At 51.6% G+C, this 68,384-nt stretch overlaps 8 protein-coding genes across 9 annotated transcripts; 4 read left to right on the plus strand and 4 right to left on the minus strand.

Moving 5' to 3' along the window:
• Positions 1-11,868: 11,868 nt before the first annotated feature.
• Positions 11,869-17,500, plus strand: LOC136400507 (uncharacterized). 2 transcript variants are annotated; one of them, XM_066377316.1, is made up of 4 exons: positions 11,869-11,942; positions 12,032-12,302; positions 13,351-15,852; positions 16,231-17,500. In XM_066377316.1, the coding sequence occupies exons 3-4, from the start codon at positions 15,810-15,812 to the stop codon at positions 17,016-17,018; spliced, it is 831 nt and encodes a 276-aa protein (XP_066233413.1). In that variant the 5' UTR covers positions 11,869-11,942; positions 12,032-12,302; positions 13,351-15,809; the 3' UTR covers positions 17,019-17,500. The 2 variants fall into 2 exon arrangements, with proteins under 2 accessions (XP_066233413.1, XP_066233412.1); XM_066377315.1 differs by having other exon boundaries at positions 11,902-12,302.
• A 9,666-nt stretch (positions 17,501-27,166) lies between these two features.
• On the minus strand, positions 27,167-27,822 carry LOC136397794 (histone H3). The gene has a single exon (XM_066372273.1). The coding sequence runs from the start codon at positions 27,783-27,785 to the stop codon at positions 27,375-27,377; it is 411 nt and encodes a 136-aa protein (XP_066228370.1). The 5' UTR covers positions 27,786-27,822; the 3' UTR covers positions 27,167-27,374.
• Positions 27,823-28,685: 863 nt separating this feature from the next.
• LOC136400509 (histone H2A type 2-A) lies at positions 28,686-29,335 on the minus strand. The gene has a single exon (XM_066377318.1). It carries the CDS (start codon positions 29,183-29,185, stop codon positions 28,793-28,795), a length of 393 nt encoding a protein of 130 aa, XP_066233415.1. The 5' UTR covers positions 29,186-29,335; the 3' UTR covers positions 28,686-28,792.
• Positions 29,324-30,638, plus strand: LOC136400508 (histone H2B type 2-E-like). Its single transcript, XM_066377317.1, has one exon. The coding sequence runs from the start codon at positions 29,324-29,326 to the stop codon at positions 29,930-29,932; it is 609 nt and encodes a 202-aa protein (XP_066233414.1). The 3' UTR covers positions 29,933-30,638.
• Positions 30,639-30,779: 141 nt separating this feature from the next.
• On the minus strand, positions 30,780-31,557 carry LOC136400510 (histone H2B type 2-E-like). Its single transcript, XM_066377319.1, has one exon. The coding sequence runs from the start codon at positions 31,555-31,557 to the stop codon at positions 30,949-30,951; it is 609 nt and encodes a 202-aa protein (XP_066233416.1). The 3' UTR covers positions 30,780-30,948.
• LOC136400511 (histone H2A type 2-A) lies at positions 31,547-32,195 on the plus strand. Its single transcript, XM_066377320.1, has one exon. The coding sequence runs from the start codon at positions 31,696-31,698 to the stop codon at positions 32,086-32,088; it is 393 nt and encodes a 130-aa protein (XP_066233417.1). The 5' UTR covers positions 31,547-31,695; the 3' UTR covers positions 32,089-32,195.
• An 863-nt stretch (positions 32,196-33,058) lies between these two features.
• Positions 33,059-36,432, plus strand: LOC136400512 (histone H3). Its single transcript, XM_066377322.1, has one exon. The coding sequence runs from the start codon at positions 33,096-33,098 to the stop codon at positions 33,504-33,506; it is 411 nt and encodes a 136-aa protein (XP_066233419.1). The 5' UTR covers positions 33,059-33,095; the 3' UTR covers positions 33,507-36,432.
• A 6,950-nt stretch (positions 36,433-43,382) lies between these two features.
• On the minus strand, positions 43,383-58,480 carry LOC136400513 (uncharacterized). The gene is made up of 3 exons (XM_066377323.1): positions 58,068-58,480; positions 45,031-47,532; positions 43,383-44,652 (listed from the first exon to the last, which is right to left on the minus strand). The coding sequence occupies exons 2-3, from the start codon at positions 45,071-45,073 to the stop codon at positions 43,865-43,867; spliced, it is 831 nt and encodes a 276-aa protein (XP_066233420.1). The 5' UTR covers positions 45,074-47,532; positions 58,068-58,480; the 3' UTR covers positions 43,383-43,864.
• Positions 58,481-68,384: the final 9,904 nt, after the last annotated feature.

The raw sequence follows: 68,384 nt of genomic DNA on the forward strand, positions 1-68,384 counted from the left end.
GATTAGGGTACAGATTTCTGTACAATTAGTAAGGAGACACATATACGTGTTGGTCTCATATAAGTAGAAAGCCCCTGATTGGGTGAGGTAGGCTGAGAGGTGAATAGAGAATAAAAGGACAAGGGGTCAGTTTCGTTTCTCTGTTTCTGAGCTCCAGATGGTCAGGGTAGAGGAAAGAGTCATCCCAATAAGTGGGGAGAGTAGAGGATTGGTAGCTAGGGTGACTGATTAAACATTCTTTAAAAACCAATTTTCTGACTGTACAAATTCTTTTTCCTCAGTACAAATCTCCTACAACCTGCACAAACCTTCTACATCTTACATAAACCTTCAACTTTCCTGAACTTTCTTATCCATAAATAATTGCCCTTCATAACAACTTGCTTTTCCTTTTTCTTTCAAAAGTATTTCTATACCTTATACCTTCTATTATCAAAGCCATACAATTCCTTTCTAGTCAGAACTCTTGATTTAAAATTCTTTAACCTTTAGTGACAATTAAGTTGACTTTCTTTTTTTTTTTTTTTTTTTTCTGAAGTTGGAAACGGGGAGGCAGTCAGACAGACTCCCGCATGCACCCGACCGGGATCTATCCTGCATGCCCACCAGGGGGCGATGCTCTGCCCATTTGGGGTGTTGCTCTGTTGCAACCAGGGCCATTCTAGCACCTGAGGAAGAGGCCATGGAGCCATCCTCAGTGCTCAGGCCAACTTTGCTCCAATGGAGCCTTGGCTGTGGGAGGGGAAGAGAGAGACAAAGAGGAAGGAGAGGGCAAGGGGTGGAGAAGCAAATGGGCGCTTCTCCTGTGTGCCCCGGCTGGGAATCGAACCCAGGACTCCTGCACACCAGGCCACTGCTCTACCACTGAGCCAACCGGCCAGGGCCAAGTTGGCTTTCTTTTTATCCTAGTTTCCCTTTTCCCAAAGCCTGATTAAAAGAGCCTTAGTTTTTTCATATATTTGCCATACGTAGACCAACCAGCTTCAGGTTTGTGATTGGAGTAAGGCATGCCGTTTTTCAACTTTAGCAGCAGTGGGAGTTGTCAGGATCACGATGTGTGGATCTGTCCATGTGAAAGTCAGTCCTTGGGTGATGTAATGCTGGAGCGCCTCTTGGACAGTCTTTGAACAGTTTGCTGAGTAACTTGTAAATACTGCAAGTATTTAGGGAAAGGGTGGTTACATTTCTACACTTTGCAGTTAGAGTTTAAGTCCTAGTGACTACTGCTTTTAGCTGAAATTAGCAGCAGGTCCCAGCCTACAATAGGCATGGGCATTGAGACAAGAGAAATAAAGGAGATACTATACATTAAATAAAGTAACAAAATCAGACTGTCAATACCCACAGTAGAGATCTTTGAGGGATAAATAAAACTTAAATATTCAAGCGAGGCATAGTAGATGGCCCTTGTGTTTACAAGAAATGAGATTAGATTATCTGCTACTTGGAAGAAATACCTTAGGCTCCTGAACGATGTCCTTGGGACTTCAGTGGCAATTCCCAGCATGCTGGGCAAGGTCAGGTCACAGGTAGCTGGAGCAGGGCTAGAAGAGACTGGACCCTACCTCCACGGAGCAAGGGGGCAGCTTACCTTCTCATGTCCCTCTTTCCACAGCAGAGGTGTGTCCCTTCATGGGGCCGGGAAGCCTGGCAGGCTTCAGTTCAATGACCTTTTTTCCACTCTTGAAGTAGGACCCTGATGGAATTCTATGAAGCCCTTTAGGGTGCTGGAGCCAAAAGCTGGTATTTCCTGACTTCTTTTGGGCCTTATTTGCCTTTTCTGTTACTTCCTTGGTCATTATAGACCTTAAAAGCCATGCTCAGAAGATCTTACTGAGGGGCTTGACTAAGAGCAAAATTGGGAATTCAGTGTTTACAGAAGCCTATTAGACTGAGAAAGGAAAAGATTTGATCTGTGTTGGTAGGTGATTGGAGACTGTGGAGCATCTGAGTTTGATCTAGGGTGAGACTTCAGGTGGTGGGGGTTAAGGTGATGCCTAGATAGACTAGGGACTGAGAATGAAGTTGAACCTTAGTAGAGAAGACAAGATATCCCTTTACAGCAAGGAAGTTAAGAAGGGTGGTGGTGAATCTCCTTGAGGCAGGCAGGGAGGGACTGCAGAGGAGTAGGTTATCTACATATTGTAAGAGAGTACTAGTTTTGAGATTGCACGCTGCTAAATCCTGAGCTAGTGCCTGCTGAAACAGGTGTGGGCTGTTTCTGATCCCCTGGGGTAAGACAATCCAGGTAAACTGCTGGGCTGCATTAGAGTCCGGGTAAAGGCAAACAGAAAGTAAGAGTCAAGTTGTAGAGGAATGGTAAAGAAGGCATTCTTGAGGTCTAGAACCCTGAAGTGAGTGGTGTTTGAGGGAATGTGTGACAGTAACTTGTAGAGATTAGGGACTACTGGATGGAGGGGAATTACTGCCTCATTGATTAGGTGTAAGGCTTATACCAGGCGATAAGCCCCTGAAGGTTTTCGAACAGGAAGGGTGGGGGTATTGCAGGGAGAGTCCGTGGGGATGTGTAAACCTGATTTAAGAGGTGGGTAATTATTGGTTTAAGGCCTTAGAAACAGACACAGTTACACATTAAACAAAGAATTCACATATTATGAATTAAGAAATTTAAATGAGCGCGCTTTACTTGTTTCAATTCAAATAATACTAGAGATATTTTCTGACAATGAGACAAGACAGATTACGTACTCACATAGCTTAATATAATTCTGCTTTTTAAGCTTTTTGAGATGTCAGGGAGTTGCCAGCATAGAGGGGAGGAAGAGAGAAATCAGACGGATGGACAGTGTGAGCAGCTGGATGGAAAAAAGGAGGGTCAGAATCTGCAGGAGGAGGAGGAGGAGGAGATTGAAGTATTGGTGTGGCGCAACGTGGTCAGAGGAGTCAAAAGGATTTAGAGTTTTGAGGAGAGGGGAGGGGGCGAGGAGAAAAGAGGCACACTAAGAGTTTGTAAGGAAGGAGGAGGGGTTAGAGAGGAGACAGACAGAACTGCAGTTTGTAAGGAGGGAAGAGAGATCAGAGATGAGACAGGCACTGCAGCCAGAGCCACAGCTTCTAAGGAGGGGGGAGGGGATGAAGAACACAGTGGAGAAGAGAGAGGCCCCTGGCCAGCAGGAGAGGAGAAAGACAGAGTGTGGTATTGCAGGTGAATGAGGTAAGGTTTCTTTGGCCAAAACGGCCTGCGTGTAGAACAGAAGGCACAGAAATTAAGGACAGGAGAGAAGGGAGAAGAAAGCCTGCATGTAAGGAATCTCTGATGCCCTCCACATCTGGTGGCAGAAATTTTCAAGATCTCTTAGGATATTGTAATCAAATGTCCCGTTTTCAGGCCAATGGAAGTCATTGTCTAGTCTGTACTGAGGCCATGCCGTGTTACAGAAGAAGATGAATTTCTTCGATTTGAGGTCTGAGAGACCAAGTTTGGTGAGGTTTCTTATGAGACATTCTAGAGGGATCTGGTCGGAAGGCTTAGACTCTGAAGAGCCCATAGTGGACACAGGTGAGTGTTGGGCGGATAAAATGTATTATGCTCACTTTGTTAAAGATAACACGAGGAGGCAGTCGCCCAGGTGATATTAATGTGTGTTGGAGATCGTTGTAACCTGGGGCTTGGTTTTGGGATTAAGCCTTTCCCACCCTTTTTGCTGTAGGGCGGTACAATCCTATCATGCCTCAGAGAAGTGACTTTGTATTAGAGACTTCCCTATTATGTATATTGGATTAAGGGTTTGGATTTCTACACTATAAAAGGGAGGGAGAACGGGACTCGGCTCTTGGTTCCTGAGGTTAGCATGAGAGAGCGGAGAGAGTAGAGCCAGCAGCTAAAGGAGGCCACGTGGAGGAGGCCAGGAGAAGCAGCCAAGATGGCGGAGTGCTGAGTGAGATGCCAGTTTGTACAGAGTTTGTATCTGGGATAAGGAAGAAGATGGGGAACTGAGGGAAATAAGGCTGGTGAGCTAGAAACCTTTGATTCTAGGAAACTCGGATAAGTCAGTGGCTTTGGGAGCACTGAGTGTGACTGGGTTTTGGAGCCCAGTGTGTATTTTTACTTGCCCGCCGGTTGCAAGGTAGGATTAAAGGCTATGGCCCACCAGTTTTTGGCTCCATGGTTTCTTTACCGACTGTCCGAATCCAATGCGAACCTGCATGGGCCGGAAGGCTGCTGTGATAGTGGCCCTGGCTGTGCCTGCTGGCTTTACAGTGAGCAAGAGGGGGTGTCCCCACCTTTTGTCACTGTCCCAAGAGGAGAAAATCTCCATGTAGGGGAGTCGTCCCTGATAGAGGTCATCACCACCTGTCAGGGAGCTCCAAGGACAAGAAGTCCGAGAGAGTGGAGAGTTATGGCTAGGTGTCTAGTCTTCTGTGCAGTCCACTGAGACTGAAAGTCAAACCCCTCAAAATATGAGGCGTGTCAGAGAAAACCATCCAACCAGGAAGGGGTGTTTTTAGAGAGAAATTTGGAGGCCAACCGGGGAAGGGGAAGGGAGAAACTCCTTACCTTTCTGGTCCAGCAGGGGTTCAGGACAGGGTTAGACTGCTGGCCAATCAACCTACAATTGGATGTCCAAACAGAATCAGGGAGTAAGGCCAGGACGAGCTGTTGCTGCCCATTGCTTCCCTGGTTGTAAGTTTGGACGGCAAAGAGGGATCGTCCAGGCAGTTAGTACCCTGCCCCAGGTTTCGGCACCAAATGTTGGAATCCATGAGAGTCCTAAAGACCAGAGTAACAGGCTTTATTGAAAGGAAGAAAGGAACCCTGCTGGGCATTTCTCCCGGGGAGAAGAGCGCTGGTTACAAATTAGGGGCAAGTTATATAGTGTTTGGGAGAGCCTGAGGGGATACTGAGGCAAAGGTCCTGGTATGTCCGGAGCCCCTCCTTGGGGCAGCTTCTCAGCTTTTGGGAATTCCTTTGTCTCAGGGGCAATAGTCCAGTAAGGGTGAGGTCTGACAGATAAGCGAAACATCAAGAGGGCAGTTTGGAATTTACATATCTATCACTAAAGAATAACCAGGTGGATGAATCTACATGCCTGAAGCCTAGAAATCTAAATAAAGATATAGATTTGGAACTCATTAGCACACAGAAGGTAGAACTGTTACAGGTGAAGCAAGGAAACATTGATTCTTTTCTTTCTTGAGAGAAAGAATTCAATCGAGAGACAAAATATAGCAAGCAAAGAAAGCAAGGGTTTATTATTGGCCATGCAGAAATACACTCAGGATTAGTTACAGAATTTAGGTATTTATGAGCTTTATTTTCTGTACTTCCCCATTCCTGTTTTTTTTTTTTTTTTTTTCCTTCTCCTTCTTTCTAGCGTCTTCTCATTTATCTGTCTTCATGGTATTGCTCTGTGGCTGATACCATATCAGGGAACTGGAGACCATCAATAGGGGTGTGGTGAGGTAGATCCTGCACACCTGGAATGCATGGGAGCAATTCATCCCCCTCCTTTGCCTAACCCTGCTTATGTTTTAACTAACCACCTAACCTAATAGAACCAAAGGAAATAAAAAGGAATATAAATTTTTTTTTTTTTTTAAATATTTTTCCGAAGTTAGAAGCAGGGAGGCAGTCAGACAGACTCCCGCATGTGCCTAACCGGGATCCACCCAGCATGCCCACCAGGGGGTGATGCTCGGCCCATCTGGGGCGTTGCTCTGCTGCAATCAGAGCCATTCTAGCACCTGAGGCAGAGGCCATGGAGTCATCCTCAGCGCCTGGGCCAACTTTGCTCCAATGGAGCCTTGGCTGTGGGAATGGAAGAGATAGATAGAGAGAAAGAAGAGGGGGAAGGGTGGAGAAGCAGATGGGCACTTCTCCTGTGTGCTTTGGCCAGGAATCAAACCCAGGACTTCCATACGTCGGGCCAACACTCTACCACGGAGCAAACCAGCCAGGACTGAACATAAGATTTTTAAAAACAAATATTTTTCATGTAAATCAATTCTTTCTGATGGAGAAACATATCACAGGTTTGCCAGCAGCAAATTTCACAGGGCTGTTTCTGGTAATGACTCTCAATATGCAGCAGATGTCCTCTCAAAAAACCCAATTCAGCAAACATTGGAGCTCTATGTAAAGACCTAATAGGAACACAATTTGTGCACTGAATCCCGGGTGAATCAATGGTCAATTTTAGAAGATCTAGAACCAGACTGACAGAATGCCACTGTCTTCTTTCTGAATATATTGCTCTTTTCAGCAGAGATTTGGATGACAGTGCATTAAATTCACTGTCCACCAGGAGGTTTGGCAATGTAATGAAACCAATTCTCCTAGGATCTCATTTATCCTGAGAAGTAAAGTTCCAGGCCTCATACCACCACAATCAGAACTAGACTGGGGCATTAGAGCAACCTCCTCCTCTCTCTGTCCTTCCCCATTTCCCAAGTGCTACTCTGGAGATCGCCTTGTCCCTCAGCCTAATGATTAAAACCCATTTGTTGATCAAATACGTTTTTAATTATGACATATATGTTTGTGTTAGATTCAGGGAGTACTGACATGCTGGGGCTGCCAAGAGTGTACAAGGTCCCTGTGATGCTGAGAACAAAGAGTTCAGCAACATCCTGCATTGAGTCAGAGACCCTTATCAGAAGTTTATGTTTGAAATTCTCCACTGAGTAATACCCCCCCTGTAACTGCGCACGACCTCCCTAGCCAATGACTAACAGCCACATCAGCTTCTGTATGATGCTTGCTCATCCTAGATAGCCACCCTATAAAAAGGAGCCATTTTAGAAGCTCGGAGCTGCAGTCCCTGTGCAGGTTTGGGGGGCTGCAGTCCCTGCGCAGTTTGTTGGCTGCGCAGGTTTGGTTGGCTGCAGTGCTCCAGTCTCTTTGGAGGCGTGGGTTGCCTGCAGTCCCTGTGCAGGTTTGGGGGGCTGCAGTGTTCCCCTGTGTGGGTTACCTGCATCCCCTGCGCAGGTTTGGGGGGCTGCAGTGCTCCCTTGCATGGGTTGCCTGCAGTCCCTGTGCAGGTCTGCAATAAAACGTATAAAATTCACTTTGGGTCTGCTGTAGTCTATCTCGCTGGGATGTAACATTTGCTCGCTAATAGTTTGCATTGTGTGTGGGAGACAGGCTGTAAGCAGGCCAGGTCATGATAGCCTAAGGCTTAGTTTTAAAACTAAGCTTTTCCCCACACGCTTGATGGATTGCATGATGTGGGGTAGTACACTCTCATGAGGAATCCCATTATGCCTCAGATAAGTGACTTTGTATCAGAGACTTCCTTGTTTGTATTTTGAATTAAAGCTAATGGCCCACTAATTATTGGCTCCATTGTTTCATTACCATCTGTTCGAATCTAATGCGAACCTGCATGGGCCAGGTGGCTGTGATGGTGGCTGTGGCTACTGGCCATACATTTGGTGTAGTCTGCGGCAGGATTCGATACAGATTGGTATGGAGCCACCACCACCTTTGAGCGGTGGAGTAGAGGACTGGTTTCTGCTATGGTTCCCCAGGGCTGTCCTTTTGGGGACCATAGGCTGGCTGACTTTTACATGCATGAGGAAACTGAGAGCTCTGTGGAAGAGGCTGCCTGGGACCTGCAAACCGAGCAGTGGAAGGTGCTGGAGCAAATGTGGGAGAAAGAGATGCCAACCCTGGAGCTGGAGCAAGCACTGGAGGAGGCTGACCAGGTTCAGGAGATTCACCTGGAAATGGAGCAGCCACTGAAGGAGGAATCACAGGTTTGTGAGTTGCAGCTTGCCCTGGACGTTATGGAGAGCCAGCAGCATCAGGAGGCCAGGGCTGAGGTTGGAGCTGCAAGACCTGCTGAGCAGTGTTGGCCTGAGGCTCAATTCTGGCAGCAGGAGCTGCTGTTTCCAGTTCCACTTTGGAGGATGAGGAGAATCGGGCTGGAGTTGCAATCCGCATTCTCCAGAAGGTGAGAACCCAGCAGCAAGGAGTTCCTACTACGCCCCTGGTACGTCTACAATTTTGGGACATAGAGCTGGATGCCATCATGCTCTCTGGAGCAGAGATGGAAATGCTGACTGCCATTGCCACATGATCCTCTTTGGCACAGTGTAAGACATGCCAGGACGGCAGAAGTGAGGAGAGTGGCTGAGGCTACATATGTGTGGACTGATTTCCTGGACTATGACTGGAGTGGACACTGGCTCCTTTGTTGAATGGACTTACGGATTTTGGACAATGTGAAATACTCTGATGGGGGTGGGGGAGTGGCTTTGCTGGAAGCACTCCCCTGCCCTGGGAAGCTTTTCCCATGGCTAGAAAGAAAGCCAAGGACATTTTGCACTTTTGGCAAAGTGCTCAGAGACCGGTGGAGTGTACCTTTGTAATTGTAGAAATTGTATGATTTGTCATGTTGTTGTAATTTGTGTAATGTGCCTAATTTCCTTGTGCAGGAATACCTGGTGCTTTAGATTGTGAAGTGAGCAAAAGGGGTAAAATGTTGGTCAAATAAGTTTTTAAATATGACATATATGTTTGCTTGCTTATAGTTTGTATTGGGTGTGGGGGACAGGCTGTAATTAGGCCAGGTCATTATAGCCTAAGGCTTAGTTTTAAAACTAAGGTGTTCCCCACACCCTTGACTGATTGCATGATGTGGGGTGGTGCACTCTCATGAGGAATTCCATTATGCCTCAGATAAGTGACTTTGTATCAGAGACTTCCTTGTTTGTATATTGGATTAAAGGTTTTTATTTTATTTTATTTTTTTCTGAAGTTGGAAATGGCAAGGCAGTCAGACAGACTCCCGCATGCACCCGACCGAGATCCACCCGGCATGCCCACCAGGGGGCGATGCTCTGCCCATCTGGGGCGTTGCTCTGTTGCAACTAGAGCCATTCTAGCACCTGAGGCAGAGGCCATAGAGCCATCCTCAGCACCCGGGCCAACTTTTGCTCCAATGGAGCCTTGGCTGTGGGAGGGGAAGAGAGAGACAGAGAGGAAGGAGAGAGGGAGGGGTAGAGAAGCAGATGGGTACTTCTCCTGTGTGCCCTGGCCGGAAATCGAACCCGGGACTCCTGCACGCCAGGCCGATGCTATACCACTGAGCCAACCGGCCAGGGCAGATTAAAGGATAGCTTGCTCTCTCTTGGTTCCTGAGATTAGAGATTAAGAGAGGAGAGCAGAGGAAGACCACGTGGAGGAGGCCAGGAAAAGCAACCAAGATGGCGGATTCCTGAGGGAGAAGCCAGTTTGTGCAGAGGTTGTGTAGAGAGGAGATAGGCTGGTGAGCTAGAAACCTTTGATTCTAGGAAACTCAGATAAGTCAGTAGCTTTCTGTGTTTTTACTTGCCCGTCAGGTGCAAGCTAGGATTACAGCTAATGGCCCACCAGTTATCAGTTCCATTGTTTCATTACTGTCTGTCTGAATCTAATGTGAAACTGCATGGGCCATGCGATTGTGATGGTGGCCGTGCCTACTGGCTTTAAACCATTCTTGGCCTTTTTTTTTTTTTAATCTTTTTACAAGGACAGAGAGTCAGAGAAAGGGACAGATAGACAGGAACAGAGAGAGATGAGAAGCATCAATCATCAGTTTTTCCTTGCGACACCATAGTTGTTCATTGATTGCTTTCTCATATGTGCCATGATCGTGGGGCCTTCAGCAGATTGAGTAACCCCCGCTCGACCTTGGGTCCATGCCAGTGAGCTTTTTCAAGCTGGCAACCCCGGGGTGTCGAACCTGGGTCCTTCTTCATCCCAGTCCAATGCTCAATCCACTGCACCACCAACAGCTCAGGCTCTTGCCCTTTTCTAAAACCACAGTTTGAAACCTGGAATGCTTTTGTTGAAATCACACCCGGTGCTAGCGCTCTCCTCTCCTTCCTGTCTATGGACTCCATTTGCCCTTCTACTGGTCTCCCCCAGACAACCTTTCCTCCTTGTTTCAGTCCAATGCGTCCGGGGAGAGCACGGGTGCCGGCCGAGAAGGGAAGGAACACAGAGGTGGAATCCGGAAGCTTGGGTTCGGGATCTGAATTCTCCCGGGACTGTGGCAGGTAGAATCCACTAGACTGTGGCAGGTAGAATCCACTAGAGGGCGCCCTGACACGAGGAGAAGAAGGGGTCAAACGCGGGGGGAAAAAAGTGAAAAACTACGGAGGGGCGGGGACAATTTCGATCGCTGCTGCTCCGGTGCTTTGCTTTGTGGTTCCAAACCCGGTCCGCTGCTCTGGTATATCAGGGGCAGAGACCCGTTCTGCAGCAGTGCGGCGGCCTGTGTGCGGAGTTGTGCTAGTCATGTTCCGCAGAGGCAAGGCCGGCGCCAAGCGGTGTCGCAAAGTTCTGAGAGAAAACATCCAGAGTATTACCAAGCCCGCCCTCCGTCGTCTTGCTCAGCGCGGAAGAGTCAAGCGCATCTCGGGACTCCTTTACGAGGAGACCCGTGGCGTGTTGAAGGTGTTCTTGGAGAACGTCGTCTGCGACGCAGTCACCTACACGGAGCACACCTAGTGCAAGACGGTCATCGCCATGGATGTGGTGTAAACCTGAAATGGCAGGGATGCACCGTGTCCGGTTTTGGCGGTTGGGAGGCTGCTGCGAGCCTCAGCAGTGAGGCAGTTCTAAAACCCTGTTTAGGGCCATCCCCATGGCCTTCGGAGGAGCAGGGCACGGGGTGTGCGCGCACACGCTCTGCTTTTTGAGGGGGGGGGCTGATTGATAGCGCTCGAAACCCACTTGCCAATAGCTGTTCGTGATACTAACCTGCTTTTATTTCTCCCGTGAGGTCGGGTGGAAGCTAGGGCTCGTGGCGCCTGCGCAGTAGCTATACCGGAGGACGTGACCCCGGGAGGGGGGGCGCATGCGCTGTTGACCCTTTATATAACCTGATTTAGCAGGTGCCAGGAGACTCCAGTGTGAAAACTGCACTGTATAAAAACAGGCCTTGAATAATAAAGAGCTGCTGTGGCTTTGTTCTTCCTTGCCTTTTCCCCCATGGCTCCGTGTGCATTCTTTTTCCCTCGGCATCACCCCTTCCCAGAGCTCCTGAGCTTCCCTAGCGAGCAGGGTAGGCAGGCAGCAGGAGGTGAGCGGTGCTGGGGAACTACCCTGCGGAGGGGCAACCCAGTTCCAGGTGGAGCAGGCGGAAATGAGACCCTGCTCCTAACCTCCTGAGGCAGTCGGTAGCCGCGCACCTAATGCACTGGACGCCGCCGGAGGACCGGGACATGATCCGTCTTTGGCTAGAGGAAATCGGAGAGCTCTGTAACGATCGGAGCCAAATATCCCAGCAGCCCACCGAGAAGCGGTGGCCTGGGTGGCGTGGTTATCTTTTGCAGTTTTGCAGCAGGCGAGCCCTTGAGGGAGGAAGGGCACAAGGACACGGTTTAAAAGTAACAAAACAGCCCTGGCCGGTTGGCTCAGTGGTAGAGCATCGGCCTAGCGTGTGGAAGTCCCGGGTTTGATTCCTGGCCAGGGCACACAGGAGAGGCGCCCATCTGCTTCTCTACCCCTCCCCCCCTCCCCCTCTCCTTCCTCTGTTTCTCCTTTCCCATCCCGCAGCCGAGGCTCCATTGGAGCAAGGGTGGCCCGGGCACTGGGGATGGCTCCGTGGCCTTTGCCTCAGGCGCTAGAGTGGATCTGGTCGCAACAGCGCGACGCCCCGGATGGGCAGAGCATCGCCCCCTGGTGGGCCTGCCCGGTGGATCCCGGTCGGGCGCATGCGGGAGTCTGACTGCCTCCCCGTTTACAGCTTCAGGAAAGAAAAAAGAAAAGAAAAGAAAAAAGTAACAAACCGCAGCCCTGCAGCGAATTTATCAGCTCCCTGAAACAACCAATCTGGGAATAGTCAAGGACAAATGGTAAGAACCTCCGACTCATGCCCCGCCCCCGCCCCCGCCCCCGCCCTCGCCCTCGCCCCCACCCCCACAGGAAGTAAGTACAGGTAGGTCTGCAGTCAGAGGGATCCCGCACCTTCCCAGCGAGAGCTGTACAGGTAAGACTCCAGCCAACAACGGGGAGCTAATCCCTTGGTGCCTATTAGGACACGCTGCTTTGCCGGCTAGTAAATTCTCTTTTTTCCAGAACGTTGAGCACCTTTGTCCTCCGGAAGTCGCTTCCTTTGTCCCTGCAACAACGTTTCTGGTGCATTGGCCGGGAAGCGTGGAGGAAGGACGCCCCCGATTGGCGGACCTTGGGCACCCCCGTTTGGGAGCCCCCGAACCGCCCTGCAGAGGCAGCCCACTGAGCCCGTGCACACCTCTGCAGGTCGCGGGTCAGAAGGCGGCGGTCCCAGCAAGGATCAGGCACAGAGGAACGGGAGGACGGGGGAGGGTGTGTGTGAGCCCGAGTCACGGTAAGGCAAACCGGGTAAGGGTAGCTTGTTAAAAGTTCTTGCCCCATTTAGGCAGAAGGGAAGGCCGATCACCCTCCGCAGGATGGGTTAGGGTTGTGGGGCGGGGGCCTAGGGCCACCCGGTCGGCGGTGGCTGGAGTCCAGCCCGGAAGACCCAGGGGCGCTAGGGAAGATACAGTACTCGGGCGGAGGCGGAGAGCTGTGTCCCCCGGCTTGGGGGTCGTCCGGCAAAAAGTCCTCAGGACCCACCGAACCGAGGTTTCCCCGACTGGGGCGGACTTCCTAGGGGAAGGGAGGAGAGGAAAGCCTGTGTGTATGTGGGGGGGGGGGGGGGGGGAGGAGGAGAGAAAAGCCTGTGTGTGTGTGTGTGTAGGGGAAGGGAGGAGAGGAAAGCCTGTGTGTGTGTGTGTGTGTAGGGGGGTGGGGGGATAAGAGGCGGAGAAATGCCCTTGCGGTGTGTGTGTGTGTGTGTGTGTGTGTGTGTGTAGGGGGGTGGGGGGATAAGAGGCGGAGAGCTGCCCCAGCAACGGGGTGGGCTTTCGGGGGTTGTGCGCTCGCCACCAGCTCACCACCACGCTGCCTGGGTGCGGAGTCCCCAAGGCCAGCGCGACTGCGTCTCGGAGGCAGGGGCTGTGTGAGTGAATGTTGGAGTGAACGAGACAGAGATCAGAGGGGGTTCAGAATCCCTCCACAGGGAGGAAGCGAGTAATGTGTGTGTTCCCCCCTCCCTGCGGTGTGAACGTTGTCTGTGGTGGGAGGTATGGGAGGTTCACAGGGAAAACCCACTCCCCTGGCTACCATGATCAAGAACTTTAAGAAAGGGTTCTCGGGAGATTATGGAGTCACCATGTCCCCAGGGAAATTGAGAACCTTGTGTGAACTGGAATGGCCCACTTTCGGGCTCGAGTGGCCAGCGGAAGGGAGCTTGGATAAGGATATTGTGCAGGAAGTGTGGCAAGTGGTCACTGGAGATTCAGGCCACCCTGATCAGTTTCCCTACATAGACACTTGGCTTACACTAGTTTTGCACCCTCCCACTTGGCTCCAAGGTCATACATCCACCGTACTAGCAGCAAAGAGAGGGAAGTGTTCCACCCAACCCAAGAAGCAGCTGCTGCCGCCGCACCAAAAATCTCAGTCTCTAGTGAACCAGAAGAAGTAGCAGAAACCTTGGCGCCCCATCCCGATGTACCGGCAAGGCTTTACCCTTCCATACCAGGCCCCTCGTCCAACCTAGAGACTGCCACAGACTAGGGCCCTTTGTCGCCAGGCCCATCGAGCTCCAGTACGGGCTTGCCTGAGTCGGACACAGCCCCCACTGCCCTGCCAGAGCCAGGCCCAAGATCACCTCCCCAGGCTGGGAGGTTGTGCTCGAAGTCTGGTGTTCGGTATGCAGAATTTTCTGAGAGAAGTAAGAAACACAGCAATAGACAGGGGCGCTTGGTGGAATGGCAGGCACTGGGTGCCAACCTCTGACCACCACCAATCTCTTCAGTTAGAGGTTCCATATTCCCTCTTATACAGAAAAGCCTGAGGCCTTGATAGATCTCATGGAATCCATATTCCAAACGCACAATCCTAGGTGGGCGGATTGCCAACAATTACTCCTCGCTCTGTTCAGCACAGAGAAGAGGCGCCGAGTAATCCAGGCAGCTACTAAGTGGCAGAGGAAAATGCCCCTGAGGAACATCAGAACCCCCGGGAGTATGCACAGGCCCAGTTGCCAGAAGATCCCAAGTGGGGCCCAGACGAGGAAGAGGGCCTAGACGGCTCGAGAGATACAAGGAGGCCCTTCAAGGCCTACGAAAGGGAGGCCAGAGGGCCACGAACATGAACAAAGTGGCCGTGACTTTGCAAAGGGAAGATGAGAGCCCGGGTGATTTTTATGAGAGGTTATGCGAGGCCCTCAGGATGTTTACTCCTTTTGATCCAGAAAGGCCAGAAAACCAGAGGGCGGTTAATATGGCTTTTGTCAGCCGGAGTAGAGGAGACATAAGAAGGAAGCTCCAGAAGCTGGAAGGCTTTGCAGGAATGAATACCTCCCAGCTTCTAGCAGTGGCCAATGAGGTTACGTTAACAGGCAGGTGGAAAGCAGAAGGGAGGAGGATCGCCGAATGGATGTCGTAGCAGCTGCCCTCTGCCAGAAGGGCAGCGGGAATCCCACCCTGTTCCAACACGAGAGGAAGGCAGGTGAGGGGAAGAAAAGGCATTCAGGCGGGCCCCCCTTGTGACGTGATCACTGTGCTGTCGGGAAACCGGTCATTGGAAGAATGAGTGTCCCAACCGGAACCAGAGGGAGGCACCCTTGCCGGCCACCCCCAAGGAGGAAGGGACACTGTTCAGCGTAGCTGGAGATTCCCTGTTTGACTGAGGTCAACTGCACTCAGGAGTCCCCCCCCCCCTCCCCCCGCCCCCCCATGAGTCCATGGACCGCATGACGGCAGGGGGCCAACAGATAGACTTCCTAATTGGTACGGGGGCTCAGTACTCACTCGGTGGTGACTCGGCTGGTGGCGCCGCTGTCCTCCGGTAGAGTGGACATCATAGGGGCCACCGGAGCACAGTGCGAACAGGCGTTCTGCCTGCCTGCAAGTGCACCCTAGGAGGTCATGAAGTAGCGCACCAGTTCCTGTATATTGCCTGACTGCCCACTGTCTCTGCTGGGATGCGATCTGCTGAGCAAACTAAGGGCTACTCTATGTTCTGCTGGCAACGGCAGGCTAGATTTGCAGGTGCCAAAGCCTAGGCTTGTTCTAACCCTAACCATTCCCAGAGAGGAGGAATGGAGGATTTTCGCTACTGAACCCGGAAAGACACCCAGATGGAAGCTGATGCAGAAATGGCCCGGAGTCTGAGCTGAAGACAATCCTCCCGGGCTGGCGATTAACCAAGTGCTGGTGGTGCGAATAGAGGTAAAGCCTGGGGCCCTGCTTGTCAGCCAGGACAGTACCGGGTTCTTCGAGAGGCCTTGGAAGGAATCCAGGTCCATTGGCAGAGGCTCAAGGAGCACGGCATTATCATCCTGTGCCAGTCGCCCTGGAACACTCCCCTGCCCACTGTCGGGAAACCAGGCACCAAAGAGTACTTGCCCGGTACAAGATCTGAGAGCAGTAAACCGGGCAGCAGTACCCCTGCACCTGACAGTATCAAACCTCTAGCCCCCTCCTAAGCCTCCTCCCTGCTCAAGCCTCCTGGTTCACTTGCTTGGATTTAAAAGATGCCTTCTTCAGTGTAAGACTGGCTCCTGAGAGCCGTGAGCTGTTTGCCTTCCAGTGGGAAGACCCGTCTACAGGAGCAAAGGTGCAGCACACCTGGACCTGACTTCCACAAGGGTTCAAGAACTCCCCCACCATCTTTGGGGAGGCCCTTGCTCACGGCCTTCAGCGGTTTCCAGCACAGGATGTTGGATGCGTCCTGCTTCAATATGTAGATGACTTGTTGCTGGGCCAGGAGACTCTCCAAGGGTGCGCCCGAGGAACTGACGAGTTCTTACGTCATCTAGAAAAAAATGGATATAAGGCCTCCAAGAAAAAGGACCAGATCTGTCAGAGGTGAGTAAAGTTCTTGGGATTCATTCTCCAGCAGGGGGAGAGGAGGCTAGGGGTGGAGCGGAAGTAAGTTATTTGAAACATCCCAGTCCCCACCACTAGGAGACAGGTCAGAGAGTTCCTGGGTGCAAGCCTTACCTTTAATACTAAAATCCGGTGTGTCCCATCTAAAAACACTGGATGCTCGCCTTATGAGGTATTTGTTACACAGTGGGCCTCCCCCAATATTAGGTAGCTTGCCAGGGACTCCCCAGGAGATGGGAGAGACAGAGCTATACTGGCAGTTAGAGGCTCTAGGCAGAGTGGCCACTGCCATTTCCAACTGGGTGTTAGAAAGGGCTCTGATAAGTCTGTTTGTCCCTGTCTATCCTTTTTCCCCAGGAGACCAAGTGTGGGTCAAGGTCTGGAATCCAGCTCCCCTCCGGTCCAAGTGGAAAGGACCCTGCACGGTAATCCTGACCATGCCTACGGCTGCCAAGGTAGAAGGCACACCCACCTGGATTCACCACAGCCGGCTGAAGCCTGCGGCCCCTATGGAAACACCCTCGTGGACAGCACAGACAGACTCCACCAACCCTTGTAAGCTGACATTGAAAAAGAACTACATGCCCTGCTTCAGTCACAAACCGGGAGCTGACTGGTCAGCGGACGACCGAAGCCTGAGGAACCTCACTGTGGGCTCCTTGTGCCTCCCTCAGGTGACAGGAGTCGTGTTGGTGGAAGAGAACTGCCTGCTCGGGGCACCTGAGGACATCGGCCGGGCCATTTTGAAGCTAGAGGAAGAAGCTGGGGTCGTTTGTCTGACACACAACCCACACAACTCTCCTGTGTGGCCTGTCCGGAAGCCTGACAGTTCCTGGTGTATGATGGTGGGCTACCGAGAGCTGGACAGGGTCACCCCACCTCTGCTCGCCGCTGTCCCAGACATTACTGAGCTGATGGATCGGCTGTCAGTGGAACTGGGCCGATACCGCTATGTAGTGGACTTGGCCAATGCTTTCTTTTCTATTGACATTGATGCTGCTCGTCAAGAGCAGTTTGCCTTCACGTGGGAGGGCCGGCAGTGGACATTTCAAGTATTGCCACAGGGCTATTTGCATAGCCCTACTCTGTGTCAGGGCCTGGTGGCCCAAGGTTTGGCCACGTGGAACCACCCTGAGACAGTGTGATTGTTCCATTACATTGATGACATGATGCTAAACTGATTCTCTTTCAGATCTGGAAGTGGCAGCCCATGGCCTTCGAGAGGCCCTCACGGCCTAGGGGTGGGCCATCAACGAGGACAAAGTCCAGGGACCTGGTTACTCTGTCAAGTTTTCGGTGTTTTCTGGTCGGGTAAGACAAAGGTTAATGCCTGAGGCGGTGATTGACAAAATTCAAGCATACCCCTGACTGGAAACTGTAAAACAGTTGCAGACGTATATAGGTCTGTTAGGGTTCTGGCGAAACTTCATACCTCACTTGGCCTGGTTGGCCAAACCGTTGTACTGATTGACCCTGACGGGTGAGACCTGGGACTGGACCCCCGAGGCAGAGCATGCCTTCAGTGCCATCAAGCGGGCGGTGGCACAAGGGCAGACATTACGGGTGGTAGACCCGGCCCTGCCGTCCCTCCTGACGGTCTAAGTAGAGGAGACAGGATTTGGCTGGGGTCTTTGGCAAAAGCAGGGAGGTCGGAAGACACCCATTGGCTTTTGGTCCCAGGTGTGGAGGAGAACCACTGTAGGGTATTCCCTCACTGAGACGCAGTTGGCTCAGTGGCAGAGCATCAGCCCGGTGTGTGGATGCCCTGGGTTCGGTTCCCAGTCAGGGCACACGGAAGAAGCCTCCCCCTCTTGCTTCTCTCTCTCTCCTCTTCTCCTCCTACAGCCATGGCTGGATTAGGGCGAGTTGGCCCCAGGTGCCAAGGATGGCTCAGTGGCCTCCGCCTCAGGCGCTAAAAAGTGGCTCCGGTTGCAACGGAGCAAGGGCCCCAGATGGGCAGAGCATCGCCCCCTGGTGGGCTTGCCGGGTGGGTCCCGGTCGGGTGCATGTGGGAGTCTTTCTCTGCCTCCGGTCCTCTCACTAGATTGAGAAAAATTTTTTTTTTACCAAAAAAAGAGAAGCAGTTGGCAGTCACATATGCCGCCTTGCTGGCTTGTGAAAGTATCACACAGGGCCACAGCCCGGTCACAGTGCAGGCCACAGGTCCGGTCGAAGGCTGGCTCTGTGCTTGGGCTACACGCCCTGGAAGTGGGGTAGTGCGGACTCCTGGAAGTGGGGTAGTGCGGACTCCCACCTTGACCAAGTGGGGTGCGTATCTTGAGCAATGGGCCCAGTTCTCGTCTAGCCCCCTGACACAGGAGCTGCACTTCTTGCTGGGACCGATACAGTTTGTAACAGAGAAATGGGAGATAGAACCGGCCCTAGGTGAAGTGCAGGAGAGTCCGAAACCAAGAGGGGAAACCACCTCCCCTGCCAGGAAGGCCAGGAAGCGTGGTACAGGGATGACTCCTCCAGAGGGCAGCTGCCCACACGGACGGAGACCGTTTGGTTTGCGACAGCCACAGGACAGTCCAGTCAGGGGGCCGAGCTCCGAGCAGTCTGGCTGGTCCTGGTGAGAGAAACTGGATGTGTGCACATCTGCACAGACAGCTGGGCTGTGTACCGTAGTGTCGGGAGCCGATCAACAACTGCTGGCTGACAAGGTCACAGCAGGAGAAGACCCACAACTGCTGGCTGACAAGGTCACAGCAGAAGAAGATCAAAAACTGCTGATTGACAAAGTCACCGCAAAGGAAAGGCACAACGATACTTCCCCCTTTGACTTTTTGAATTAATCTGGCCTTATATCCCCCCTTTTCTGGGTGTGTGCTATTATTTATGGCACAGGGATAATAGTACCGTGCTTTCCCTGTAGATTCGTAGTAATTTCTTTGGAAATGAGACAGAGGGTGTGAGTTCCACAGAAAAGCCTGTAAGCCCCTTGATCTGGGCTCATAAACATAAGAGGCTGGCTATGATATCCCTCGTAAAGGGTTAAGTTTGTAGGAGAATTTCTTCTTAATCATGTTAGAAAGAATAGATTGTGACTTGTGAATGGGTAGGAGGCAGTGGCTGTGCACAGAGCACCTTTCGGCCTTCACTTAATTCATCATTTTTCCTCCCTAGCCTTTTCATGTGATAGAGTAGAGAAACTTTCCTTTCTTCTTGCTTACCTGACCTGCAGATGGTGGAACACTCTGAGAAGAATATAGTTAGAACTTAACTAGTGTGTGAATATAGTAAATAAATAAAATTTGACTAGACAATAGAATCTTAGGAAAGGAGTAGTGGAATGGCCCGTTGCATGGCCTGGGATGGGAAATGCAGTCAGCAAGAAAAGAATGTTTTGCTAAGAGACTTGTTTTATGACTGAAGGCAGTTGCTGGGCTTTCTCAGTGAGACACTCTCATGAGGTTTGTATACTTCCCAAGATTCTTTCTTCAGATAATGAGAGGAATGGGGGGGCATCCATAGAAGCAATAGCAATTAATGTCTTCTGAAATTATGTTGCTACTAAGCTATCTTGCAAGTGCACTCTATATCTTTAAGTAAAAGTTACTCTTAATGTTATGTCAATTTCTTAATGGGCAAGCCTTTTGTTATCTTGTGAGAAAAGTTAGGACACTGCATAAACTCAAGGCCATTTGCCTGAGCAAGCGGTGGTCCTTTGCTAATCCTTAATGATTTTGTCTGTTAATCTCTCTCTGCCCCTTGACTCACAACAACAGTAAAGTTGAGTTATTAGTTAGTACTAATCCTTTAAAAGCTTTTACCGATGTTGTTATCGCTATTCAAGTTATTTTATAGTTGTACTTTGAGTGAATTGCCACCTGATTTGTAGTTTCTAGATATAAATTAACTGTTATCTGGAAACATGTAAACATAGTGAAACAGAAGCAATGATTAATACCATGTAATTGTAACTTGGTGTGTGTGAATAAAAAAGGAGCTGTACTAGCATTTGGCAGAGATGCCTGGCAGTAAATGCTAACTAGAGAATAAAGAGAAAGAAAAGAATTCGGCTCTCTCACCTGAATTTCGCCGACACCGTCTCCTCCTGTGGGACCCCTGGATCCCCCCCACCCCACCCCACCCCCCCCCCCCCCGGGGCTGGACCCCGGTACCATAGCCTGACATTGTGTTTGCCCTGTTGGGCCGCTTAGGATTGGCTTATTGGCCACCACCCTTTGTGGGGAAAAGGGGTGTGGCAGGTATGGCTGGCCCTACCTGCCGGCTCATTGGACTGGCCATTGTACTTGGGGTCGCTTGTTTATCTATGGCAAGATGGTACCGACATTGCCACAGAAGCCCCAGAATTGGGACCCCGTGTATCACCGCTGGCACAGGGAGAAGAGAGCTGCCTGGTGGTTTTACCCTGTGGCTCTCTTTGTACCGGGGGTGGGAGTTGGGAGTGGGGTGTGGGTGGCACTATTGATGTGGAATTACAGATTGAGGTGTTGGCCCAAGCCTTGAATGTCACTACCCAGATGCCGAAGGTAGTCTTACAGAACCACGTGGCCTTAGACTTGCTTACTGCAGCGCAACGCAGGGTGGTACTTCTACCCTTGCGCATATAGGCTGCTGTGTGTATATCCCCGACAATCAGCAGCAGATCTGAGGCTTTGCAGGAGGTGGATGCTGAAGTGTCAGCCATCGAGGCCCTATCAGAAGACCCTCTCTCCCACTGGTGGGAGAGCCTGGGGATGTCCTGGAGATGGGCCTTGCTTATTTTTAGCAGGTGTAGCAGGGGGGACTGTTGGTTCCTCTTTTGCTATTGTGGCTTCTGTGCCCAATAGAGTGCCCTGTGGGAGAAGGCCAGGCGCTCAGGCCTCGGGGGTGGGGTGGGGTGGGGTGGAGTGTGAGGTCCCAGTGCAAGCTAGAGCTCGTGGCGCCTGCGCAGTAGCTATACCGGAGGATGTGACCCCAGGAAGGGCAGGGGTGGGGGGGGGGGGCGGGCGGAGGGACGCTTACGCCGCCGCCGCCGTTGACCCCACAGGTAGCCTGCTGCCTTATCTATAGCTGCTGCCTTATCTATAGCTGATTCAGCAGGTGCTGGGGAGGTGCCTGCTGGGAACCCTCCTGCACTGTATAAAAACTGGCCTTGAACAATAAAGTGCTGCTGCGGCAGCTCTGTAGCCTTTTCCTCCATGCTGGCTCTGCGTGCATTCTTTTCCCTTCCACACCACCCCTTCTAAGGGGGCCCTTGGACCTGGACACCTACCAATGTCGCATTTCAAGGAGCACCGCTGAGACAACCCCTCATAAGCATGCTGGTCTTGGATTCTGACCAAGGGGATTGAGCTGTGCTGCTATAGCCATATTTGCATAATTTTTGACCAATCAGGGGCTCCACAACAATGAATGCAGATTCAGCCAATCAGGACAGTGCTGTTTGAACCAAACAAACAATTTTTGGAATCTACCATTCTCGCGGTCAGGGACGTGGGGGTGGGGGTAGCAGTGAGGCAAGAAGTTCTTCCTGTATAACCCAGCCTCCCTCCAGGCTCTGGAACGGGGTTTCGCCACATTTTCCCGGCCTGTGGTCCTGAGATAACCCGGTGCTCGCTAGGTTCTCCCTTCGCCGTATGTTGTATTGGTGGCTCCTGTTGATGTGAGGGTGCTGGCAGAGGGTTTTTGCTCATAGCTGAGAGGATGTTGTGCCCCATCTTTAAACACCATGTTGGTTTGCTTTGGGTCGTGTTACCCACATTTGTGGTCGTTTTACTGGGCTGTGGGAAGTTTAAGCCAGTGCAGTGAGGCGAGGTCAGGTCACCCTCACTGTTAAGTCTCAGGGCAGCCTCAGGTTTGCGGTCCTGAGCTGCCAGTTCTGCCACTAGATAGTTTCAAGCTTTATCTGTTACTCTGTTCCCTCTTCTGCGATGAGGCAGGAGTCCAGTTCATGTTGGACGGTGTTTTGGGTCACCACACCGCTCACTTGAAAAGGTGTGGGAACACTTGCAAAATCAAACCCAATCAACAGCCATTCAAAAACCAAGGAAAAGAAATACAGGCTATCCGGTCACAGGTAAGCTCATTAGTAAAAATTTAAAACAGATTTGGCAAGTTAACTGGCCAGGCTGTGTAAAGCATTCCTGGTTCTCCGTGGTTTCGTTAATTTTCTCCAGTGCAGTGGCCTTCAGTTGCCACTTGTAGCCCACAAACAGGCGGTAAAATCAATTTAGAAAATGGGAGCCTGTCCCAGTAGAGCCCGAGCTCTAGTCGATCAGGCGTCCCCGATTCGAGTTCCCCGCGCTGTGGGACACACCTGCTTAACAGCAGGGCTGGCTGGCTGGCTGGCTGGCTGACTGGCTCTTCGAGACGACTCTTGAGGCGGCTATGAGGAATTCTTACTGGTACCGAGACCAACTGCCACTGGAGGGAAGACCCGATCCGACACACAAGTTAGTTGCAAGAACCACACAAGCAGTTTATCACTCACAAATCCTATGGCGTGCCTGGGTATTGCTTAAGGGAGCCCCGACGGCATGCTCCTCTCAGCTGTCCCTTGGTCAGAGCGGCATGGAGACACTGCCTGTTCAACGTTGGAGTCTGGACAACTAACTGCAGCTGCGGGCCCCTCGGCTTTAATACCCTTTCTGGCATACGCCATCTAACAGGTGTAAATCTACAGTATTATCACATCAAGCCACTTCTGGGGAGTTTCTGGCAGGGCGCTCTCTTTTTATGTTAAATCTACAGAATTGTCACACCAAGCCACTTTTAGGGAGTTCCTTGCAGGGAGCTCTTTTTTACCTTACATAATTTCACACACACACTAACTGGGTCCTGCGCAGAGGGCATAGTTTTGCTCATCATAACCCTACACACTGGATTAGGTCCCACCCAGAGGGTGTAGCCTTCTACACTTGCCTTAATGGCTTTTAATATTATATCATAACTTATTTCTATATATCTTCTATATTTTTCTATATTTCTATATATTTAATTACTGTAACATATTACTGTAACAGAACCGGTGCCTTTAATGATACAGAATAGGGTTGAGAATATCCCGTGTATGGGTGTGGGTGGGGGGGTTTATGTACATCTCGTTCCAATGTTTAGATGTGTGTGAATGTGCAGTAGGTAGTAGTATGAAATTATATCTTAGTGTAGTTTGGAGTCAGAAATCAGAGCTACTGTATGTATACAGTGATACTGTACCTCTACATGGAAATGTCACGTACTGTTTTCTTCTGAAACCATCTAATGCAAAATGGAGAGCAAAATCTCAAGGCCCAGGCTCAAGTTCCCCCCAAACCGTGCCATCTAGGTACCTGGGTATTTTTTCTGCCCAGGCCACACAGTCTGTGGGCTGGTCATGTGTTTGACATGCTTATAATGGGGGCTTGCAGCAATTGATGTTAATGTCACTAGTATTTACATCACGGATGCTGGTGCTATTAATAGATTTGTGACCCCATGTAAGGCTCTGTTCTAAGGAAGCCCTTTGTGTGTGTGGACTGTACTATCTGTTTTCATTTTCACAGCGATCTTGGGGTGCAGTTAGTATCCTGATTCACACATGAGGACATGGAGACCGCAGTCTTTATTCTCCAGAGCCTTTTCCCTGTTAGGGGTCAGGAGCCCTAGCCCTAGCCATAAGGGGGCCTCCGGCTTTAACCGACAGCCAACGCCCTGCTTCATTGCAGTGAGGACCCTAGGGGTGTTCCCCAATCCCCTTTCTCTTCTCTGCCATCCTTCTTCCTCTTTCTTTATGTACTTCAGTCTCAGACCCTGACCATATGCCAATCCTCTACCACATCGCCAGAAAATTCTGTCAGCAAGGCTGAATCTGATGTCTCTGGGGATATAAAAACACATTCCTCCCCAGATCATCTGCATTCAGGAACAGCTTGGGGGCGCAGCTCAGTGAACTGGTTTCTCGGTTACTCTCATTTAGGAGCAGGCTAAGTCTGGGGCTGTGGCTATTGGTGGGCCTTCCAGATGCCCCGCCCATGGGCAGTTGTCTGTATTCCCTGACCCTGCCAAGGACCTTGGAAGCTACTCGCAGAGGTCCGGTCTGGGCCTGCTCCTGGTCTGTTAACTTCAAGAACACCAAGAGCCGGGGCGTCTTGTGCCCAACTCCGTCATGTAAGGCAAAGAGCCGAAGGGCAGTCAAATGAGGCCCCTCATCCAGCATTTCCTGGCCAGCTAATGGTGTGCCCGGCACTACTTGGGTGCTGGTGCTACAGAGGTGAATAAGGACAAATTCTTCCCCCGAGAAAGGCTGCCAGCTTCATGGCGAGGGTATGGGAGTAGGAAGGGGTGGTTAGGATAGGATGGGGCGGGGGGGGGGGGGGGCATGGAGGAGGGCCCAAAGAGATGAAGGCCAAGTGGAGAAAGGGAAGGGGCTGAATTTTGAAGAGCAGGGCTGGGGCTCTCCTGGCTCCAAAAAGGGGGCGGGCATTCCACACAGAAAACCCGGAATGTGTGAAGACGTCGTGTACTTGGGGATTGCACACGTTCTGTGGGGCTAGACCTACTGTTTCAGCTGGCAGAACCCCTGCGATCCGGAGAAGGTCTGAAAAATACCAGAAAGTAGGCGTATTTAAAAAATAAATTTTATTGGAATCTCTTAAATTTAGCAACGGTGAACAGATCAGCCAAAACTAATTGGACGCTTATTCTGCACTAGACACTGTGTCAGATACTTTATAAGAAGCGTCACTTTTAGTATCTCCGACAACACCCATTAAATGCTATTAGATGTCGTGGTCCCTGCTTTACAAATGGGCAACAGTGAAGCCTACAGAGACTGATTTGCTGAAGTCGCCTACCTGTTCTGTTATATGGGCAAGACCAGGATTGAAATTCGAGTTAGTCTAACCGCAGAGTCCCTTGTAGTCGTGAAGCTCCAGTGCTCTGAGAACTGCCATACCAAAGAAGGCAGGCCTCATTCTGAAGGGAATTGGGAAGGAGGTGGGAAGTTTGCAAGCAAGCAAGCAAGCAAGCAGGCCCCCCCCCCCCCCCCCAAAAAAAAGATGGATTCGGAGAAAGGAGAATTCACACACAGAGTGGAAGCTTAGTGGCAGGGCAGCGAGTCTAGCCTGAAAATGTAAGCCTCTAGATCAGAGCCAGTGAGGTCATCAGTTAAGTCAGGGCCCTTGGATGGAGGGAGGGTGACAGAATTGAAAATCTGAAAATAGATTTGGTGACTCATGAGATTTGCTCAAAGGACAGGAGGAAGGACCTTATGCCCTAAACAGGTTAGGGGTGGGGTGGGATGGGGTGGAGGGTTGGGACTGGGGAGCTGAAGGTGTCTTCTGTTGAGATGAGAACTATGGAAGGGAATAAGAGTGTGGGGAAGAGAGCTGATGCAGTTTTGGAAATAAACTGAGTTCAAAGTGCCTACTACCCGTCCAGAAGGACCTAGCCACAAGGCAGTTAGAAAAATATCGGTGTAGACCCTTATCCTGCAGGACAAGGGTCTCAGCAGGAGCTAACGATCTGGGAGCACCCGTCAGTGGCAGAGATGTGGAAAATGGGGAATCCATGATCTCGCTTGAGTTTCAGGGAGGAAAAAGACAAAGGGCTGCATGGGTGAAGCCCGGAGGCTATCGATAGGCCTGACAGAGAAAGAGGAGGAGAACAGAAGGCCGAGATGGGACCTGGAGACGGGTAAGGAGGACGACCAGGAGAGGGTGTGAACCCAAAGGTCAAGGCCCCTGCCAACAAAGCAAAGGCGTCAACAGGGCCATAATACCGCGTGGTTCCTCTCTGCACCCGCACAGGCACCAGTCCCCCAGGCAGAATTCAGTCTGTACGAAGATGGTTTCCCACTACCTAAGAATCCCAGGTTCAGGGTAGACTTTTCCTGCAACCAAGGTAGCCACGCAGAAGAGCATTCATTTACCTCGTCCTTCATTATCCTTTAACTCTCCTCTTGAGAGTAGAGAAATGACTTAAGTACAGAAATGACTCCACGTTAAAACCTACATCCTAAAGCAGGGGTCCCCAAACTACGGCCCGCAGGCCACATGCGGCCCCCTGAGGCCATTTATCTGGCCCCCGCCGCACTTCCGGAAGGGGCACCTCTTTCATTGGTGGTCAGTGAGAGGAGCACTGTATGTGGCAGCCCTCCAACGGTCTGAGGGACAGTGAACTGGCCCCCTGTGTAAAAAGTTTGGGGACCCCTGTAAAGTGTTCCTTGGATTGATGAACTCGTCTGCGCCGGTCGGTCTCCCAAACAAATAGAAGGATCTGAAACAATGCCGCGAGGGTAGGTAGGCCTTTACAGTGACAGGAATGCAGAGCTGTACATATTCTCTTTCTTGACTGGATGTCCACAATGCCACTAAACTCGAAATTCAGACAGGGAGACTTCCAGGAAGTTAAAGGGGGTGGGGGGTGGTGAGTCTGGTAAATGAAGCCAGTGACCGAGGGACACCTGACACCGGCATCTCAGGTTCCAGGGTCTGCTCAGCTGCTCCAGGACTGGAGCTGCTGGGCAAGTCCCTCACCCGCGAGCCTCAGACCGTACCTCACAAAGTCCTGTGTCCGTATGTCCCTGCAAGTTTTGCCTTGAGGATGAAGGAGATGATGGGTGCGAAGGTGGTGCCCCCCCCCCCTCCCCGCGCGCAGGTACACTCACTCACCCACACACCTCTAAGAGTACAGTCCCGGGCCAAGGGGTCCAGCCTGTGCGGGGGTCTACGCGGAGACCTAGAGGCATGCTTTGGAAATTGCCGTGATTCTGAAAGAGACATGTGGCAACCAGTGGCAGGACGGCCACAGACCCTACAGTGCTCTCCCCTTTTCTGACGCATCTCGAGGGGCAACAGGATCTTTAAAAAACGTGGAGGAACCGCGTCTGGGCAGAATAGTCGAGACACAGGTCGAAGCTTCCTGACTCCTCGTTGTCTCTGCGGTCCCTCCCCTTGAAGGCCCAACTCACGAGTGGCCCAGAGTGGGTCTGTCCACACACGCTGCCCCCGCCCCCACATCCACGCGGGTTTTGATCAGGAAGAGTGGGAGGCATCATCGAATTGGCGAGTGAGGCCCGAAGGTAGCGGCCGTAGAGACGCAGGAATCCCGGACTGTTACTAACCGGCAGAAACCCGCAGGACAGAGCGGGGAGACTGCCCTCGCCTCGGCCCTAGAGCGGCTCGGGGTAGGGCCACTTCCTTCCGGCAGGGGCGAGGGGCGGGGGGTGGGGGGGATGCGCAACCTTTAGCGCGCTGCGCTCTCGACTGCCAACTCAAGAGCGTCCCCCAGCTTGACCCCTCCCGACCCGAGGTCCCCTTCGTGGGAAAGTCCGCCCCCAGGAGAAACGAATCGGTCGTCCTCATCTTACACGCCCCAACCTTAGCCTACGTGTTGGGAGCCCAAGCAATCAATGGTTGCACCACCCGGTTCTGAATGCCCTTCTCTGCCGAGGCGTGTGTAAGTACAGAAAAGTCCCGGTGAAACAGCTCCCTTGCCATTGCTGTTGTGGGTGGCTCTGAAAAGAGCCTTTGGGTGGGATGGGGCCATGGAACCTCGGACCGAGCGCGCGCTTCTTAGGCCCGCTCCCCGCGGATGCGGCGAGCCAGTTGGATGTCTTTGGGCATGATGGTCACGCGCTTGGCATGGATGGCACACAGGTTGGTGTCTTCGAACAGCCCCACCAGGTAGGCCTCGCTCGCCTCCTGCAGCGCCATCACGGCCGAACTCTGGAAGCGCAGGTCGGTCTTGAAGTCCTGCGCGATCTCGCGTACCAGGCGCTGGAAGGGCAGCTTGCGGATCAGCAGCTCGGTGGACTTCTGGTAGCGACGGATCTCGCGCAGGGCTACCGTGCCGGGCCGGTAGCGGTGAGGCTTCTTGACGCCGCCAGTGGCCGGGGCGCTCTTGCGAGCCGCCTTGGTAGCCAGCTGTTTCCGGGGAGCCTTTCCACCGGTCGACTTGCGGGCAGTCTGCTTAGTACGGGCCATAGTGAGCCGAGGCGCAAACCGAAAGGCGCTGCGGCGAGCGAGGGATAGCGAGGTTGTGGCCCCCTTCAGCGGTCCTTTTATAGACACAGTCTTTTCCCGATTGGGCGGGGCGATAGCGTTGAAAGTCCCGCGCTGGCTGCCCATTGGCTGTGATGTCATCCTCCCCGCAGTGTCCGATTGGCTGGGGCAGAATGCTCCGTGCCCCCACCCACCCGCCCGCCTCACTTTCTATTTGGCCAGTTTGCCAACAGTTTTCTCTACCTAGTCTTTCCTTTCTTCCAGGCTGTGTCTTTTTTTTGTTTGTTTGGAAACCACAACTGTATCAGAATGTTCCTCCGCAGCCCTTCACTCCCTCGGACAGGCTACCCGCGATGCGCTCTTCCTTTCCACGCCTTGTAGCTCCCAAATCGAACCTCAATCTTCCGTCTGTCCCCCGCCCCCTGGTGGCCATGTTACCTTCTCAGAGCCCCTTAGTTGGTCTTAAGGACCGCTTTTCCCGCCTTTCGGATCGGAAAATTGCCTGGTCCCCCCGCCCCGGGCACAAGACCCCCGCCTCCGAAAACTAAAGTGGGGACCCCCATCTCCAACTTGTTTTGATCTTCGAGCAAAAAAACAAATAAAACCCCAGACAGTCGGCTCAGGCTGAGCCCGACTCGCTACATTCCCCTAAACTGCCCGCTTCCCTACCGACTGGGGCGTCCCCTTCCTACTTAGGTCTCAAGGGCCGGGCCAAGGGCTCCAGGTTGGCTGGGGGAGTTGCTGGCCACCTAACTGAGATGTAGAGTCTCCACCTGCGTTAGTGTGTCAAGTTTTAGGGACGGTTAGGAGCCGAAGGCGAGTGGCCCTCCCCCACCCCGCGTAGAGGTAGGGTCGGCACTTAAGCGGAGTGGAGACAACTGGTTAATACATACAACAGCTCTTTTATTTGGAAAACGTGGGTGGCTCTTAAAAGAGCCTTTTGATTTCTCAGGTGCCTTTTCGAAGCGGGGGCTGGGTGGGCGCCGGCCTCACTTGCCCTTTGCCTTGTGGTGGCTCTCCGTCTTCTTCGGGAGCAGCACAGCCTGAATGTTGGGCAGGACGCCGCCCTGGGCGATGGTGACTTTGCCCAACAGCTTATTCAGCTCCTCATCGTTGCGAATGGCCAGCTGCAGATGACGAGGAATGATACGCGTCTTCTTGTTGTCTCGGGCGGCATTGCCCGCCAGCTCCAGGATCTCGGCTGTCAGGTACTCCAACACCGCCGCCATGTAGACGGGTGCGCCAGCGCCCACCCGCTCAGCGTAGTTGCCTTTGCGCAGCAGGCGGTGCACACGCCCCACGGGGAACTGAAGGCCAGCGCGGGACGAACGGGACTTCGCCTTTGCTCGAGCCTTGCCTCCCTGCTTGCCACGACCAGACATGACGACAAATAGCAAAGCACACACCTCCCGCCTAAAGGCCGCGAAAGTCGCCCTAGACGGCTCCGCTCCACCTTTTTATAGGCAGAACGGCGATTGTCCACCGAGTGCTTTGATTGGCTACAGCATAGCTTTGTCCTGATGACCAGTAGGAGGGCGCAGGCAGAATCCACTCATTTGCATACTACCGTCTCTCTTCATCCCCCCCCCCCCCCCCCGCTCCGCAGTGAAAACGCGCCAATCACAACGCAGCGTACTCAACGCCGTAATTTGCATACAGCCTCTATAAGTACCGAGGTGCTTCCGGCAGCCTCGGTCTCGCTGTTGTGCTGGCGGTCCTCGTTCTTTGTGCCGCTGGTGCTCCCTGCTATGCCTGAGCCGGCGAAATCCGCTCCGGCGCCTAAGAAAGGCTCCAAGAAAGCGGTCACCAAAGCCCAAAAGAAGGATGGCAAGAAGCGGAAGCGCAGTCGGAAGGAGAGCTACTCCATCTACGTGTACAAGGTGCTTAAACAGGTGCACCCAGACACCGGCATCTCGTCCAAGGCCATGGGCATCATGAACTCCTTCGTCAACGACATCTTTGAGCGCATTGCCGGCGAGGCCTCCCGCCTGGCGCATTACAACAAGCGCTCCACCATCACCTCCCGGGAGATCCAGACGGCCGTGCGCCTGCTGCTGCCCGGCGAGCTGGCCAAGCACGCCGTGTCCGAAGGCACCAAGGCCGTCACCAAGTACACCAGCTCCAAGTGAGTCCTTCCCGGGACGCGGCGCTCGCACGAGTCGTCGGCCGCTTGACCCCCAAAGGCTCTTTTCAGAGCCACCTTCCTCCTCAGTGAAAGAGCTTGTCGCTTCTCCCACGTCCAACGTACTGTTCTTTACCGTTACGCTTACCTCTTTCCCAGTAGAAATCGTCAACCTTTTTTAAGGGTGGCGGGAAAGAGACCCCCCCCCCCCAATAAAAGGAGACCGGTTTTCTGTAGCTTGCGGCAGAACTAGCTTGGGGGCGGGTCCATTAGCACACAAGTAACTGCCTTTTCCGCAGCGAAAGGACTAGCGGTACGTGGTCATGAAATGCAATGTAAATCTACTGAGGAGTATGGGGCGGGGAAGCAGTGCTTACTCTGTGGCATTTAGGTCAGGTGAGTACAGAGGCACTAAAACTGAAGAGAGTAATGCAGGCTTCCTCCTTTTATTATTTATTTATTATTGTATTACCTTCATCTGCCAGTGTTTAACTTCATGACTCAGAGCAATAGTACGCATTGACTGTGTACCTGGAAGGGATGCAGAACCCAGACAGGTGTGTAAGCTAAAAAATGACTTCAACCACAGAACCGAAGTATCCAGACACACCAGGAACGTGTACTATGGGTGCTGGGGGCGTGGCCTCGAGTATTTCTTCGCGTTCTTACGTTAGTTAACATTACGGAGCTTCTAGGGGTATCGAGAGAGTATATTTACAAATTAGGTACCTGCGGAAAAGGCAGTTACTTGTGTGCTAATGGACCCGCCCCCAAGCTAGTTCTGCCGCAAGCTACAGAAAACCGGTCTCCTTTTATTGGGGGGGGGGGGGGTCTCTTTCCCGCCACCCTTAAAAAAGGTTGACGATTTCTACTGGGAAAGAGGTAAGCGTAACGGTAAAGAACAGTACGTTGGACGTGGGAGAAGCGACAAGCTCTTTCACTGAGGAGGAAGGTGGCTCTGAAAAGAGCCTTTGGGGGTCAAGCGGCCGACGACTCGTGCGAGCGCCGCGTCCCGGGAAGGACTCACTTGGAGCTGGTGTACTTGGTGACGGCCTTGGTGCCTTCGGACACGGCGTGCTTGGCCAGCTCGCCGGGCAGCAGCAGGCGCACGGCCGTCTGGATCTCCCGGGAGGTGATGGTGGAGCGCTTGTTGTAATGCGCCAGGCGGGAGGCCTCGCCGGCAATGCGCTCAAAGATGTCGTTGACGAAGGAGTTCATGATGCCCATGGCCTTGGACGAGATGCCGGTGTCTGGGTGCACCTGTTTAAGCACCTTGTACACGTAGATGGAGTAGCTCTCCTTCCGACTGCGCTTCCGCTTCTTGCCATCCTTCTTTTGGGCTTTGGTGACCGCTTTCTTGGAGCCTTTCTTAGGCGCCGGAGCGGATTTCGCCGGCTCAGGCATAGCAGGGAGCACCAGCGGCACAAAGAACGAGGACCGCCAGCACAACAGCGAGACCGAGGCTGCCGGAAGCACCTCGGTACTTATAGAGGCTGTATGCAAATTACGGCGTTGAGTACGCTGCGTTGTGATTGGCGCGTTTTCACTGCGGAGCGGGGGGGGGGGGGGGGGATGAAGAGAGACGGTAGTATGCAAATGAGTGGATTCTGCCTGCGCCCTCCTACTGGTCATCAGGACAAAGCTATGCTGTAGCCAATCAAAGCACTCGGTGGACAATCGCCGTTCTGCCTATAAAAAGGTGGAGCGGAGCCGTCTAGGGCGACTTTCGCGGCCTTTAGGCGGGAGGTGTGTGCTTTGCTATTTGTCGTCATGTCTGGTCGTGGCAAGCAGGGAGGCAAGGCTCGAGCAAAGGCGAAGTCCCGTTCGTCCCGCGCTGGCCTTCAGTTCCCCGTGGGGCGTGTGCACCGCCTGCTGCGCAAAGGCAACTACGCTGAGCGGGTGGGCGCTGGCGCACCCGTCTACATGGCGGCGGTGTTGGAGTACCTGACAGCCGAGATCCTGGAGCTGGCGGGCAATGCCGCCCGAGACAACAAGAAGACGCGTATCATTCCTCGTCATCTGCAGCTGGCCATTCGCAACGATGAGGAGCTGAATAAGCTGTTGGGCAAAGTCACCATCGCCCAGGGCGGCGTCCTGCCCAACATTCAGGCTGTGCTGCTCCCGAAGAAGACGGAGAGCCACCACAAGGCAAAGGGCAAGTGAGGCCGGCGCCCACCCAGCCCCCGCTTCGAAAAGGCACCTGAGAAATCAAAAGGCTCTTTTAAGAGCCACCCACGTTTTCCAAATAAAAGAGCTGTTGTATGTATTAACCAGTTGTCTCCACTCCGCTTAAGTGCCGACCCTACCTCTACGCGGGGTGGGGGAGGGCCACTCGCCTTCGGCTCCTAACCGTCCCTAAAACTTGACACACTAACGCAGGTGGAGACTCTACATCTCAGTTAGGTGGCCAGCAACTCCCCCAGCCAACCTGGAGCCCTTGGCCCGGCCCTTGAGACCTAAGTAGGAAGGGGACGCCCCAGTCGGTAGGGAAGCGGGCAGTTTAGGGGAATGTAGCGAGTCGGGCTCAGCCTGAGCCGACTGTCTGGGGTTTTATTTGTTTTTTTGCTCGAAGATCAAAACAAGTTGGAGATGGGGGTCCCCACTTTAGTTTTCGGAGGCGGGGGTCTTGTGCCCGGGGCGGGGGGACCAGGCAATTTTCCGATCCGAAAGGCGGGAAAAGCGGTCCTTAAGACCAACTAAGGGGCTCTGAGAAGGTAACATGGCCACCAGGGGGCGGGGGACAGACGGAAGATTGAGGTTCGATTTGGGAGCTACAAGGCGTGGAAAGGAAGAGCGCATCGCGGGTAGCCTGTCCGAGGGAGTGAAGGGCTGCGGAGGAACATTCTGATACAGTTGTGGTTTCCAAACAAACAAAAAAAAGACACAGCCTGGAAGAAAGGAAAGACTAGGTAGAGAAAACTGTTGGCAAACTGGCCAAATAGAAAGTGAGGCGGGCGGGTGGGTGGGGGCACGGAGCATTCTGCCCCAGCCAATCGGACACTGCGGGGAGGATGACATCACAGCCAATGGGCAGCCAGCGCGGGACTTTCAACGCTATCGCCCCGCCCAATCGGGAAAAGACTGTGTCTATAAAAGGACCGCTGAAGGGGGCCACAACCTCGCTATCCCTCGCTCGCCGCAGCGCCTTTCGGTTTGCGCCTCGGCTCACTATGGCCCGTACTAAGCAGACTGCCCGCAAGTCGACCGGTGGAAAGGCTCCCCGGAAACAGCTGGCTACCAAGGCGGCTCGCAAGAGCGCCCCGGCCACTGGCGGCGTCAAGAAGCCTCACCGCTACCGGCCCGGCACGGTAGCCCTGCGCGAGATCCGTCGCTACCAGAAGTCCACCGAGCTGCTGATCCGCAAGCTGCCCTTCCAGCGCCTGGTACGCGAGATCGCGCAGGACTTCAAGACCGACCTGCGCTTCCAGAGTTCGGCCGTGATGGCGCTGCAGGAGGCGAGCGAGGCCTACCTGGTGGGGCTGTTCGAAGACACCAACCTGTGTGCCATCCATGCCAAGCGCGTGACCATCATGCCCAAAGACATCCAACTGGCTCGCCGCATCCGCGGGGAGCGGGCCTAAGAAGCGCGCGCTCGGTCCGAGGTTCCATGGCCCCATCCCACCCAAAGGCTCTTTTCAGAGCCACCCACAACAGCAATGGCAAGGGAGCTGTTTCACCGGGACTTTTCTGTACTTACACACGCCTCGGCAGAGAAGGGCATTCAGAACCGGGTGGTGCAACCATTGATTGCTTGGGCTCCCAACACGTAGGCTAAGGTTGGGGCGTGTAAGATGAGGACGACCGGATTCGTTTCTCCTGGGGGCGGACTTTCCCACGAAGGGGACCTCGGGTCGGGAGGGGTCAAGCTGGGGGACGCTCTTGAGTTGGCAGTCGAGAGCGCAGCGCGCTAAAGGTTGCGCATCCCCCCCGCCCCCCGCCCCTCGCCCCTGCCGGAAGGAAGTGGCCCTACCCCGAGCCGCTCTAGGGCCGAGGCGAGGGCAGTCTCCCCGCTCTGTCCTGCGGGTTTCTGCCGGTTAGTAACAGTCCGGGATTCCTGCGTCTCTACGGCCGCTACCTTCGGGCCTCACTCGCCAATTCGATGATGCCTCCCACTCTTCCTGATCAAAACCCGCGTGGATGTGGGGGCGGGGGCAGCGTGTGTGGACAGACCCACTCTGGGCCACTCGTGAGTTGGGCCTTCAAGGGGAGGGACCGCAGAGACAACGAGGAGTCAGGAAGCTTCGACCTGTGTCTCGACTATTCTGCCCAGACGCGGTTCCTCCACGTTTTTTAAAGATCCTGTTGCCCCTCGAGATGCGTCAGAAAAGGGGAGAGCACTGTAGGGTCTGTGGCCGTCCTGCCACTGGTTGCCACATGTCTCTTTCAGAATCACGGCAATTTCCAAAGCATGCCTCTAGGTCTCCGCGTAGACCCCCGCACAGGCTGGACCCCTTGGCCCGGGACTGTACTCTTAGAGGTGTGTGGGTGAGTGAGTGTACCTGCGCGCGGGGAGGGGGGGGGGGCACCACCTTCGCACCCATCATCTCCTTCATCCTCAAGGCAAAACTTGCAGGGACATACGGACACAGGACTTTGTGAGGTACGGTCTGAGGCTCGCGGGTGAGGGACTTGCCCAGCAGCTCCAGTCCTGGAGCAGCTGAGCAGACCCTGGAACCTGAGATGCCGGTGTCAGGTGTCCCTCGGTCACTGGCTTCATTTACCAGACTCACCACCCCCCACCCCCTTTAACTTCCTGGAAGTCTCCCTGTCTGAATTTCGAGTTTAGTGGCATTGTGGACATCCAGTCAAGAAAGAGAATATGTACAGCTCTGCATTCCTGTCACTGTAAAGGCCTACCTACCCTCGCGGCATTGTTTCAGATCCTTCTATTTGTTTGGGAGACCGACCGGCGCAGACGAGTTCATCAATCCAAGGAACACTTTACAGGGGTCCCCAAACTTTTTACACAGGGGGCCAGTTCACTGTCCCTCAGACCGTTGGAGGGCTGCCACATACAGTGCTCCTCTCACTGACCACCAATGAAAGAGGTGCCCCTTCCGGAAGTGCGGCGGGGGCCAGATAAATGGCCTCAGGGGGCCGCATGTGGCCTGCGGGCCGTAGTTTGGGGACCCCTGCTTTAGGATGTAGGTTTTAACGTGGAGTCATTTCTGTACTTAAGTCATTTCTCTACTCTCAAGAGGAGAGTTAAAGGATAATGAAGGACGAGGTAAATGAATGCTCTTCTGCGTGGCTACCTTGGTTGCAGGAAAAGTCTACCCTGAACCTGGGATTCTTAGGTAGTGGGAAACCATCTTCGTACAGACTGAATTCTGCCTGGGGGACTGGTGCCTGTGCGGGTGCAGAGAGGAACCACGCGGTATTATGGCCCTGTTGACGCCTTTGCTTTGTTGGCAGGGGCCTTGACCTTTGGGTTCACACCCTCTCCTGGTCGTCCTCCTTACCCGTCTCCAGGTCCCATCTCGGCCTTCTGTTCTCCTCCTCTTTCTCTGTCAGGCCTATCGATAGCCTCCGGGCTTCACCCATGCAGCCCTTTGTCTTTTTCCTCCCTGAAACTCAAGCGAGATCATGGATTCCCCATTTTCCACATCTCTGCCACTGACGGGTGCTCCCAGATCGTTAGCTCCTGCTGAGACCCTTGTCCTGCAGGATAAGGGTCTACACCGATATTTTTCTAACTGCCTTGTGGCTAGGTCCTTCTGGACGGGTAGTAGGCACTTTGAACTCAGTTTATTTCCAAAACTGCATCAGCTCTCTTCCCCACACTCTTATTCCCTTCCATAGTTCTCATCTCAACAGAAGACACCTTCAGCTCCCCAGTCCCAACCCTCCACCCCATCCCACCCCACCCCTAACCTGTTTAGGGCATAAGGTCCTTCCTCCTGTCCTTTGAGCAAATCTCATGAGTCACCAAATCTATTTTCAGATTTTCAATTCTGTCACCCTCCCTCCATCCAAGGGCCCTGACTTAACTGATGACCTCACTGGCTCTGATCTAGAGGCTTACATTTTCAGGCTAGACTCGCTGCCCTGCCACTAAGCTTCCACTCTGTGTGTGAATTCTCCTTTCTCCGAATCCATCTTTTTTTTTGGGGGGGGGGGGGGGGCCTGCTTGCTTGCTTGCTTGCTTGCAAACTTCCCACCTCCTTCCCAATTCCCTTCAGAATGAGGCCTGCCTTCTTTGGTATGGCAGTTCTCAGAGCACTGGAGCTTCACGACTACAAGGGACTCTGCGGTTAGACTAACTCGAATTTCAATCCTGGTCTTGCCCATATAACAGAACAGGTAGGCGACTTCAGCAAATCAGTCTCTGTAGGCTTCACTGTTGCCCATTTGTAAAGCAGGGACCACGACATCTAATAGCATTTAATGGGTGTTGTCGGAGATACTAAAAGTGACGCTTCTTATAAAGTATCTGACACAGTGTCTAGTGCAGAATAAGCGTCCAATTAGTTTTGGCTGATCTGTTCACCGTTGCTAAATTTAAGAGATTCCAATAAAATTTATTTTTTAAATACGCCTACTTTCTGGTATTTTTCAGACCTTCTCCGGATCGCAGGGGTTCTGCCAGCTGAAACAGTAGGTCTAGCCCCACAGAACGTGTGCAATCCCCAAGTACACGACGTCTTCACACATTCCGGGTTTTCTGTGTGGAATGCCCGCCCCCTTTTTGGAGCCAGGAGAGCCCCAGCCCTGCTCTTCAAAATTCAGCCCCTTCCCTTTCTCCACTTGGCCTTCATCTCTTTGGGCCCTCCTCCATGCCCCCCCCCCCCCCCGCCCCATCCTATCCTAACCACCCCTTCCTACTCCCATACCCTCGCCATGAAGCTGGCAGCCTTTCTCGGGGGAAGAATTTGTCCTTATTCACCTCTGTAGCACCAGCACCCAAGTAGTGCCGGGCACACCATTAGCTGGCCAGGAAATGCTGGATGAGGGGCCTCATTTGACTGCCCTTCGGCTCTTTGCCTTACATGACGGAGTTGGGCACAAGACGCCCCGGCTCTTGGTGTTCTTGAAGTTAACAGACCAGGAGCAGGCCCAGACCGGACCTCTGCGAGTAGCTTCCAAGGTCCTTGGCAGGGTCAGGGAATACAGACAACTGCCCATGGGCGGGGCATCTGGAAGGCCCACCAATAGCCACAGCCCCAGACTTAGCCTGCTCCTAAATGAGAGTAACCGAGAAACCAGTTCACTGAGCTGCGCCCCCAAGCTGTTCCTGAATGCAGATGATCTGGGGAGGAATGTGTTTTTATATCCCCAGAGACATCAGATTCAGCCTTGCTGACAGAATTTTCTGGCGATGTGGTAGAGGATTGGCATATGGTCAGGGTCTGAGACTGAAGTACATAAAGAAAGAGGAAGAAGGATGGCAGAGAAGAGAAAGGGGATTGGGGAACACCCCTAGGGTCCTCACTGCAATGAAGCAGGGCGTTGGCTGTCGGTTAAAGCCGGAGGCCCCCTTATGGCTAGGGCTAGGGCTCCTGACCCCTAACAGGGAAAAGGCTCTGGAGAATAAAGACTGCGGTCTCCATGTCCTCATGTGTGAATCAGGATACTAACTGCACCCCAAGATCGCTGTGAAAATGAAAACAGATAGTACAGTCCACACACACAAAGGGCTTCCTTAGAACAGAGCCTTACATGGGGTCACAAATCTATTAATAGCACCAGCATCCGTGATGTAAATACTAGTGACATTAACATCAATTGCTGCAAGCCCCCATTATAAGCATGTCAAACACATGACCAGCCCACAGACTGTGTGGCCTGGGCAGAAAAAATACCCAGGTACCTAGATGGCACGGTTTGGGGGGAACTTGAGCCTGGGCCTTGAGATTTTGCTCTCCATTTTGCATTAGATGGTTTCAGAAGAAAACAGTACGTGACATTTCCATGTAGAGGTACAGTATCACTGTATACATACAGTAGCTCTGATTTCTGACTCCAAACTACACTAAGATATAATTTCATACTACTACCTACTGCACATTCACACACATCTAAACATTGGAACGAGATGTACATAAACCCCCCCACCCACACCCATACACGGGATATTCTCAACCCTATTCTGTATCATTAAAGGCACCGGTTCTGTTACAGTAATATGTTACAGTAATTAAATATATAGAAATATAGAAAAATATAGAAGATATATAGAAATAAGTTATGATATAATATTAAAAGCCATTAAGGCAAGTGTAGAAGGCTACACCCTCTGGGTGGGACCTAATCCAGTGTGTAGGGTTATGATGAGCAAAACTATGCCCTCTGCGCAGGACCCAGTTAGTGTGTGTGTGAAATTATGTAAGGTAAAAAAGAGCTCCCTGCAAGGAACTCCCTAAAAGTGGCTTGGTGTGACAATTCTGTAGATTTAACATAAAAAGAGAGCGCCCTGCCAGAAACTCCCCAGAAGTGGCTTGATGTGATAATACTGTAGATTTACACCTGTTAGATGGCGTATGCCAGAAAGGGTATTAAAGCCGAGGGGCCCGCAGCTGCAGTTAGTTGTCCAGACTCCAACGTTGAACAGGCAGTGTCTCCATGCCGCTCTGACCAAGGGACAGCTGAGAGGAGCATGCCGTCGGGGCTCCCTTAAGCAATACCCAGGCACGCCATAGGATTTGTGAGTGATAAACTGCTTGTGTGGTTCTTGCAACTAACTTGTGTGTCGGATCGGGTCTTCCCTCCAGTGGCAGTTGGTCTCGGTACCAGTAAGAATTCCTCATAGCCGCCTCAAGAGTCGTCTCGAAGAGCCAGTCAGCCAGCCAGCCAGCCAGCCAGCCCTGCTGTTAAGCAGGTGTGTCCCACAGCGCGGGGAACTCGAATCGGGGACGCCTGATCGACTAGAGCTCGGGCTCTACTGGGACAGGCTCCCATTTTCTAAATTGATTTTACCGCCTGTTTGTGGGCTACAAGTGGCAACTGAAGGCCACTGCACTGGAGAAAATTAACGAAACCACGGAGAACCAGGAATGCTTTACACAGCCTGGCCAGTTAACTTGCCAAATCTGTTTTAAATTTTTACTAATGAGCTTACCTGTGACCGGATAGCCTGTATTTCTTTTCCTTGGTTTTTGAATGGCTGTTGATTGGGTTTGATTTTGCAAGTGTTCCCACACCTTTTCAAGTGAGCGGTGTGGTGACCCAAAACACCGTCCAACATGAACTGGACTCCTGCCTCATCGCAGAAGAGGGAACAGAGTAACAGATAAAGCTTGAAACTATCTAGTGGCAGAACTGGCAGCTCAGGACCGCAAACCTGAGGCTGCCCTGAGACTTAACAGTGAGGGTGACCTGACCTCGCCTCACTGCACTGGCTTAAACTTCCCACAGCCCAGTAAAACGACCACAAATGTGGGTAACACGACCCAAAGCAAACCAACATGGTGTTTAAAGATGGGGCACAACATCCTCTCAGCTATGAGCAAAAACCCTCTGCCAGCACCCTCACATCAACAGGAGCCACCAATACAACATACGGCGAAGGGAGAACCTAGCGAGCACCGGGTTATCTCAGGACCACAGGCCGGGAAAATGTGGCGAAACCCCGTTCCAGAGCCTGGAGGGAGGCTGGGTTATACAGGAAGAACTTCTTGCCTCACTGCTACCCCCACCCCCACGTCCCTGACCGCGAGAATGGTAGATTCCAAAAATTGTTTGTTTGGTTCAAACAGCACTGTCCTGATTGGCTGAATCTGCATTCATTGTTGTGGAGCCCCTGATTGGTCAAAAATTATGCAAATATGGCTATAGCAGCACAGCTCAATCCCCTTGGTCAGAATCCAAGACCAGCATGCTTATGAGGGGTTGTCTCAGCGGTGCTCCTTGAAATGCGACATTGGTAGGTGTCCAGGTCCAAGGGCCCCCTTAGAAGGGGTGGTGTGGAAGGGAAAAGAATGCACGCAGAGCCAGCATGGAGGAAAAGGCTACAGAGCTGCCGCAGCAGCACTTTATTGTTCAAGGCCAGTTTTTATACAGTGCAGGAGGGTTCCCAGCAGGCACCTCCCCAGCACCTGCTGAATCAGCTATAGATAAGGCAGCAGCTATAGATAAGGCAGCAGGCTACCTGTGGGGTCAACGGCGGCGGCGGCGTAAGCGTCCCTCCGCCCGCCCCCCCCCCCCACCCCTGCCCTTCCTGGGGTCACATCCTCCGGTATAGCTACTGCGCAGGCGCCACGAGCTCTAGCTTGCACTGGGACCTCACACTCCACCCCACCCCACCCCACCCCCGAGGCCTGAGCGCCTGGCCTTCTCCCACAGGGCACTCTATTGGGCACAGAAGCCACAATAGCAAAAGAGGAACCAACAGTCCCCCCTGCTACACCTGCTAAAAATAAGCAAGGCCCATCTCCAGGACATCCCCAGGCTCTCCCACCAGTGGGAGAGAGGGTCTTCTGATAGGGCCTCGATGGCTGACACTTCAGCATCCACCTCCTGCAAAGCCTCAGATCTGCTGCTGATTGTCGGGGATATACACACAGCAGCCTATATGCGCAAGGGTAGAAGTACCACCCTGCGTTGCGCTGCAGTAAGCAAGTCTAAGGCCACGTGGTTCTGTAAGACTACCTTCGGCATCTGGGTAGTGACATTCAAGGCTTGGGCCAACACCTCAATCTGTAATTCCACATCAATAGTGCCACCCACACCCCACTCCCAACTCCCACCCCCGGTACAAAGAGAGCCACAGGGTAAAACCACCAGGCAGCTCTCTTCTCCCTGTGCCAGCGGTGATACACGGGGTCCCAATTCTGGGGCTTCTGTGGCAATGTCGGTACCATCTTGCCATAGATAAACAAGCGACCCCAAGTACAATGGCCAGTCCAATGAGCCGGCAGGTAGGGCCAGCCATACCTGCCACACCCCTTTTCCCCACAAAGGGTGGTGGCCAATAAGCCAATCCTAAGCGGCCCAACAGGGCAAACACAATGTCAGGCTATGGTACCGGGGTCCAGCCCCGGGGGGGGGGGGGTGGGGTGGGGTGGGGGGGATCCAGGGGTCCCACAGGAGGAGACGGTGTCGGCGAAATTCAGGTGAGAGAGCCGAATTCTTTTCTTTCTCTTTATTCTCTAGTTAGCATTTACTGCCAGGCATCTCTGCCAAATGCTAGTACAGCTCCTTTTTTATTCACACACACCAAGTTACAATTACATGGTATTAATCATTGCTTCTGTTTCACTATGTTTACATGTTTCCAGATAACAGTTAATTTATATCTATAAACTACAAATCAGGTGGCAATTCACTCAAAGTACAACTATAAAATAACTTGAATAGCGATAACAACATCGGTAAAAGCTTTTAAAGGATTAGTACTAACTAATAACTCAACTTTACTGTTGTTGTGAGTCAAGGGGCAGAGAGAGATTAACAGACAAAATCATTAGGGATTAGCAAAGGACCACCGCTTGCTCAGGCAAATGGCCTTGAGTTTATGCAGTGTCCTAACTTTTCTCACAAGATAACAAAAGTCTTGCCCATCAAGAAATTGACATAACATTAAGAGTAACTTTTACTTAAAGATATATAAAGTGCACTTGCAAGTTAGCTTAGTAGCAACATAATTTCAGAAGACATTAATTGCTATTGCTTCAATGGATGCCCCCCAATTCCTCTCATTATCTGAAAAAAAAAATCTTGGGAATTTTACAAACCTCATGAGAGTGTCTCACTGAGAAAGCCCAGCAACTGCCTTCAGTCATAAAACAATTCTCTTAGCAAAACATTCTTTTCTTGCTGACTGTGTTCCCATCCCAGGCCACACAATGGGCCATTCCATTACTCCTTTCCTAAGATTCTATTGTCTAGTCAAATTTTATTTATTTACTATATTCACACACTAGTTAAGTTCTAACTATATTCTTCTCAGAGTGTTCCACCATCTGCAGGTCAGGTAAGCAAGAAGAAAGGAAAGTTTCTCTACTCTATCACATGAAAAGGCTAGGGAGGAAAAATGATGAATTAAGTGAAGGCCGAAAGGTGCTCTGTGCACAGCCACTGCCTCCTACCCATTCACAAGTCACAATCTATTCTTTCTAACATGATTAAGAAGAAATTCTCCTACAAACTTAACCCTTTACGAGGGATATCATAGCCAGCCTCTTATGTTTATGAGCCCAGATCAAGGGGCTTACAGGCTTTTCTGTGGAACTCACACCCTCTGTCTCATTTCCAAAGAAATTACTACGAATCTACAGGGAAAGCACGGTACTATTATCCCTGTGCCATAAATAATAGCACACACCCAGAAAAGGGGGGATATAAGGCCAGATTAATTCAAAAAGTCAAAGGGGGAAGTATCGTTGTGCCTTTCCTTTGCGGTGACTTTGTCAATCAGCAGTTTTTGATCTTCTTCTGCTGTGACCTTGTCAGCCAGCAGTTGTGGGTCTTCTCCTGCTGTGACCTTGTCAGCCAGCAGTTGTTGATCGGCTCCCGACACTACGGTACACAGCCCAGCTGTCTGTGCAGATGTGCACACATCCAGTTTCTCTCACCAGGACCAGCCAGACTGCTCGGAGCTCGGCCCCCTGACTGGACTGTCCTGTGGCTGTCGCAAACCAAACGGTCTCCGTCCGTGTGGGCAGCTGCCCTCTGGAGGAGTCATCCCTGTACCACGCTTCCTGGCCTTCCTGGCAGGGGAGGTGGTTTCCCCTCTTGGTTTCGGACTCTCCTGCACTTCACCTAGGGCCGGTTCTATCTCCCATTTCTCTGTTACAAACTGTATCGGTCCCAGCAAGAAGTGCAGCTCCTGTGTCAGGGGGCTAGACGAGAACTGGGCCCATTGCTCAAGATACGCACCCCACTTGGTCAAGGTGGGAGTCCGCACTACCCCACTTCCAGGAGTCCGCACTACCCCACTTCCAGGGCGTGTAGCCCAAGCACAGAGCCAGCCTTCGACCGGACCTGTGGCCTGCACTGTGACCGGGCTGTGGCCCTGTGTGATACTTTCACAAGCCAGCAAGGCGGCATATGTGACTGCCAACTGCTTCTCTTTTTTTGGTAAAAAAAAAATTTTTCTCAATCTAGTGAGAGGACCGGAGGCAGAGAAAGACTCCCACATGCACCCGACCGGGACCCACCCGGCAAGCCCACCAGGGGGCGATGCTCTGCCCATCTGGGGCCCTTGCTCCGTTGCAACCGGAGCCACTTTTTAGCGCCTGAGGCGGAGGCCACTGAGCCATCCTTGGCACCTGGGGCCAACTCGCCCTAATCCAGCCATGGCTGTAGGAGGAGAAGAGGAGAGAGAGAGAAGCAAGAGGGGGAGGCTTCTTCCGTGTGCCCTGACTGGGAACCGAACCCAGGGCATCCACACACCGGGCTGATGCTCTGCCACTGAGCCAACTGCGTCTCAGTGAGGGAATACCCTACAGTGGTTCTCCTCCACACCTGGGACCAAAAGCCAATGGGTGTCTTCCGACCTCCCTGCTTTTGCCAAAGACCCCAGCCAAATCCTGTCTCCTCTACTTAGACCGTCAGGAGGGACGGCAGGGCCGGGTCTACCACCCGTAATGTCTGCCCTTGTGCCACCGCCCGCTTGATGGCACTGAAGGCATGCTCTGCCTCGGGGGTCCAGTCCCAGGTCTCACCCGTCAGGGTCAATCAGTACAACGGTTTGGCCAACCAGGCCAAGTGAGGTATGAAGTTTCGCCAGAACCCTAACAGACCTATATACGTCTGCAACTGTTTTACAGTTTCCAGTCAGGGGTATGCTTGAATTTTGTCAATCACCGCCTCAGGCATTAACCTTTGTCTTACCCGACCAGAAAACACCGAAAACTTGACAGAGTAACCAGGTCCCTGGACTTTGTCCTCGTTGATGGCCCACCCCTAGGCCGTGAGGGCCTCTCGAAGGCCATGGGCTGCCACTTCCAGATCTGAAAGAGAATCAGTTTAGCATCATGTCATCAATGTAATGGAACAATCACACTGTCTCAGGGTGGTTCCACGTGGCCAAACCTTGGGCCACCAGGCCCTGACACAGAGTAGGGCTATGCAAATAGCCCTGTGGCAATACTTGAAATGTCCACTGCCGGCCCTCCCACGTGAAGGCAAACTGCTCTTGACGAGCAGCATCAATGTCAATAGAAAAGAAAGCATTGGCCAAGTCCACTACATAGCGGTATCGGCCCAGTTCCACTGACAGCCGATCCATCAGCTCAGTAATGTCTGGGACAGCGGCGAGCAGAGGTGGGGTGACCCTGTCCAGCTCTCGGTAGCCCACCATCATACACCAGGAACTGTCAGGCTTCCGGACAGGCCACACAGGAGAGTTGTGTGGGTTGTGTGTCAGACAAACGACCCCAGCTTCTTCCTCTAGCTTCAAAATGGCCCGGCCGATGTCCTCAGGTGCCCCGAGCAGGCAGTTCTCTTCCACCAACACGACTCCTGTCACCTGAGGGAGGCACAAGGAGCCCACAGTGAGGTTCCTCAGGCTTCGGTCGTCCGCTGACCAGTCAGCTCCCGGTTTGTGACTGAAGCAGGGCATGTAGTTCTTTTTCAATGTCAGCTTACAAGGGTTGGTGGAGTCTGTCTGTGCTGTCCACGAGGGTGTTTCCATAGGGGCCGCAGGCTTCAGCCGGCTGTGGTGAATCCAGGTGGGTGTGCCTTCTACCTTGGCAGCCGTAGGCATGGTCAGGATTACCGTGCAGGGTCCTTTCCACTTGGACCGGAGGGGAGCTGGATTCCAGACCTTGACCCACACTTGGTCTCCTGGGGAAAAAGGATAGACAGGGACAAACAGACTTATCAGAGCCCTTTCTAACACCCAGTTGGAAATGGCAGTGGCCACTCTGCCTAGAGCCTCTAACTGCCAGTATAGCTCTGTCTCTCCCATCTCCTGGGGAGTCCCTGGCAAGCTACCTAATATTGGGGGAGGCCCACTGTGTAACAAATACCTCATAAGGCGAGCATCCAGTGTTTTTAGATGGGACACACCGGATTTTAGTATTAAAGGTAAGGCTTGCACCCAGGAACTCTCTGACCTGTCTCCTAGTGGTGGGGACTGGGATGTTTCAAATAACTTACTTCCGCTCCACCCCTAGCCTCCTCTCCCCCTGCTGGAGAATGAATCCCAAGAACTTTACTCACCTCTGACAGATCTGGTCCTTTTTCTTGGAGGCCTTATATCCATTTTTTTCTAGATGACGTAAGAACTCGTCAGTTCCTCGGGCGCACCCTTGGAGAGTCTCCTGGCCCAGCAACAAGTCATCTACATATTGAAGCAGGACGCATCCAACATCCTGTGCTGGAAACCGCTGAAGGCCGTGAGCAAGGGCCTCCCCAAAGATGGTGGGGGAGTTCTTGAACCCTTGTGGAAGTCAGGTCCAGGTGTGCTGCACCTTTGCTCCTGTAGACGGGTCTTCCCACTGGAAGGCAAACAGCTCACGGCTCTCAGGAGCCAGTCTTACACTGAAGAAGGCATCTTTTAAATCCAAGCAAGTGAACCAGGAGGCTTGAGCAGGGAGGAGGCTTAGGAGGGGGCTAGAGGTTTGATACTGTCAGGTGCAGGGGTACTGCTGCCCGGTTTACTGCTCTCAGATCTTGTACCGGGCAAGTACTCTTTGGTGCCTGGTTTCCCGACAGTGGGCAGGGGAGTGTTCCAGGGCGACTGGCACAGGATGATAATGCCGTGCTCCTTGAGCCTCTGCCAATGGACCTGGATTCCTTCCAAGGCCTCTCGAAGAACCCGGTACTGTCCTGGCTGACAAGCAGGGCCCCAGGCTTTACCTCTATTCGCACCACCAGCACTTGGTTAATCGCCAGCCCGGGAGGATTGTCTTCAGCTCAGACTCCGGGCCATTTCTGCATCAGCTTCCATCTGGGTGTCTTTCCGGGTTCAGTAGCGAAAATCCTCCATTCCTCCTCTCTGGGAATGGTTAGGGTTAGAACAAGCCTAGGCTTTGGCACCTGCAAATCTAGCCTGCCGTTGCCAGCAGAACATAGAGTAGCCCTTAGTTTGCTCAGCAGATCGCATCCCAGCAGAGACAGTGGGCAGTCAGGCAATATACAGGAACTGGTGCGCTACTTCATGACCTCCTAGGGTGCACTTGCAGGCAGGCAGAACGCCTGTTCGCACTGTGCTCCGGTGGCCCCTATGATGTCCACTCTACCGGAGGACAGCGGCGCCACCAGCCGAGTCACCACCGAGTGAGTACTGAGCCCCCGTACCAATTAGGAAGTCTATCTGTTGGCCCCCTGCCGTCATGCGGTCCATGGACTCATGGGGGGGCGGGGGGAGGGGGGGGGGGACTCCTGAGTGCAGTTGACCTCAGTCAAACAGGGAATCTCCAGCTACGCTGAACAGTGTCCCTTCCTCCTTGGGGGTGGCCGGCAAGGGTGCCTCCCTCTGGTTCCGGTTGGGACACTCATTCTTCCAATGACCGGTTTCCCGACAGCACAGTGATCACGTCACAAGGGGGGCCCGCCTGAATGCCTTTTCTTCCCCTCACCTGCCTTCCTCTCGTGTTGGAACAGGGTGGGATTCCCGCTGCCCTTCTGGCAGAGGGCAGCTGCTACGACATCCATTCGGCGATCCTCCTCCCTTCTGCTTTCCACCTGCCTGTTAACGTAACCTCATTGGCCACTGCTAGAAGCTGGGAGGTATTCATTCCTGCAAAGCCTTCCAGCTTCTGGAGCTTCCTTCTTATGTCTCCTCTACTCCGGCTGACAAAAGCCATATTAACCGCCCTCTGGTTTTCTGGCCTTTCTGGATCAAAAGGAGTAAACATCCTGAGGGCCTCGCATAACCTCTCATAAAAATCACCCGGGCTCTCATCTTCCCTTTGCAAAGTCACGGCCACTTTGTTCATGTTCGTGGCCCTCTGGCCTCCCTTTCGTAGGCCTTGAAGGGCCTCCTTGTATCTCTCGAGCCGTCTAGGCCCTCTTCCTCGTCTGGGCCCCACTTGGGATCTTCTGGCAACTGGGCCTGTGCATACTCCCGGGGGTTCTGATGTTCCTCAGGGGCATTTTCCTCTGCCACTTAGTAGCTGCCTGGATTACTCGGCGCCTCTTCTCTGTGCTGAACAGAGCGAGGAGTAATTGTTGGCAATCCGCCCACCTAGGATTGTGCGTTTGGAATATGGATTCCATGAGATCTATCAAGGCCTCAGGCTTTTCTGTATAAGAGGGAATATGGAACCTCTAACTGAAGAGATTGGTGGTGGTCAGAGGTTGGCACCCAGTGCCTGCCATTCCACCAAGCGCCCCTGTCTATTGCTGTGTTTCTTACTTCTCTCAGAAAATTCTGCATACCGAACACCAGACTTCGAGCACAACCTCCCAGCCTGGGGAGGTGATCTTGGGCCTGGCTCTGGCAGGGCAGTGGGGGCTGTGTCCGACTCAGGCAAGCCCGTACTGGAGCTCGATGGGCCTGGCGACAAAGGGCCCTAGTCTGTGGCAGTCTCTAGGTTGGACGAGGGGCCTGGTATGGAAGGGTAAAGCCTTGCCGGTACATCGGGATGGGGCGCCAAGGTTTCTGCTACTTCTTCTGGTTCACTAGAGACTGAGATTTTTGGTGCGGCGGCAGCAGCTGCTTCTTGGGTTGGGTGGAACACTTCCCTCTCTTTGCTGCTAGTACGGTGGATGTATGACCTTGGAGCCAAGTGGGAGGGTGCAAAACTAGTGTAAGCCAAGTGTCTATGTAGGGAAACTGATCAGGGTGGCCTGAATCTCCAGTGACCACTTGCCACACTTCCTGCACAATATCCTTATCCAAGCTCCCTTCCGCTGGCCACTCGAGCCCGAAAGTGGGCCATTCCAGTTCACACAAGGTTCTCAATTTCCCTGGGGACATGGTGACTCCATAATCTCCCGAGAACCCTTTCTTAAAGTTCTTGATCATGGTAGCCAGGGGAGTGGGTTTTCCCTGTGAACCTCCCATACCTCCCACCACAGACAACGTTCACACCGCAGGGAGGGGGGAACACACACATTACTCGCTTCCTCCCTGTGGAGGGATTCTGAACCCCCTCTGATCTCTGTCTCGTTCACTCCAACATTCACTCACACAGCCCCTGCCTCCGAGACGCAGTCGCGCTGGCCTTGGGGACTCCGCACCCAGGCAGCGTGGTGGTGAGCTGGTGGCGAGCGCACAACCCCCGAAAGCCCACCCCGTTGCTGGGGCAGCTCTCCGCCTCTTATCCCCCCACCCCCCCTACACACACACACATACACACACACACACACACACACACACACACGGCTAGGGCAGCTCCCCACCTCTTATCCCCCCACCCCCCCTACACACACACACACACACACACACACACACACACACACACACGGCTAGGGCAGCTCCCCACCTCTTATCCCCCCACCCCCCTACACACACACACACCGCTAGGGCAGCTCCCCACCTCTTATCCCCCTGTAAGGATTAAGAGAAGATTAGAAAATAAGCAAGTCACTAATGGAATAGGGAACTTAAGGGTTACAGGCAGGTCCTGCTCCTGTTCTGTTAGGAGTAACATGCCCAAGGTCGTTTAAGAAGCAGAGACAGATAGGGACTTTGGGAAGCTGAGAGAGAAGAAAAAAAGAAAGGAAAAAGAGACAAACGTTTGCATTCTATTGGTTAAAAGACCCTATCAGAAGTTTAGGTTTGGAATTCGCCAATGAGCTAGACCCCAGCCCCTGTTGCTATGCTATGTGCAACCCCCTTAGTAAATAGGTTATTGCCACATCTGCTTCTGTATTAGGCTTGCTTGCTTAGCTTATAAAAAGATTTAGCTGTGATCGCTAGGTGCAATTCCTATTTGTAGCTCCTTGTGAGCACGGTGTCTCTGGACACCTTGGGAATTTGCCCCTGCGCAGGTAAAACTGGCCAATAAAGTTACATCTATACTCCTGAAAGTCTCCAACGTTTGTTCTTTACCCGGTGGATGCTACATCTATGGGGGCTCGCCCGGGATTTCCCTTGGTGGAGTTTTTTGGTCGGAGACCAGAGGGACAGGTCGAGTTGAGTAAGTGCTCTTTGAGGATCCTCATTTGGTTTTGTTTTTGAGCTCCGGAGCATATAAACCTAAGGTAGTAGGTGGGACACCACTGGTAACCTACCCAGGGCTTTCAGAACGGGACGCCGTTTTCTGAAAGGAATTGTTAACTCTAGGAGTTAACTCTAGAAGTGACCGGTCACATTAGGAATTTCTGCGCCGCGCTGCACTGCGTTTTGTCTGTGTGTGAATGCCTAAATTGAATGTGAGACAATCTTTTACTCTAGCCTTTTTTTGCTTATTGGTTGGGATATTTTGATAATTATTTTGTTAATTCTTGAAGGTTTAGAAGCAGACAAAGCGGAATAAAGAAAAATAAAACAACAAAAGTCTGTACCCAGTTCTCCACTTGAGTGCCTACTAAACAACTTTTCTGATTTTCAGAAAAGAGCCCAGGGGTACAGAGGGCCACCTCTGGACCGAGAGACCCTCCGGACCTTGAGTCAGTTAGAATGGCCCGCCTTCAACGTAGGGTGGCCCACTGAGGGAACTTTTGATCTTCCTATTATGTTTGCTGTCCGAGCTATTATCTACCAGGTGCCCCATCCAGACCAATATTTGTATATAAATGTGTGGGTTAATATTGCCACAAATAAGCCAGGGTATATCAGAAAGTACATAAAGAATGGCAAGAAAGAGAGAAGGGCAATATGTGTTACTGCAAGTAACCAGAGGGCAGGGAAAGGCAGTAGGGAGGAAAAGGAGAAAACCAATTTCTTGGTACAGTCCACTGTACCGTCATCTAGAATTTACCCTGTCTTGCCTGAACCACTGGAGAATCCCTTAGACCAGGGGTCTCAAACTTGCGGCCCGCCCACCAATTTTGTGCGGCCGCAGACTGGCCCGCAGACTAATCCATGAAGTTTGATTAGTCTGCGGGCCACACAAAATTGGTGGGCGGGCCGCATGCAGCCCATGGGCCGCAAGTTTGAGACCCCTGCCTTAGACCCAGTAAATTTCCCTCCTCCCTATCGGCGGCAGGGAGGACCTGATTCCACGCAGCAGGACGTAAGTGGATTTTTGAGTCCACCACACACCCGAGGAGGGGCGATATATTCGCCTTCTCCTTCGGTAGGAAATGCCGCCATCTTGCCTTTGTCTCCTGCAGGAGGCACTGCCATCTTGCCTCTTTCTGCAGGAGGCACCGCCATCTTGCCTCCTTCTGCAGGAGGTGCCAAGGGAAGTGCGGCCATTTTACCACTCCGGGAAGTGCCACCGGCACCAGATGCTGGTCCACGAGTGCCCCCTCGCTTCATCTATGTGCCTTTTTCCACCAGTAATTTGTACAATTGGAAGTGGGAAAATCCTCCTTTTTCTGAGAAACTGCAGGGACTAATATCCTTGCTTGAGACAGTTTTTAGGACCCACCAGCCAACGTGGAATGACTGCCAACAGGTCTTACAAACTCTTTTTACTACAAAAAAAATAAAATAATAAAAAAAAGCAATAAAAGCAGTTTTAGAGGACGGGGGAACAGATAGGGAAGCCGAGAATGTCCTTCCCAAGCAGCCCCCGGCCTGGGACCCAAATACCTCAGGGGGAAGGAAAGCACTCTTCCAGTATCGCCGGGCTCTGTTGCGGGGTTTAAAAGCAACAGCCAGGAGACCCACTAATTTCAGTAAGGTAAGTGAAATTATCCAGGGAAGGGAAAAATCCCCCGTCGCATTTTTAGAGCGGCTAATGAAGGCCTACCGGGTTTATACCCCTATAAATCCAGAAGCTGAGAAGAATCGCAGGTTAGTAAATATAGCTTTTGTAACGCAAGCTACATCAGACATTAGAAAAAAGCTTCAAAAATTAAAAAAATTTAAAGGAAAAAATAAAAATAAGCTAATTAAAATAACTCAAAAAATATATATAAATAAAAATAACTCAGAACTAAGGAAAGCAGCTGTCAAAATCCTCATTGCAGCTCATAAGTCAAAAAAAAAGAAAAAAAGCAGCAAAAAGGCAAAAAGAAAGGTCAATCACGGAAGCAAATAGGCAAGGACCAGTGTGCCTATTGCAAGGAAAAAGGACACTGAAGGAGAGATTGCCCAAAATTACGGGTTAACAGTCAGAAGCTAAAGCAAGATCCAGAGGTCTTGCTCCAAACCTTGGACTGACGGGGCCAGGGCTCCATTTCTGTCGGCTCCCAGGAGCCCATGGTCACCCTAACAGTCAAAGGAAAGCCAATAGACTTCCTGGTTGACACAGGAACCACCTATTCAGTTTTAAAGAAGCCACAAAGACACATACAAAAAAAAAATACAAAAATAATAGGAATAACGGGAAAAGCAGTAGCTTATCCACGGACCACCGCCAGAATCACAAATTTAGGTAAAGGCACTATTATTCACTCATTTCTAGTCATTCCAGATTGTCCTTATCCTCTCATGGGCCGAAATCTCTTGCAAAAACTTCAAGCAACAATAACCTTTAAGCAAAAGGACAGCAGTTCCCAGGAGGGGAAGGAAAAAGTCAGTCTCGAGGTAACGGTGCCCATATCTGAAGAATACTTGATGGCAGTCCTACAGGAAGGTAAGGACAAGGTCATCAGGGTCCCAGAGGAAATACGGGAAAAGGTGCCAGGGGTGTGGGCAGAAACCAACCCACCAGGCTTAGCCGCTCATCAGCCACCTGTCATAGTGCAGTTGCTGAGCACTGCTAGCCCCGTGCGGGTAAGGCAATATCCCATACCAGCACGAGCTAAGCAGGGCATAGCGCAGCATCTGAAGCACTTACTAGCGGCGGGTATCCTCCAGGAATGCCAGTCAGCCTGGAACACACCTTTGCTCCCAGTCCAGAAGCCTGGGACCCAGGACTATCGTCCGATGCAAGATCTGCGAGAAGTAAACGCCCGGGTAAAGACTATTCACCCAACGGTGCCAAATCCCTACACTTTGCTAAGTTCGTTACCCCCTACTTGTACATATTATTCAGTACTGGATTTGAAGAATGCTTTCTTTTGCATTCCATTGGCCCCCAAGAGCCAGGAAATATTTGCTTTTGAATGAAATAATCGGAAAATAGACTAGTGGGACAGTATACATGGACCAGGCTTCCTCAAGGGTTTAAGAATTCTCCCACTATCTTTAATGAAGCTTTGTGTAAGGACTTGCAGGGGTTTCGAGCTGCCCACCCTTTAACTGTGTTGCTCCAATATGTGGATAACCTCCTCATCACTGCAGCCGAAGAAGAGCAATATAAGACGGCCACCTTAAACCTACTCCAGAATCTCCAGTAAATAGGGTATCAAGTCTCTGCCAAGAAGGCCCAGATTGTCACCCAAACTGTAAGTTACTTGGGATATAACTTACAAGGGGGACAAAGGACATTATCCAGTCAAAGGATTCAAACTGTGTTGCAAATCCCAAAACCCACTAACAGAAGGCAAGTGCAAGAATTTCTGGAAGCAGTAAAATATTGCAGACTCTAGATATTAGGATTTGCAGAGCTGGCCAGGCCCCTCCACGAATTGACGCGGGGCAAAGAAGATCAGTTTATTTGGACAGACAAGGAAAGAAAGGCTTTCCAGGCACTGAAGGAGGCCCTAGTAGCTGCCCCAGCATTGGCCCTACCAGATATGGCCAAACCTTTCCAGTTGTACATTGCTGAGAAGGGAGGGATAGCCTTGGGAATCCTCAACCAAGAGCTTGGGCCATGGAAGAGGCCTGTAGCATACCCATCCAGGAAGCTAGACCCCATAGCATCTGGCTGGCCAACCTGTTTAAGGGCACTTGCTGCTACCTCAATCCTAGTTAAGGAGGCCAACAAACTAGAACAAGTGCTGCATGCCCCACCGGATAGGTGGCTCTCCAATACTCAATTGACACAATACCAAGCACAGTTATTGAATCCCCCAGCAGTGCACTTCTTGAAGACGGCAGTCTTAAATCCTGCCACTTTGCTACCGTTGCCAGACCCATCAGTGGTCCATGACTGCAGACAGATATTGGACACTGTCACAGGGGCCAGACCGGACCTCAGGGACCAGGCCTATGAGAAGGCAAACCTCACGCTGTTCACTGATGGAAGCAGTTATGTCCAAAATGGACAAAGATATGCAGGAGCAGCTGTAACTACCCAGTACAGTGTCTTATGGCAGAAAGCATTACCAAAAGGTACTTCTGCACAGCGAGCAGAGCTAATTGGACTTACACAGGCCCTCCAGATAGCTGAGGGCAAAGTGGCCAACATTTACACGGACAGCAGGTATGCCTTTGCCACTGCTCACATTCATGGTGCCATTTACAAAGAACGAGACTTGCTAACGACAGGGGGAAAAAAAATTAAAAATAAAACTAAGATTTTAGCCCTGCTCGATGCCCTTTGGCTTCCCTCTAAAGTAACCATAATTCATTGCAAAAGACATCAAAAGGGGGACTCTCCAATTATTAAAAAAAAACCATTTTGCTGCCATCGTTGCCAGAGAAGCTGCAAAAGAAGGAATTGCAAACATTCTACCGCTTTTACCTCAACCCGTGCTGCCTCCCAACCCTAAATATACTCCTGAGGAAGAGCAAAAGGAAAAGCAATTAGGGAATAAAAAAAATAAGCAGGGGTAAATAGAACTACCTAACACTAGACTCTACCTACCCCAGGGAATTATAGAAAAAATTACAAAGGAAGTCCATGCAAATTCCCACCTAGGGCAAAATAAAATAAAACAACTAATTAAAAAATACTACAAGGAACCCCAGTTTAGGAATATCATGCAATCCATAGTTTCTAGATGTAAGGCTTGTGCTAAGGTCAATACTATAAACAAGAAGCTCCCCCCTTTAGTTAAATATAAAAAAAAAGTACCCAAAAAAATTATAGGAAATAAATTTCACAAAAATAACTCCAGGAAAGGCAGGATATAAGTATCTACTAGTGTTAATAGATACTTTTACAGGATGAATGGAAGCCTTTCCCACCAAAGGTAAAACTGCTTCCACAGTTTGCAAAATCCTACTAAAAAAAAATCATCCCTAGCCCTGGCCGGTTGGCTCAGCGGTAGAGCGTCGGCCTAGCGTGCGGAGGACCCGGGTTCAATTCCCGGCCAGGGCACACAGGAGAAGCGCCCATTTGCTTCTCCACCCCTCCGCCGCGCTTTCCTCTCTGTCTCTCTCTTCCCCTCCCGCTGCCAAGGCTCCATTGGAGCAAAGATGGCCCGGGCGCTGGGCATGGCTCTGTGGCCTCTGCCTCAGGCGCTAGAGTGGCTCTGGTCGCAACATGGCGACGCCCAGGATGGGCAGAGCACCGCCCCCTGGTGGGCAGAGCGTTGCCCCTGGTGGGCAGAGCGTCGCCCCTGGTGGGCGAGCCAGGTGGATCCCGGTCGGGCGCATGCGGGAGTCTGTCTGACTGTCTCTCCCTGTTTCCAGCTTCAGAAAAATGAAAAAAAAAAAAAATCATCCCTAAATATGGAATTCCTATAGCCATAGAATCTGACAATAAACCAGCTTTCATCTCTAAAATTTCCCAGGAATTAGCTAAGAGGCTAGAAATTAATTGGAAATAACATTATATTTACAGGCCTCAGAGTTCAGGACAAGTAAAACAAATGAATAGGACATTAAAAAAACCTCTAAATTAAAAAAAAAAAAAAACGGCGAAAACTGGGTAGAGTTACTCCCTTTTGCCCTATTCCGGGTTAGGTGTACACCTAACACTAATAAATAAACCCCCTATAAGCTTATATTTGGACAACCCGTTCCACTGGTACCCCAGCTCACCAGAAAGGAAATAAAAATGTCTAATCATACTTTCCTCAAGTCCTACAGGCATTGCAGCAGATTCGGAGAGAAATAAGGAAGCTGCGGGAACAGAGAGCTACAGCATTAGAAGACAACACCCAGAGGTTGTCGCCACCGGACCCTGGACAGTGAGTTTGGGTTCTCAACCACCGTCGAGGGAACTTAAGAGGCGCGGTGGCAAGGATCATTCCAGGTGTTGCTCAGTACCCCTTCTGCAGTCCGGATAGCAGAAAAGCCCTATTGGATCCATCTCTCCCACGTGAAATCAGCCCAACCACCTAACGAAGGATCCCGGAAATGGCAAGTCAAACAGACCCCTGGAGAGCCTCTAAAGCTCACCTTCTCCTCCACTTAGGACTGATGACTTTTTATTATTTACCCAGCAAGGGACTAATGCAGGAATAGATTTTAATCAGGACAGCAAATGGCGCAATTATAGCACAGAATAACACCTGGGATAGTAGCACCTCCATAACACTCCAAGCTGATTTATCAAAAAAAATTTTTTTTTAATTCTGTAATTCACCAGCAGCTTGGAGACATTCTGATTCAGCCAGGAGCCCGCTCTTAGATAACTGGCCTAGCTCATACACTGCAGGTAGTAAGTGTGCACCTCGTGTTAAAAATAGGTCTTTATGTTATACTCCACACTATGCCTGCCCTGAACCCCCTTCCGGACAGCGCCGAATTTGCGGGTCTCACTCAAATCATTTTTATAAAGCGTGGGGTTGTGAAACACTTGTCAGTAAATTTCAATAAAGTCCACCAAAACCAGACCCAGACATAAGTCTTTTCAATTAAGAACTAAATTAGGGGAAAGAAGGCCCAATAATGGTTAGAATAAAAACTGTGCTAAAAATAATTATAACCCTACTATCATTACTATTAAGAAGCCTAAAAACCCAAGTTAGAATTCAGGAAAAACCTGGGGGCTAAAATTATATGTAACTAAACATAATCCTGGTACCTTTTTCACCATTAGAAAGCTTCCTACAAAGAACAGACCTTTCCTAATAGGAGTAGGGAACGGACTGCTACCTAGGCCCCCTGTCAGCCTTCCAGCAGCATACACTCCGGCAGCACCAAAACTCCCAGACAGTAAGACAGGCCTAAACCAGAGCGGAGCTACCACGACTCCTACTGTAGACTCTTTCCCAATAGAGCCAGAGGAACAGGACCATAAATTACCTTTTTACACTCCCAGCCCATTACTAAAAAAGACCACACCACCAAGAGACGTATGCCCTAAATTTATTAAATAAAATATTCCCCTTCTTTAACAAAACACAGCCTGAAATTACAGAATCTTATTGGCTTTGCCTTAGTCCCAGACCCCTTTCTATGTAGAGCTTGGAGCCAACACCTTGAGGGAAGGGGAACTGGCTCCTACTACAGTAACCCTTACGAGGGACCGGAACCAGGATCAGATGAAAAATTATGTCTCAAAAAAATCTCTCACTTTAGCAGAGTTCCATGGAAAAGAAACCTGCTACCTCTTAGCAAATTTCACCTTAGGTAATTCCAATTACAGTGACTATTGCCTTAACCAAGAAACCCTACTCGCCACCCTAAAGGACCCAAAAATGACGAAGGCACCTAAAGAACTATGGTTTATATATACTCAAGACATCTTCAAGTGTATAGTCCCCACTCATCCTGAACTTTGTGTAAGTACTTACATTATTCCACAGATATATCTGTATAGAGGAAATCCTAAATTCCTTGTGGCTCCCCCAAGGCGGGAAAAACGAGCTCCACTTCTTATCCCTATCATAGCTACCATAGGAATTGTAGGGTCAGCAGCAGTAGGGACAGCATCCCTCATTCAAGGAGAACTTACCCTCAGACAACTATCCAAGACATTCTCCAAAAATATTACGCTTCTCTAAAACCAGGTAATATACCTCGAGAAGCAAATAGACTCCCTAGCCGAGGTAGCCCTTCAGAATAGGAGAGGACTAAACCTCCTCCTACTCTAGCAAGGAGGACTGTGTGCTGCCCTAAGAAAAGAATGCTATTTTTATGCTAACCACTCTAAAATAATTTAAAAAAATATATCAAAATACTTATAAACAAATTAGAAAATAAAAACTTAAAAAAAAATAACCCAAAATGGTATCCCTCTATATTCAGAACTTCCCCTTGGCTAACCACTCTTATATCTACAATTGCTGGGCCATTACTGATACTTTTGTTAGCTCTCACTATTAGGCCTGTAGTTATTAATAAACTCCTTACATTTATTTTTTAAAAAATCAAGACTATAAAAATAATAATTCTGTCTCAACCTACCTACACCATCCTTCCTTCTGATGAAGAATCAAGGGTTTAATTTATGCCCTAATAGGAGTAGGGAATGTAAGGACCAAGAGAAGATCAGAAAATAAGCAAGGCACTAATGGAACAGGGAACTTAAGGGTTACAGGTAGGTCCTGCCCTTGTTCTGTTAGGAGTAACATGCCCAACCAAGGTCGTTCAAGAAGCAGAGACAGATAGGGACTCTGGGAAGCTGAGAGAGAAGAAAAAAAAAAAGGAAAAAGAGACAAACGTTTGCATTCTATTGGTTAAAAGACCCTTATCAGAAGTTTAGGTTTGGAATTCGCCAATGAGCTAGACCCCAGCCCCTGTTGCTATGCTATGTGCAGCCCCCTTAGCAAATAGGTTACCGCCACATCTGCTTCTGTATTAGGCTTGCTTGCTTAGCTTATAAAAAGATTTAGCTGTGAGCGCTAGGTGCGATTCCCATCTGTAGCTCCTTGTGAGCACGGTGTCTCTGGACACCTCGGGAATTTGCCCCTGCGCAGGTAAAACTGGCCAATAAAGTTACATCTATACTCCTGAAAGTCTCCCACGTTTGTTCTTGACCCGGTGGATGCTACACCCCCACACCCCCTACACACACACACACACACACACACCCCCACTGGCAAGGGCATTTCTCGGCCTCTTATCCCCCCACCCCTCTACATACACACACACACACACACACACACACACACACACACACACGCAAGGGCATTTCTCCGCCTCTTATCCCCCCACCCCTCTACATACACAAACACACACACACACACACACAGAGGCTTTCCTCCCCTCCCTTCCCCTAGGAAGTCCGCCCCAGTCGGGGAAACCTCGGTTCGGTGGGTCCTGAGGACTTTTTGCCGGACAACCCCCAAGCCGGAACTCTGCCCCCACCCTTCCACTCTCGTGGGCTCCAGGAGCCGGGGGACATAGCTCTCCGCCTCCGCCCGAGTACTGTATCTTTCCTAGCGCCCCTGGGCTCCAGCCACCGCTGACCGGGTGGCCCCAGGCCGCCGCCCCACAACCCTAACCTATCCTGCGGAGGGTGATCGGCCTTCCCTTCTGCCTAAATGGGGCAGGACCTTTTAACGAGCTACCCTTATCCGGTTTGCCTTACCGTGACTCGGGCTCACACACACCCTCCCCCGTCCTCCCGTTCCTCTGTGCCTGATCCTTGCTGGGACCGCCGCCTTCCGACCTGCGACCTGCAGAGGCGTGCACGCCAAAAAATCCCCGGCACGGGCTCAGTGGGCTGCCTCTGCAGGGCGGTTCGGGGCTCCCAAACGGGGGTGCCCAAGGTCCGCCAATCGGGGGCGTCCTTCCTCCACGCTTCCCGGCCAATGCACCAGAAACGTTGTTGCAGGGACAAAAGAAGCGACTCCCGGAGGACAAAGGCGCTTAACGTTCTGGAAAAAAGAATTTACTAGCCGGCAAAGCAGCGTGTCCTAATAGGCACCAAGGGACTAGCTCCACGAAGTTGGCTCGAGTCTTATCTGTAGAGCTGTTGCTGGGAAGGTACGGGATGCCTGACTGCAGACCTACCTGTACTTACTTCCTGGGGGGGGGGGGGGGGGGCGTGAGTCGGAGGTTCTGACCATTTGTCCTTGACTATTCCCAGATCCCATTTTCTTTGCCTGCCTTGCAGGTTGCTTCAGGGAGCTGATAAATGCGCTGCAGGGCTGCGGTTTACTTTTAAACCGACTGTGTCCTTGGGCCCTTCCTCAACGGCTCGCCTGCCGCAAAATTGCAAGAGATAGCCACGCCACCTGGGCCACCGCCACCTGGCCCATCGCTTCTCGGTGGGCTACTGGGATATTTGGCTCCGATCGTTAGAGCTCTCCAATTTCCTCCAGCCGAAGACGGATCATGTCCCGGTCCTCCGGCGGCATCCAGCGCATTAGGTGCGCCGCTACCGGCTGCCTCAGGAGGTCGGGAGCAGGGTCTCATCTCCGCCTGCTCCACCTGGGGTTGCCCCTCTGCAGGGGCGGGTAGTTCCCCAGCACCGCTCACCTCCTGCTGCCTGCCTACCCTGCTCACTAGGCAAGCTCAGCTCTGGGAAGGGGTGATGCCGAGGGAAAAAGAATACACACGGAGCCATGGGGGAAAAGGCAAGGAAGAACAAAATCGCAGCGGGACTTGATTATTCAAGGCCTGTTCTTATACAGCGCAGTTTTCACACTGGAGTGTCCTGGAACCTGCTGAATCAGGTTATATAACGGGTCAACAGCGCATGCGCCCCCCCTCCCGGGGGTCACGTCCTCTCGTATAGCTACTGCGCAGGCGCCACGAGCCCTAGCTTCCACCCGACCTCAGGGGAAAAGTAGAAGCAGGTTAGTATCACTAACAGCTATTGGCAAGTGGGTTTTGAGTGCTATCAATCAGCCACCCGCCTCTCAAAAAGCAGAGCGTGCCCTCGCTCGCACACACCGTGCCCTGCTCCTCCGAAGGCCATGGGGATGGCCCTAAACAAGGGTTTTAGAACTGCCTCACCGCTGAGGCTCGCAGCAGCCGCCCAACCGCCAAAACCGGACACGGTGCATCCGTGCCGTTTCAGATTTACACCACATCCATGGCGGTGACCGTCTTGCGCTTGTTCTCCGTGTAGGTGACTGCGTCGCGGACGACGTTCTCCAGGAACACCTTCAACCCGCCACGGGTCTCCTCGGGAGACCCGAGATGCGTTTGACTCCTCTGCGCCGAGCAAGACGGCGGGCTTGGTAATACTCTGGATGTTATCTCTCAGGACTTTGCAACACCGCTTGGCGCCGCCCTTGCCTCTGCGGGACATGACGAGCACAACTCCGCACACAGGCCGCGCGCTGCCGCAGAACGGGTCTCTGCTCCTGATATACCAGAGCAGCGGACCAGGTTGGGAATCGCAAAGCAAAGCACCCGGGCAGCGACTGTCGAAATTGTCCCCGCCCCTCCGCAGTTTTTCACTCCCCCCCCCCCCCCCCCCGCGTGTTCGACCCCTTCTTCTCCTCGTGTCAGGGCGCCCTCTAGTGGATTCTACCTGCCACAGTCCCGGGAGAATTCAGATCCCGAACCCAAGCTTCCGGATTCCACGGCTGTGCTCCTTCCCTTCTCAGCATCTGTGTGCTCCCCGGACGCATTGGACTAAAGCGAAGAGGAAAGGTTGTCTGGGGAAGAAGACTCTGATCCCAACAAGAAAGGGCTCCGAGCCTCAGTTACTAAAAAGGGCAAACAAAGTAGTACCGATCATATGAATTGAACTGGCGGTGGGACGATCCCCATCTCCAGCGGGCACCTGGCCTGGGGAAGGCGGCGGGGGAGGGGGGGGGGGAATTGGAGGGGGCGTAGAGTTCTCCGTAATGCCCAGGTTTAGTCTCCGTTTTGTTGGTGTGCTCATTCACAGCTTGAGAGACCCAGCACCTCCCAATGTGATAGCATTTGGAGATAGGACCTCTAAAGAGGCGATTAAGTTAAAACGTGGTCATTAGGGTGGGCCCTAAGTCGATATGACTGGTGTCTTTTAAAGAAAAAGGGGATCGGGACACAGACAGCCCGGGTACAGCAGCCATCTGCAAGCCGTGGAGAGACTTCAGGAGAAACTAAACCAGCCGAAATCGTGATCTCCAACTTCCAGCCTCCAGAGCTGTGAGAAATTTATTGCCTGTTGTTTAAGCCTCCCAGTCTGCAATGCTCCATGCTCAGCAGTCCGAGCAAATACAAACAGGATCCGTTGATTTTGCCCAGAGCCTCATACCCTACCAGGCCCATGACGCACAGCGGGACCCTTGGAATCTGTACTCTGCGAGTTTTATGAGCAGAAGCAGCGGTGACTTGGGGTCGTACAGGGCCGGCACCTTCGCACCCGGCATCTCATCTGCTGAAATTTGTTTTCAGAGGTGCAGCCTGAAGCTCTCAGAGGGAGTGACATTCCAGCATGTCAGAGCTCTCTTTAGGTGACTGAGCAGACCCCTGAGGGTGTAGACTTTCATGTCAGGGCCCTTCCCAGGACCATACTCCCCCAAACTGATGCTAAATCAGATTTAAAGGCCAAGCTTACAATGCCAAACATATCCAAGACCTCCCTGTGGCCCTGAGGTTGGACGACAGCCTATTCGCGTCTGTCCTGGCTGAGACAGTTCGGGGGTCTCCTGGCTTAGTGGGAATGACCAGGTCCTGCCTTCACCGTTCTCCTCGCCTCTGTTCTTCCTGCCACAACAGGAGTGTTCACTGGCCAAACTCAAAGGCTGTGCGGTGCAGGAGGGGAATGGTGAGAGTGGACCCCTTAAGGGGGGGGGGGGGGCCTTGTCTGCGTCATTGGTCTTTCTTCCAAGGCTCTGTGTAGACACAGCCTCTGGGCCTCCATGGTGGAAGGCTTCTCTCCTCTGCTTGCCCAGAGCCCCCTTGCCCACACAGAGAGCATGGGAAACACCAGGCAGCGCGAACTGGGGAGTGTGCGCTCAACTTTGAGGAAGTGGGGTTTATGGGGTCCAATATCTCTCAACCAGCAGAGGATCGGGCCTGGGCAGGACACTCCCTTACTTGCCAGCAGCCTGTCATGGGGATCTTCCCCCACAGGAATGGGGCAACGCAATCTTACTGAATCAAACCGGGGTTCGGTTCGGCCCGGCCACTCCGTAACTGTCACCAAAAACACCACGACAGGTTGATCTTCTTAGTAGAAAGTTGGTTGCAAGCCAAGAAGCAAGAAACATGATAGGGTTGCAGGCGGGGGATATGACCTCTTCCCTTAAGTAGAAGAGAGGACATTTAAAAACTGGTCATTCCAGATCACCTCCTCCTGGACATCCGGATTGACTCACCCAGGTGTGGAAGGTTCCCTAGCTTATTTACAGTATAAAGCCAGTAGGTGCGGCCACCATCTCAGCCGCCTGGCCCATGCAGGTTCGCATTAGATTCAGACAGACGGTAATGAAACAATGGAGCCAAGAACTGGTGGGCCATCATCTTTATCCTAGCTTGCACCTGGCGGGCAAGTAAAAACACACACTAGGTTCCAAAACCCACTCATTCAGTGCTCACAAAGCTACTGACTTATCCGAGTTTTCCTAGGATCAAAAGTTTCTAGCTCACCAGACTCATTCACCTCTGTTCCCCATCTCCTTCTCTCTGCACAAACTCTGCACAAACTGGCCTCTCCCTCAGCTCTCCACCATCTTGGCTGCTTCTCCTGGCCTCCTCCACATGGCCTTTCTCTGCTCTCCTCTCTAATGCTAATCTCAGAAACCAAGAGAGAGCAAGCTCCTGGTATGCCCCACTTTATAGTGTAGAAATCCAAACCTTTAATCCAATATACAAACAAGGAAGTCTCTGATACAGTCAATTATCTGAGGCATAATGGGATTCCCCACATCAAAAAGGGTGGGAAAGGCTTAGTCCTAAAACCAAGCCCCAGGCTATAAGGATCTTGCCTGCCCACAACCTACCCCCAACACACATTAATATAATCATGCCCATTCCAAGCAAGAAGGGCAACTAATATAATCACATGGGTGACAGGCTTCCATGTAGGCAGCACCATCTTTAACAAAATGAGCATAATATATTTTATCTGCCCAACATACAGTTAATCTCCCCCCCAATGATTACCAGCCCCCACCCTCAAATCCCCTATTTAACCTTACCTATTAGAGAACCAGTTGCTGACCTCTACCTTAGGAGTCAGCCCAGCAGATGAACCCCTAATAAACTTTTCTTGCCTGAACTCAGGTGTCCTTTGGCTGACCTTACAGAGCATTCTAGGGAACATTCCCAAAGCAGTGTGCCTCCCCCAGGGGGAGGGTTGCGAGGCCTTATAGGACAGGGCTTGCTGTGGCCTCATAGCACTTTGAAGTAGGTTCCGGGGCAAGCACATGCAGTACACAAACAAGGCTACTGTTGGGCAAACCAATGTGTTTCAAGTGTGAAACGAGTTAGGTTTGCTCTCTTGTATTTTGCTTTGGCATGGGGCAGAGCCATATGTATGTAGTCTGTGGAAGGCTACTGTGCTTGCCCTCAGGGTGGCATATTGCCCACAGGGTGGCAGATTGCCTGCCTCCATGGGGAGGGGCCACTGTTTGCCAGTTTGCCTGAGAAGGGGTATTTCTGCCCAGCCTGTTTGGCTGGACAGTGCTGAGGGGCTTGGAAGCCCTGCTGAGGCTTGTGGGGGGTCTATGACTCCGGTAAAGCTGGAGAATGAGTCAGGGCTTGGGAAGGGAAGGGATCTTCCCTACCTGTTTGCTCTTCCGCCATTAGCAGACTTTAATAGAGGGAATGGCCCACCATTTTCTGGCTCCATAGTTCCTCTACACTACAGTCTGCCTGAATCCAAGGGCTGGCAGCCTCTTCAAGACTACCCTTGAGGTGGCTATGAGGATTCTACTTATAAGTGCAGAGACCAATGTGAACCTGCATGGCCTCAGCCCCAGGACCTACACTACATGTAACACTGTGTGCAGAACATGGAAGATGAGCTCCACTTTCGATGGAGATTTTAGTATCATATCGAGGATGTAGGGCCAGTAGCCACGCCCATCATCACAGCCACTGGGCTCATGCAGGTTCTCACTGAATTCAGGCAGATGGTAAAGAAACTACGGAGCCAATAACTGGCGGGCAGTTATTCCTGCTCACAACCAACGGGCAAGAAAATACACACAGCAGGAAAACACTTCCCTTTCCATTCAGGGCTCCCAAAGCCACTGACTTTCTCCGGTTTTAGCTAGAATCAAAGGCCTCACCAGCATCACTCAGTTTCCTCTGCATGCCTCCATCTTGCTGGCTGCCTCCTCTGCAGCCATGTTGTCTCCTCCCTTCTCTGTGACAACGTGGTCTCTCCTCCCAAAGGCCTCCTAGCTCCTCCTTGTAAAACTTTTAGCGGCAAGTCTCTCCTCAAGCACATATTAGCATAACCAAGCCCCTTCCCAAGCAGGAAGGTAATTAACATTATCACCTAGGCAACAGCCATTCATGTGGGAATGCCATTTTAAACAAAATGAGCAAAACCAAAAAATACAGACTTTACACTCATTTGCCCAACAGAGGGTATGAGAAAAGTTCCTGCTGAAGTCACTGGGGGGGAGGGGGGGGTCTTCAAGCAGCTTTCCCCAGTCTCTGGTGGTTTCAGGCAGTTTCTTAATCTTGTCCATCTGGCCCTGAAGAAAAACATCTCAGGTGTTGCAGTAATATAATGTTATAGTAATTAAATATATAGAAATATAGAAAAATATGGAAGATATATATAACTAAGTTAGGATATAATATTAAAAGCCATTAAGGCAAGTGAATAAGGCTATGCCCTCTGGTTTTAAGCCAGAAATTTCCAATTGAAATTGCCTTTTTAAAGCTGAGAGCCTACTACACCAGTTGTCCCAGTAGGGCCTGAGCTCTACGTGGATCAAGTGTCCCTGACTCTACTTCCCCTCACAGTGGTACATTCTTGCTTAATAGCAGGGCTGGCAGCCTCTTCAAGACTACCTGTAAAGCCAGCAGTCAGGGCCGGGGCCACTATCACAGCAGCCCGGCCCATGCAGGTTCGCATTGGATTCGGACAGTCGGTAAAGAAACAATGGAGCCAAAAACTGGTGGGCCATAGTCTTTAATCTAGCTTGCACCCGGCGGGCAAGTAAAAATACACACTGGGCTCCAAAACCCAGTCACATTCAGCGCTCACAAAGCTACTGATTTATCCGAGTTTCCTAGAATCAAAGGTTTCTAGCTCAACAGACTTATTCTCCTCAGTTCCCCATCTCCTTCCTTATCCCAGATACAAACTCTACACAGACTGGCATCTCACTCAGTACTCCGCCATCTTGGCTGCTTCTCCTGGCCTCCTCCACGTGGCCTCCTTTAGCTGCTGGCTCTACTCTCTCCGCTCTCTCATGCTAACCTCAGGAACCAAAAAAACCCAAACTCTCGTTCCGTCCCCATTTTATAGTGTAGAAATCCAAACCCTCAATCCAATATACATAACAGGGAAGTCTCCAATACAAAGTCACTTCTCTGAGGCATGACTGGACTGTACCACCCCACATCAAGACGGGTGGGAGAGGCTTAATCCCAAAACCAAGCCCCAGGCTACAATGATCCTGTCTGCCTCCAACACACATTAATATCACCTGGGCGATGGCATCTTTAACAAAGTGAGCACAATACACTTCATCCGCCCAACAATCCACCCCTATGCTCACTTTACTACCCACAATTTACACTACTGGCATCCCTGTGCAAGGAAATTAGAACATTACACAAATTACAACAGCAAAAATCATACAGTTTCAACAATTACAAAGGTACATTTCACCAGTCTCTGAGCACTTAGCCCAAAGCGCAAAATGTCCTCGGTCTTCTTTCTAGCCACGGGAAAAGCTTCCCGGGGTAGGGGAGTGCTTCCAGCAAAGCCACCCCCCACCCCCATCAGGGTATTTTACATTGTCCAAAATCCGTAATCCGAAAGTCCATCCAACAAAGGAGCCAATGCCCACTCCAGTCGTAGTCCAGGAAATCAGTCCACGCACGTGGGTCATCAGCCACCCCCCTCATTCCTGCCGTCCTGGCAGGTCTTACACTGTCCCAAAGAGGGGCACGTGGCAATGGCAGTCAGCATTTCCATCTCTGCTCCGGAAAGCATGTCCAGCCATATTTCCCAAAATCGCAGACCTACCAGGGCCGAAGTAGGTGCTCCTTCCAGCTGCGCTTTCACCTTCTGGAGACTGCGGATTGCAACTCCAGTCCGATTCTCCTCATCCTCCAAAGAGGGACTGAAAACACCAGCTCCGGCTGCCGGGCTCGAGCCTCCGTCTGCTGCCACCTTCTGCTCCACAGACCTTGCAGCTCCGGACCCGGCCTCAGCTTCAGCCTCAGCCTCAGCCTCAGCCTCAGCCCCGGCCTCCTGCCGCTGCTGGCTCTCCGCAACATCCAGGGCAAGCTGCAACTCACAAACCTCTGAATCCTCCTGCGTTTGCTCCATTTCCAGGTGAATCTCGAACACCTGGTCGGCCTCCTCCAGCATTTTCTCCAGCTCCAGGGTCAGCATCGGTTTCTCCTGCGTTTGCTCCATCTCCTTCCGCTGCTCGGTTTGCAGGTCCCGGGCGGCCTCTTCCACAGAGCTCTCGGTTTCCTCACGCATGGCTGTAAAGGTCAGCCAGCCTACGATCCCCAAGAGGACAGCCATGGGGAACCCTAACACTAGCCAGTCCTCTACTCCACCACTCAAAGGCTCCTTGCCGATCTGTATCGAATCCTGCCACAGACTACGCCAAATGTAAAGCCAGCAGTCAGGGCCGGGGCCACTATCACAGCAGCCCGGCCCATGCAGGTTCGCATTGGATTCGGACAGTCGGTAAAGAAACAATGGAGCCAAAAACTGGTGGGCCATAGTCTTTAATCTAGCTTGCACCCGGCGGGCAAGTAAAAATACACACTGGGCTCCAAAACCCAGTCACATTCAGCGCTCACAAAGCTACTGATTTATCCGAGTTTCCTAGAATCAAAGGTTTCTAGCTCAACAGACTTATTCTCCTCAGTTCCCCATCTCCTTCCTTATCCCAGATACAAACTCTACACAGACTGGCATCTCACTCAGTACTCCGCCATCTTGGCTGCTTCTCCTGGCCTCCTCCACGTGGCCTCCTTTAGCTGCTGGCTCTACTCTCTCCGCTCTCTCATGCTAACCTCAGGAACCAAAAAAACCCAAACTCTCGTTCCGTCCCCATTTTATAGTGTAGAAATCCAAACCCTCAATCCAATATACATAACAGGGAAGTCTCCAATACAAAGTCACTTCTCTGAGGCATGACTGGACTGTACCACCCCACATCAAGACGGGTGGGAGAGGCTTAATCCCAAAACCAAGCCCCAGGCTACAATGATCCTGTCTGCCTCCAACACACATTAATATCACCTGGGCGATGGCATCTTTAACAAAGTGAGCACAATACACTTCATCCGCCCAACACTACCCTTGAGGCGGCTATGAGGATTCTACTTATAAGTGCAGAGACCAACTGCCACCGGATAAAAGACATGGCTGACACACAAGTTAGTTGTAAAAATCACACTGAAGGAGGAGAATCCAGAAGAATACAGAGGAGAGAGGGGCCTGCAATGTCTGGGGTCTTACAATCCAGCCTGTGACCTCAGTGTTCCTGACTGAGGAAACTGTGGCAGACAAAAAATTTTGAAAAATAACAAACCATGGTGTGGACCTTGCTTGTTATCAGTTCCTTGAAATGAATTTGCAGCTCCAGTAAGAAGAATGAGTGATAGGATTATCAAGGACAGACCCTCCCACCTACTCTCCCCTCCCCCTCCCTAAGACATGAAAGTCACATAGGCCTGCAAACAAAGAAGTCATAGAAATCAGGCATTTGTCACTTGAAAGCTAAAGCTATAAAGTTATATAAGATGTAAGAAATCTAACTTAAGGGAGCACGTGTTTTGTTACCTCTTTTGGGATCAGGTAGCTCCGCCAGCTAAATTAAATCCTACTTCCATCATCAAGTTGTCTGGGTGTTTTTGTCCTCCTTTGATTCCTGCAACAACATAGGCAGTTTATTACTCACAAATCCTTAAAGCATGCTTGGGTACAGCTAAATGGGGCCCTATCAGCGTCCTCCTCTTGGCTGTCCTTGGTCAGAGTGGCATGGAGACAGTCCACGTTTTCAACCTTGGAGTCTGGGAGACTACTGCAGTAGGGAAACCACTTTGCTTTAGGATATTTTTCTGGCATAAACTTTCTAGCAGGTAATCTATGGGATGATCACATCAAAACACCTTTTTGGGAGTTCCTAGGAAAGCCACTTTTTATCTATATATAATGTTGGGCAGATAAAATATATTATGCTCACTTTGTTAAAGATGGCACTGCCCACGTGAAAGCCGTTGCCCAGGTGATGTTAATGTGTGTTGGGGGCGGGCTGTGGGCAGGCAGAATCCTTGTAGCTTGGGGCTTGGTTTTGGGATTAAGCCTTTCCCACCCTTTTTGCTGTGGGGTGGTACAATCCCATCATGCCCCAGATAAGTGACTTTGTATTAGAGACTTCCCTATTTTGTATATTGGAGCAGAGAAAGGCCACGTGGAAGAGGTCAGGAGAAGCAGCCAAGATGGCAGTGTTGAGTGAGAAGCCAGTTAGTGCAGAGTTTATGCAGGGAGAAGGAAGGAGATGGGGAACAGAGGTGAATAAGTCTGGTGAGCTAAAAACCTTTGATTCTAGGAAACTCGGATAAGTCAGTAGCTTTGTGAGCACTGAATGAGTGGGTTTTGGAGCCCAGTGTGTGTTTTTACTTGCCCGCCGGGTGCAAGCTAGGATTAAAGAAGATGGCTCATCAGTTTTTGGCTCCATTGTTTCTTTACCGACTGTCCAAATCCAATGCGAACTTGCATGGGCCAGGCGGCTGCTGTGATAGTGGCCGTGGCTTCTGGCTTTACAGATAACTTCAAACACACACTAACTGGGCTCTGTAC

This window comes from Saccopteryx leptura, chromosome 3 (assembly GCF_036850995.1).
Source record: "Saccopteryx leptura isolate mSacLep1 chromosome 3, mSacLep1_pri_phased_curated, whole genome shotgun sequence".
NCBI classification, from domain to species: Eukaryota; Metazoa; Chordata; class Mammalia; order Chiroptera; family Emballonuridae; genus Saccopteryx; species Saccopteryx leptura.

What these genes read in the sequence shown, in the direction of transcription:
- LOC136400507 (XM_066377316.1), top strand. Translation starts at nt 15,810, where the DNA reads ATGGATATAAGGCCTCCAAGAAAAAGGACCAGATCTGTCAGAG. An exon ending in AAGGACCAGATCTGTCAGAG is followed by an intron (nt 15,853 to 16,230) that starts GTGAGTAAAGTT and finishes CTTTTTCCCCAG; the next exon opens with GAGACCAAGTGTGGGTCAAG.
- LOC136400509 (XM_066377318.1), bottom strand. Translation starts at nt 29,185, where the DNA reads ATGTCTGGTCGTGGCAAGCAGGGAGGCAAGGCTCGAGCAAAGGCGAAG.
- LOC136400513 (XM_066377323.1), bottom strand. Translation starts at nt 45,073, where the DNA reads ATGGATATAAGGCCTCCAAGAAAAAGGACCAGATCTGTCAGAG. An exon ending in AAGGACCAGATCTGTCAGAG is followed by an intron (nt 44,653 to 45,030) that starts GTGAGTAAAGTT and finishes CTTTTTCCCCAG; the next exon opens with GAGACCAAGTGTGGGTCAAG.
- LOC136400512 (XM_066377322.1), top strand. Translation starts at nt 33,096, where the DNA reads ATGGCCCGTACTAAGCAGACTGCCCGCAAGTCGACCGGTGGAAAGGCT.
- LOC136400511 (XM_066377320.1), top strand. Translation starts at nt 31,696, where the DNA reads ATGTCTGGTCGTGGCAAGCAGGGAGGCAAGGCTCGAGCAAAGGCGAAG.
- LOC136397794 (XM_066372273.1), bottom strand. Translation starts at nt 27,785, where the DNA reads ATGGCCCGTACTAAGCAGACTGCCCGCAAGTCGACCGGTGGAAAGGCT.
- LOC136400508 (XM_066377317.1), top strand. Translation starts at nt 29,324, where the DNA reads ATGACCAGTAGGAGGGCGCAGGCAGAATCCACTCATTTGCATACTACC.
- LOC136400510 (XM_066377319.1), bottom strand. Translation starts at nt 31,557, where the DNA reads ATGACCAGTAGGAGGGCGCAGGCAGAATCCACTCATTTGCATACTACC.